At 44.2% G+C, this 69,446-nt stretch overlaps 5 protein-coding genes across 12 annotated transcripts in view; 2 read left to right on the top strand and 3 right to left on the bottom strand.

Annotated features, from left to right (window-relative positions):
• Positions 1–470: 470 nt before the first annotated feature.
• Positions 471–3,986, bottom strand: LOC311318240 (rho-related GTP-binding protein RhoG-like). Its single transcript, XM_084449516.1, has 2 exons — positions 3,859–3,986; positions 471–3,154 (listed from the first exon to the last, which is right to left on the bottom strand). The coding sequence occupies exon 2, from the start codon at positions 3,120–3,122 to the stop codon at positions 2,547–2,549; it is 576 nt and encodes a 191-aa protein (XP_084305642.1). The 5' UTR covers positions 3,123–3,154; positions 3,859–3,986; the 3' UTR covers positions 471–2,546.
• Positions 3,987–22,252: 18,266 nt separating this feature from the next.
• plp1b (proteolipid protein 1b) lies at positions 22,253–24,586 on the bottom strand (the record flags this gene model as incomplete). The annotated part of the gene is made up of 7 exons (XM_084449464.1): positions 24,535–24,586; positions 23,899–24,085; positions 23,643–23,799; positions 23,198–23,375; positions 22,735–22,808; positions 22,460–22,525; positions 22,253–22,327 (listed from the first exon to the last, which is right to left on the bottom strand). The coding sequence occupies exons 1-7, from the start codon at positions 24,572–24,574 to the stop codon at positions 22,253–22,255; spliced, it is 777 nt and encodes a 258-aa protein (XP_084305590.1). The 5' UTR covers positions 24,575–24,586.
• Positions 24,587–29,380: 4,794 nt separating this feature from the next.
• On the bottom strand, positions 29,381–38,566 carry LOC311318365 (neuroligin-3-like; the record flags this gene model as incomplete). Of its 7 annotated transcripts, none has more annotated exons than XM_084449669.1 (6): positions 29,381–30,206; positions 31,133–31,922; positions 34,573–34,764; positions 35,554–35,703; positions 37,262–37,321; positions 38,086–38,566. In XM_084449669.1, 6 exons carry the CDS (start codon positions 38,564–38,566, stop codon positions 29,381–29,383), a joined length of 2,499 nt encoding a protein of 832 aa, XP_084305795.1. The 7 variants fall into 7 exon arrangements, with proteins under 7 accessions (XP_084305795.1, XP_084305796.1, XP_084305797.1 ...); XM_084449670.1 differs by lacking the exon at positions 37,262–37,321 and adding an exon at positions 36,633–36,692 and having other exon boundaries at positions 34,579–34,764; XM_084449671.1 differs by lacking the exon at positions 37,262–37,321 and having other exon boundaries at positions 34,579–34,764; positions 38,038–38,566.
• A 4,588-nt stretch (positions 38,567–43,154) lies between these two features.
• Positions 43,155–52,881, top strand: cchcr1 (coiled-coil alpha-helical rod protein 1; the record flags this gene model as incomplete). Its single annotated transcript, XM_084450242.1, has 19 exons — positions 43,155–43,221; positions 43,644–43,752; positions 44,041–44,412; positions 44,983–45,100; positions 45,345–45,524; positions 45,642–45,805; positions 46,428–46,542; positions 46,892–47,002; positions 47,158–47,301; positions 47,463–47,573; positions 47,984–48,090; positions 48,271–48,383; positions 48,501–48,576; positions 48,845–48,972; positions 49,092–49,280; positions 50,553–50,642; positions 51,153–51,304; positions 51,694–51,844; positions 52,119–52,881. The coding sequence occupies 19 exons, from the start codon at positions 43,155–43,157 to the stop codon at positions 52,235–52,237; spliced, it is 2,616 nt and encodes an 871-aa protein (XP_084306368.1). The 3' UTR covers positions 52,238–52,881.
• A 10,369-nt stretch (positions 52,882–63,250) lies between these two features.
• LOC311318287 (glutamate receptor 3) overlaps positions 63,251–69,446 on the top strand; it is a gene marked incomplete at both ends in the record, with an annotated part of 54,836 nt that continues 48,640 nt past the window's right edge. For both annotated transcript variants that reach the window (XM_084449574.1, XM_084449573.1), the window contains 2 exons: positions 63,251–63,338; positions 63,761–63,919. In XM_084449574.1, coding sequence (XP_084305700.1) covers positions 63,251–63,338; positions 63,761–63,919 — 247 coding nt within the window. The remainder of the gene's footprint in view (positions 63,339–63,760; positions 63,920–69,446) is intronic.

The following is a 69,446-nucleotide window of genomic DNA, read 5'->3' as shown; positions in this document are numbered from 1 at the left end:
TGGTTTTAGTTTCACAATGATCTCTATTTTGTTGGTCTGATGGTCACCTTCTTGATAAGCATGTGTAAATCTGTCACCTTCAGACTACCTAGACAACTTTCCAACGAGATGGCTTGCCTGATTGTGATTTGCTGATTTTGTGCAATGTCAAGAACTCAATTCTACAATCAGTGAGTCATTCAGCCATGTACATGGATTATCTTAGCAGACACAATAAATTGTTTGTTTGTGCTGGTGTAACTGGTATGATGTAAGTGCCCAATGTCAAAGCATACTGCAGCTGCTCCCTTTTGTCTCACTTTATGCACATTGTTAAAATTGTTTTGCTTGTCAGAGAAAATTCTCAAAAATTAAACCAACACAGACAAGTTTAGACTCATGAATTTATTTGGCATGACTGATATTTTTTACAATATCATGTAATACAAGTGGGATTTACGTTGCAGTTAAATTTGATTTTTTAACTTGCAAGTCAAGTTCCACAATGCAACATACACACTGCTTCAAGGCACTTCAAGGCCAAGTCATCCCTTTGAGGTAAAAGGGCTAGAGAAGGCAAAAGATTTAAACCTGATGCTGGAGTGTGCCTTTTCAAGAGATCAAACATTTACATGAGTTGTATGTGGATAGATATACTCTGACCAATTCAAAATCTGGCTGTGCTGCAGGGCAAGTCTGAGACATGGCTCAATTTACAGTTTACTTTACCTTACAAGATCAACCATTCAGTGATTTATAAGCAAGAGGGCAAATCTTTATTTGCAAGTTGTTTTATTAACCTGATGCCTGAAAGATGCAAATTGCTAATTGCCAAGATATTTGTTGCCCTTCTTTTTACAATGCCTTTGATTACAAAGCTTATAATAATGAACATAGAGGGTAAAAAGCTTGTTATCAAAGCTAAATTAAGTAGGTAAAATGTTACTACACACAGTAACAATCATATATCTAAAGTATAACGTACACTGGCTTCTCCTTGTAAAAAAAGATTACCTCAAAAATATATAATCACGTCAAGCGCAAATGTTTCACTCAACCAGTCAAAGGGCCATGGCACTGTTGTTATATGCATATTTCTTGGCGATTAAGCCAACAGGAAAACGTAAACCCAATTTAGTCAACAAGACAAGATCTATCAAAAACAATGAAAAATGAGCGATCTGAGATCTGATGAAAATTTGCTAGCCTTGTGGTCTTTCAGAACTGACGGTGTATATCTCATTGTAGATTCAGATATCACATCACACAAGGCATGAGGCAGACCCATTTTTCTTCCATTATTAATAAGCATCTTAAATGAAAACACCCTGACACTCCTTCTGTATTACCAACAATCTGAACTGAAAACACAACACTCTACTTCTGTATTACGTTTACAGTTGCAATTTTCCGCATCAATTATACTTGACATTACACAATGATAAGTTAACATAGTTAGCCACAAATGAGAGCTAGATGTGGTACCTTTGACATACTGTACGTACCAAGGCAACTGTTAAAAAGTATATAGGACTACGAAATCCTAGTGCGGAAAAATTCAGCATGTAAAGGTCAGTTACAATAGGACATGGAATGTATATTACCTGTGGTTTAAACCCGTCTTGTGACAAAAGTAAAGACTAGCCTACTACTCAGGAGCAGATCAGCTAAGATGTAGGGGCAGACAATGTTCTCTGACAAAAATTATTGGTTACTAACTGTTCAGTTCCACCTACGCTACAAACAGAAGATTCATCTTTGTGACTTGTTTACTTAGCAGACATGAGCATCCAAGTCTGTATTCACCAAGACAATCAGGACATTGTTTTGACAATAAAGCATTGTGTGCATTCCAAGCTCATAGTTTACAGAGTAAGATAGAGAGAGAGGAGTAAGAACCCAACAGGCTATGAAAAACAGACTGATCTAATCAAAATGTGTGTGTGTTTAGAGAGACAGTGCTTTACACCCTTACCCTTTTCGGTCTCTGTGCAGTACTGCAAGTCCAGAAACCTTGAGACATGGTGGAAGCACATGCATGTAGAACATCCTTCATTCATTAAGAGCAAAGGTGTTGCAATTAGTGGCACAGGGGGGTTTAACATAATGACTTTTTAAGGCACACACCAAATTACTTTACAAATGCCATGATGCGATGACAAGGAGGGCAGGTTTGACAGTAAAGGTCACATTAAAAGACTGGCCTGATGCAATAAAAAGGCAAAGTTGTGAAAATCTGTAATCTTAAATCGTGCCACTGATAGGGGAGGGCACTTTACAAGGTTACAAGTGGCTAAGAAGGCACCTTTGGAGAATCCCCTTGACATCTTCACTTTGGTGTTTGATTTAAGTGATATAAAAATCCATAAGCAGGTTGGTGGAATCAATTAAAACCACTACTAGTGGTGAGGACCTTTTAACAAAAAATAAATCAATGAGCCTAATCAAGGAGCCAGGCAAAGCTAACAGCGGAGAGGGTTTGAATGTGGAAGGCCTATAGGAACCAAACTGGCCAAGCCAATCATGTCAGTCTCTTCCCCCAGTCTCCCCACAGTCTAGGCACATGGTTATAACAGAACACATTTCTTGGGATTCTTCTTGGTAACAGGGTAAAGCACAGCGCGCACAGCCTCTGCGAACACATCCCTCACACCTTCCTGCATCAGAGCAGAGCACTCCAGGTACTTGACGGCACCGATCTGCTTGGCTAAAGCGTTGCCCTGCTGCGGGGTAGTCGGGGCCAGGCCGTGCTCCTTCAGCTTCTTCACTGCCTCCGTGTCTCCTCGCAGGTCCCTCTTGGTGCCCACCAGCAGCACTGGCACGCCAGGGCAATGGTGGGACACCTCGGGGTGCCACTTGTGTCGTACGTTGGCGTGGGAGGAGGGGCTGCCGATGGAGAAGCATATGATGAAGACGTTGGTCTGGGGGTAGGAGAGGGTGCGCAGTCGGTCATATTCTTCTTGGCCCGCCGTGTCCCACAGGTTGAGGCTGATGGCCCGGCCGTCCACACTTATCTGGGCACTATAGTTGTCAAACACGGTGGGGATGTACTCCTCTGGGAAGGCGTTGGTCGTGTAGGAGATGAGCAGACAGGTCTTACCCACAGCACCGTCGCCCACCACCACACACTTTATGGTCTGCATGGTGCCTGCATCCACAAGGGCGACTAAGGTGCCTGCATGAAGGGGGTTGGGAAAAGACAAGTCAGGAGAGGGGAAAACATTATGGTCCTAATGCAGCCACTGGGTGTACATCAGTTGTCATAAGTCTTACTGCTTCTTCAGACTTCTGTGTAAATCGTGGTTATCCCACTTTATAAGTTAATGCCTTTGTGAGTTTCGTTCTCGAACATCTCGAAGACCACTTTCTATAACACAAAACTACTCATAGGTAATAATAGAGAGAACAAATGTAAGTTACAGCTAGCTAGCTAACTGGCAAAGTAACACGACAGACACACAGATCGCTTCTATTTGGGCCACTGAGACTCGACCAACTTGGCTAGCTAAATTAGTTAGCTTGCCAGCTAACTAGCAAGACAAAGTTAGCTGCCTAGCAAGCAAAAATAGTTTTACTTTTATATGCAGAACATGCATATAAAAGTACACAGAGCAAAAATAAACACACGGGATGAAATAGGGTTGCACGACACGCTTTTAGTTGTCAGATAGTAAAACAATACATATATACAAATTATATGAACAAATAAATTAGCAAGCTAGCTAGCTAACTTAGCACGCGCTTGTGTTTCCGTAGCAGACGCATAGTGAACTTTATGGCTGCAAGCTAAAAGGCTAAGCTAAACAGTGAACAGTCAAAATTCACCATCCATTACACGAAACTCATCTGTAATCAGCACATAATATGAGCACAACTCACAGTGAAGTTTATAGTTGAATTGCAAACTCCCATTAACTGAGGTTTGTACTGTAACAGGCAATCTTCATAAATTATCCCACCGCCTTCTTGTTGTCTCGCGCCCTCCTTCGTTGTTGTAGAAGTTTTTCATCCGGGAATTTTCTCTAGCATTGTATTCTGGTACATGTAGTAGCCAGATCAGCATAATCGATACTTTCTATCATGTACATTATTTTCCAAAATAAGACAACAAAAATCAACTAAAAAGTCCGTGAAAAAAGGGCCATATATTATTCAGTATTTTATTAAATAAAATTGGAAATGGCATAAATCAAAATAAAAACATTCAATTATGCCTCAAGACGATGCACTAAAGCACTCAGACTTCATCCACATATTTCTCATAACCCTCTCCTCAGTTCACACTACTTGGGTGCTCTCCTTCCAAACTCTTTTTCTCAACACACCATGCAAAAATGCACTCCCTAACATTACTCCTCAAAGATATTCAGTATAAATGGACACTCCTTCACCTAAATATAAACAGTAGCCTACCAGTAAGTCAAGCACTGAATATAGCCTCCCGTTACCTTTCTCACATACTTAAAACCTACTTAAAACTCAATAAGTATTATTTCATCACTTACACAATTTCTGAATTCATTATGGAAACTAGATGAGTTGAGAGAGATAAATGTTCAATCAACTCTCTACATACCCCGACCCCCCCCAACACACACACATTTAATGTTTTCTGAAAAAACAGTGTAGATTTGGTATTGCAATAGTGGTAGATATACAGTACCTGAGACCCTTAGATTTTTCCTATTGTCCCATTGTCATCAATCTATAATATCTAAATTATATAAGAGAGCATACATTCTGTGTCGACAGAGCAATATCTGTGAATGCTTTGTCTTCAATGTTTATGAGGCTCTATACTTATTTATTGGTAAGATGGACTAAAATAAATATAAACCATAATCGTCTGATTAACCTATTTCTATCTATGGTATTGTCCTGAGTAAAACACAAAATAAGTGTGCATATGAATTCATATCGGCTTCAATTGGCATCCATGTCCAGTCTGAATGTATTTTGCATAGTGTTTCTGGACCATGGCATATGTGTCCCCACCTTACTTCTGCAGGGTTAAAGGACTTGGCCGTGGAATCACCGACTGGCCGCTCCTCTCCTTCCTTGCAGCTGCAGCAGCGATGACTGCACAGCGTATGACCTTGGAAGAGGTGGACACAGAGGTCTGGAGGAAGCAGTGAGAGAGAGTCTGAGCAGGGCCCTCTGGGTACAGGCTTAGCCGTTTGGCTCCACACAGAGCGGATCCCTTTACTGGCTCCACTTTGAGCTTGTTTTCCTCCTTCCCTTTTACATTCAGTTTCTCCCTCACTTTTGATTTTTCCTTCTCCTCTTTCAAATTCTTTATCTCTCTCTCCTTCTCTTTTATCCTCTCCATTTCTATTTCCCTCTCCTTCTTCTCCTGTCCCTTTACTTTCTCTTTTTCCTTCTTTACTCTCTCTCTTTTCTCCTTCTTCTCCTTTTCCTCCTCTTGTTTGACTTTTAAAAATCTGCGAAGTGCACTCTGTTTTTTTGTTGGCTCAGTAAAATCTGGAGTTTTTTCCTTGAGAGTTCCCTTTTGTCTGGCCTCGTGAATTCTGATGGACAGAGTAGGAGCAGGGGAACCCGCTTCGTTTCGTGAGGAACCAGTTGCCTCTGACCTTGTTTGGAGTCTGGGGATGGAAGAGGAGATAGCAGAGGTGGTAAGAGAAGAGACAGGAGAGGAGGTGGTAGCAGTAGTGGCAGCCCCAGCCCTCGCCCCAGTCGCTTTCTGCAGTCCTATAACATGAGAACATGCTCTTTTGTCCTGTGCACTGCTCTCCTCCACCTGGGGTGATGTGATGTTGTCCTGCCCCTGCTTATCCCTCTCTTGCTGGGGCAGAGTTGGGGTCAGGTCCTTATAGGAGTGTAGGCCAGTTACAAGAGTGTGACAAACTAGTGTCTCACCCAAGCGGGGATACAGACAATCCCATTCCAGTTGCTGTGACTGCCCTTTGATTGGTTTTGAGGAAGTTGTGTCTTGCTGTTTCTCGGCGGCTGAGACCTCTGGTACATTGCTCTGCTGGGTCAACATTTTCGATGCTACACGCCTCAACAACTGAGCACTGTCTGGTGGAGACTGTGGAATGTCTGGAGGAGCAGACCTCTGGGCAGCCTTTGTGGACCCAGGGGACACAGCACACACACTCAGCCGAGACTCTGTCTGAGGTGATCTGGCGAGGGGTGGAGTGTCAGATGTTGCTGTGTTTTCATCAGTGGAGGTCTCCTGCTGGCTTTGCAGAGGGCTGATGGTGCGTAGCCTCCTGTCCGGGCTCCTCGGGTTGCGGCGGCTCAAGGTGTGGATGAGGCTGCGCTCCAGCGTGCTCTCCAAGTCGTTCTGGCTCCGCCCGAGCCCTGCCTCCAGGATGGAGCAACTGGCTATTGAACGCCGCTTCATGGTCCTGTTGCTTTCTCTCTCCATCCTCTCCCTCACTGCCCTCCTCTGTTCCTGGAGCTCTCTCCTAGTATTCTCCTAAGTAACACAACCACAGCAATGACTGAATTACATGGCCATAGAATACTATACGGTATATATTTTCAACAGCAAATGTTGAACACAATATTTTTTTCCGGTACTGACCTCAACAGCTTTCTGAAAGCGAATGTTGAATGAATGGAAGATGCTACAGGCCTCCTCCAGCTTAAACGTGACATCATCTTCACAAAAGAAGTCAACCAGGGCCTGCTGGGCCTTCAGTAAGGCCTCCAACTCCATTTCTGCTTCATCCAGCCTCCCCACAGCTCTCTGAGAACACATGACAACATCTCAGCCCTTGTTGCCTCATTGTCAACGGTACACCACCGTCACATCATTTGGGAATTACATATTTAAAGAAGAATCACATTGCCGAAACATCTGTCAAATTGCCAAAAATATATATTTTCACAGGGAATGAAGTATAGAATAATTATAGGATATAATGTATTCAGGAACCTCTCACCTGGAAGAAGTGTTCCGTCTGCAGCATGAGATCATGTTCGGTCTCAGCCCTCGTCTGGAGAGCTTTTATTCTTCCCTGCAGCTGAGCAAGCTCTTCCTGCAGTACCTCCACAGAGAGTCTGAGGGTTGAAGAGAAATAGTACAGAAGGAAATGCATTGGTCAGATGTGAAGAGAAGTCAGATGTTTTTCTTTAATACAACTTATTTTCACAAACATTTTAATGAAATGAATTATCCTTAATGAGCTTAAATTAATTAACCTTAATTAGCTTAAATAGTCAAATAAAAACAGTCAGAGCCATCTCTCATCATCACCACTGATATAAACAGGACAGCCGCTTATTGTTTTGAGAATGAAGCACTGACCTGGAGGCAGGGCCCACGTGGGTCAGCTTCAGGGGGAAGGACAACAGGGCTGGGTCTTTCCGAACCGCTTCCTGAGAGGACAGACACAACATTTCCTGTTGATACACCCACCTTTGACAGCAACAGGATTGAGGCACATTTTCCCACATTCATTGTTACACATTTATATTTTATAGAGTTGCTGTTACCATAGCTACAAAATGCAGCAGGTTCATTCCAGGTTTGTTGGCTTTGGTGTCAGCTAGTTTCAACAGCGAGGCGATGCGGAACCCAGCGGCATTGCCTGCATAGCCTCCCTGTTAATTAAGAGAGAGAGATAGAGAGAGAGAGAGAGAGAGAGAGAGAGAGAGAGAGAGAGAGAGTCAGATCCTGCATACTTTAAATCGTAATTTACATCTCTTGGCAGTAGGTAACTGCAACTTACAGCATTCATGTAGTTTCCTGCTCTTAGGACCAGCCGAATGATGGAGTGCAACTCTGGACAATTCATAAGCTCTGTAAAAGAGAGAGAGAGAGGGGGGGGTATCTATGAATATATTACTAAGTCCCATCACATCTATCTAATCAAGCAGCGTAACGTGTACACTTCAGTGCTTTGTCAAACAACGAGCTGAGACTGATGGGTTAGTGTACCCAGTAATCTGAGAGAGTCAATAGCTTCATTTGTTATTCTCACCTGTGGCTGCGGTCACCAAGCAATGTGCCGACACACAGAGGGCAGTTAAGGCAGGGTCAAACTCCTGCTGCAGGATCATGGCATCCAGATGAAAACGATAACTAGACAGAATAAGTGACAGAGAACCAAGAGACAGACGGAGAATGTTGAAAACACTAAGTAATGACTGAGGTACCCTACAAGCGATTAAGTTGAGGAGCTTCCTTCAACAGTAAAAAGTGCTCACCTGGGAACCTCAACCAATAGGAGCATGAAGAGATCTGGCTCCTCCAGCTGACTGTGGTCCCCTTGGTAGGCCCTCAGACGCCTCTCCTACAGGGCATGTGTAGACCAGTGTTGAGGAATAGACCAGGAATGCTTTGCCGTTTAAACACATTGAAAAGACAAAGGGAAGCAACTCCACCATACCTCCTCAGGGTCCGGTAGCAGTTTGCAGAGTTCACTGAGCCTCTCACTCCCATAGCGCTGGCTGGACCCCAGCTTGACATCCTCTACAATGTCCCTGACTGCACTGCCGACAGGACACAGCATAAGACAACAGGCCATAGCTTCAACTCAGCTGTGTGTGGAGTGCGAGATGTGATAAAGATAATATCATCATTCAAAAACTATGATAGAGACATACTTTTGAAATGTATGATACTGGTATAATTTTGACAGCATAATGAGGAAGGACAGGCTAGCCCCATCTTTCTCACCTCTTGAATTGCCGGAGGAAGATCCCAACATTGATACTCCGCTTCGCATCAAGAAGTGATACCTATGGGTTGAGAGATGGCCACAGAGGACTTCAGTCAGAACAACAATGACCAGCCACACCTCAGTCATTCTTTTACAACTCCCCCCCTCCCCCCGGTAATTCAGTATAGAAACACTGCAACTAAAAATCAAGACAAATTAACATAGTAAAGATGAAGGAAAACTGGCCTGCTTACTTTTGGAGGTGTAGTTCGCAGTGGGGAGCTGATGTGTCTGAGCCCCTGGCGTACGTTGGCCTCTTTCTTGAGGCTCTGGGACCACTTCTGTCCAAAGAGCTCGTTCAGAGAGCTCAGGTCGATGGGGAACTCATCTGGACTCGTCCAAACACTCCGACGCCCCTCCACCTTCTCTTTAGGTATCAGGTCCCAGTTCACACAGCGCAGCTTGGAGTGTTGGAGGCAAGTCTGAGCATTGGAGGGAAGGGGGGGAGGTGGGGGTGGGGGGGATATGGGGGGTGTCGGAGGGGGAGACAAGGATGGAGGAGGTGGTGGGGACATGGGTGGGATAGGTGGTGTGGGGGCCGTGGGGGTCGAGAGCGAGGACAGCTTGGAGGATAGGTCCATGGAGATCACTTCACATTCAAAGGTCACAGGAGCCTGGTGGTCATTAGAAGCAAGAGCTCTGCATGGAAAGAGATCAGTACAAGAATATACAATAGTTAGCACTGGCGGACAGTCTGTTAAACTTCCAACAACGTTTAATGGAGCAAGGTGAATAAGGGGAACATCTTTATGCAGAAGTGCACTATGATCTGATGTAGCCTACTTGTCCATAACAGCAAGCGTCAGAAAAAGTTTTCACATGAGAAATTTGCTTTGGTCTGTTGGTGCACAACAATAAACAACGTGCTAGGACAAGACAGGACAGTGAAAAATAGGTTACAATTATTATTTACAATGACAATTATATTTCTTTCTTTTTTTTTTTTTACCAGGTGGTCCCATTGAGATCAAAGATCTAATTTACAAGGAAGACCTGGCCAAAATAGTAGCATCAAAAGTTGCAAACAAAACAATAATAAAAACAACAACAACAGATCAGAGATTACAGTGTACAAATGATAGGCTAAGATGACAGGATGAAATTTAATATATCACAGTCAAACATTCAATATAACATTCGACAACACAAATAATAGCAATCAACATTCATATCTCAAAATAGTTTGTCAAGCAAAGGAAAGCTATACAGCCTAGGTATTGTAGCAAATAATCTATTTCTATTTGTATTGCCTTTAGCCAGGTGTATTTCCATTTTCTTATTACTCTGAATCGAGTAATTCAAGCTTACATGTTGGATGTCGTTCAACGCCTCCAGCGATGCCATAGCCGTTGTCTACCATTTTCTGAAGTCCATTCCAACTTGCTTACTTGCGCAAATAGGCTAGGTCGAGATGCTGCTGCAAAGCTTTAAAACTTCGGTTCAGTGACCAAGCGCACCGCACTGGCTCCACCCCCCCAGTCATTGGATTTGGGACTGATGGGGGTCGCGTCACAGCACGAAAAATTTGATCTTTCTTGTCTGGTAACAAAATCAGCTCAAAATGTAGAGCAATCAATCACAAGACAAGATATTGTTGTAACTTTCCCAACTGACCACAGATACGTATCCCATTTGTAATTTGTCAGCATTGTCAAAAGTTCAGTTAAATATTGAGAAGACAATCACAGCATCAGATAGCCTATCACTCAGATATCCTAATCCATCTGGATGGGACCCTATACGCTCTAGAAACCCTATACCCCATGCGCTCTAGAAAATCCATTGGAAAACGGAACACTTTCAGAGTTTGGCGTAGGCAGTACTTGCATTCACAGTTCACATCCTTAGCTTGCATAACTGCCCCCCCTTGCCTAACTGCTCTCTGTGAAAATTTCTGAGACACAATCTGTTCCCCACTCCCAGGACGTCTTTCATATTTACTCTGGAATATGTAGGGGTGGGTCGTATACCAACCTCCCTTGTTCTCTGTAAAGCGCATTGTGTTGCCTCTGGGTATGAAATGCGCTATACAAATAAATCTTTGATTGATTGATTGATTGATTTACAAGCAAGAAAAAAGTCCACGATTGATATCTCCTCCATCATTCCAATACCCAGTTCTTTCTGTTCCATAGCCAGTGTAAACCAGCTCAGGAAACAACTCTCTCTTTTCAGTAGGCCTACGGATGCATTAGCACTCCTGGCGTAGAATTCTAGGAAATGCCTCTGCTGTACCAGAAACAAGGGCAGGGATATAAACATTCTGAAAGATACATGACTGCATATCACAGCTTGTAGGGTGTAGGTCTACTCAGGAGACACCACACTGTCCCATGATGGGATTAACGTGGGGAACAATTGAGCAGCCATTTACTCAGTTGGCAGGGCTTTGATGGTCTGCCACTTTAGATTGCAGTGTTTTCATCTGAGACATGAGTTTAAAGCAGATTCATGACCTCTGATCTAGCCAAATGACCTCTGATCTAGCCAAATGACCTCTGATCTAGCCAAATGACCTCTGATCTAGCCAAATGACCTCTGATCTAGCCAAATGGCCTCTGATCTAGCCAAATGGCCTCTGATCTAGCCAAATGACCTCTGATCTAGCCAAATGACCTCTGATCTAGTCAAATGACCTCTGATCTAGTCAAATGGCCTCATTTGTCACAGTACAGAGACAAGACGTATGCAACTAAATAGAAAAAGGACAAATTCCACCAAGGGCCATAGACATTATTAGCAAATTCCTCCTAGATAACCTGTTAAGTTTCATTGATTTGCATGGTGCAGCAAGGTGCTAAAGACAGCACCCTTTGCCTTCCTCTCCCGCTCTCTCTTCTGCTGTTTGGGAACATTAATAATTCCTTACCCAAGTTGTTTGAGTAAAAGGTAAAGTATGATTGTGGGCTTGATTCTTATTGCAAGTGAATTGTCAAGTGATTTCTCATCCAATGTGGTCCGCAACTGATGACTTACCTTTGACCATTGATCCATAAGAACTGTAGATGGCAAGGCTTACAGATACTAATAAGCTACTAGTGATACCCTTTATCTACATGCGACAAAAGCTATGAGTGCACAACATATTCTGTATTAGTATTCTGAGAGCCTGGCAAACAATGCACCACATCACTGGCTTGCTTTCCATGAAGTTATGCAGACAATGAAGGGCCAAGTCTATGCTCAGCCATTGTAAACACCACTGCATTGGTTGTCTGTTTAGAATAGGACATATTATGCTGAAACTCATTGACAGGAGAGAGAGAGAGAGAGAGAGAGAGTGAGAGAGAGATAGATAGATAGAGAGAGAGAGAGAGAGAGTTCACACCCCACATTAGGGTGAACAAAACAAAAGCCCAGATTTACATACTGTACCAATGCTGGGCAGAGCAACTACCATGAATATAAAAAGACACCAAGCCCTGTTCAATCAAAACTATTTGGTTTCTGGGTTCGTCTGAAGCAAGTTTTTCCTGCAGTGTAATAATTGGGAGGGCATATTAACTGTATATGACATATCCAGTATGTAAACATCAATAAAACACTAAACTATCAAAATCTAAATACAGACTCAAATGTCTTAGCTGCTGGTCCCCGGATTACAGAGGAGAGGAACGAGTGCCATCAACGTGTCATGAATAAATTAATGACCACTGAATTAATAAATAGTGGAAGGTCCTGAGGTTCCTGCTATTGTTCGGGGGTGGATAACAGGAAAAAAGCTGGAGTCAAATTCATAGCCAGCCAGACCACTGTGGTGGTGTTTTGGATTCCAGCACTCAGGCTTTCAGTTTCTCTCTCTCTCTCTCTCTCTCTCTCTCTCTCTCTCTCTCACACACACACGCACACACGCACGCACACACGCACACACACACACACACACACACACACACACACACACACACACACACACACACACACACACACACACACACACACACACACTTGTTTTTTGTTCGGGACTGGTAGGACGGAAGCTAGTTATACCACTGAAATAGCTGTGAATTGAAATGACATGAAATAATGTCTGACAAATTAAGATAGGTCTTGTTGTCTAGACACATCAGTTCCAATGGTTCCAACAATATGAGCGGGATAGCCAGTTAGCTCATGAGCTCACAACATCTAGCAGCAGTTTCCATAACATTAATGGTAGCGGTCAGTGGCTAAAGCAGTTACACTGATGATAACATAAAGTAATCCCCACCGGGTCTTGAACTCCAGTCTCCTGGGTGGGAGTCCAATGCTCTCACCACTACTCTACTTGTGCAGTAGAGATCATCAGGTTGGTTTTGGTGTCCTTCTTCCAGTCCCTAGTGTGGGTTGGGGTTAGAATAAGGGTTGGAGTTAGAATAAGGGTTGGGACAGGATCTGACCTATAAGGCAAGGGGTAAAGGTCAGAGTGAAAGGATGAACATGTGGAGGTTTGGGGTATAGTCCCATAAAATCATCCCTATCGGAACCCCAATGCGGAGTCCAATGCTTTCACCATTACTCTACTTGTACAGTGGAGATCGGCGGGTTGATTTTGGTGTCCTTCTTTATTTTGGTGTGCTGGGACTAATGCCTCTTGTGGTGCCAACAGAGAAATTCAGGCCAACATTGTCCAGAGTAACGGAGGGAGGGAGGGAGTGATAACCGGACAAACGCTATTCTAGGTGCGCTGGCTTACAGTCAGGCACAAAAACAAACTAACTTGTTTCTGTTTATAAAATGAGTTTGCACCGAAGATTCTGAACCATCCAACCAGAAACAGACAGCTGTTCAAAATTATTCTGATGTAGGACCTCACCTACATTGTGTCCCCCTGGGTGTGTGGCCCAGCTACATTTCTCCCGGCCCATCCACATAAGAAATCCTGGCTATGCCCCTGACACACACGCACTCACTCACTCACTCACTCACTCACTCACTCACTCACTCACTCACTCACTCACTCACTCACTCACTCACTCACTCACTCACTCACTCACTCACTCACTCACTCACTCACTCACTCACTCACACTGGTAGGTTCATCAGCAAAGCATTTGATTATTCTACTCAAACACCAGAGAAGCACCAGTAGACTACAATGCTCCAAGGTTAACACTCATTCAGATGGGTTGATTTAGTCAAGTGGCCTTTGTATGCAAATTATGTGAACTATGTGTTCATGAAACATGCAGATGGTTGCTCTGAGCACAACAAATGTCAGATGAAGTGAGTCCTACTGTTTGATCCACTTTTAACTTTAATATTTGGTATGTCCACCTTTTGCAGCAATTACAGCAGCACATCTCTTTGGCATAGTGTCAATATATTTCCTGAGAACATCAACACCAATGTTATCCCATGCCTTCTGCAACTCAAGGCAAACAGTATAAAAGTGAGTGTCTGTTGCCAACAGTTAAACACGTATTATGGTGTGGGGTGCCATTTCAGCCTCAGGAACAGGTGACTTAATAAAAATTGATGGCATCATGGATAAGAAAGTATACCACAACATTTTCCAAGAGGACAATGACCCTAAACATTTTTCTAACTTTTGCCGGAACTACCTGCGACGGAAGGAATCTGCTGGAACATTGACAATGATGGACTGGCCCCCTCAAAGTCCGGACCTCAACCCCATTGAGCAAATTTGGGGCGAGTTGGAAAATAAAACTGGACAGATCTATTGTACATTCAAAGGAAAGCCTTTGGCTTGAGTTGCAGAAGGCATGGGATAACATTGGTGTTGATTTTCTCAGGAAATATATTGACACTATGCCAAAGAGATGTGCTGCTGTAATTGCTGCAAAAGGTGGACATACCAAATATTAAAGTTAAAAGTGGATAAAAACAGTAGAACTCACTTCATCTGATATTTGTTGTGCTCACAGCAACCATCTGCATGTTTCATGAACATTATGGAATGGAATCATGTTTTGGAGGCAAAAAAGGTCAATATTTTCAGATCTGTCAGGTGTTCTAATAATTTTGGCCACCACTATATATATATATATATATATATATATATATATATATATATATATGTGTGTGTGTGTGTGTGTGTGTGTATAATTTCAATTTCATACCCTTACCTCTCTGAATCATGAAAACCTGATCTTGGTTGTCCTTTTTGTTTCTGTACCCTGAATCTGAAGGGAAGAGGTTTTAGATCAAACAGGACCGTTTGGCGGGGGCTTCTCTCACGGCCACTCAGAATTGAGCTCATGAGCCCCAGTTATGCAGCATAGGCCCAAGATGGAGCCAGAAACCCTATCTTTCTCAAAGAGACTTTCAGTCTTCACCCCCTCTAGTGGTGAACACTGGAAAAACATCATGGTCTGTTGGTGCTGATGGGCGTTACCCTATCCCTGCACGGAGGGAAGGCCTCAATGAATGTCTTTTAGATTGATAGTTTCACTAATAGCCTAGTCGTTGTAATCTATAGCCTATACATCCTGGGTATCCTTGAGGCTGTCCAATGTTATGGGATTCGCTGGAAGATTTTGTCAAAAGAGGGTTGATGATATCAAGGGCTGGGATAGGGGTCTCAGAGTGTGAGCTTCATCTGCCTCGTATCTCAACAGCATTCCTGATTCACTCAACAATAACATGTCAGATCAAAGGAGGAAATTGCATCCAGAAGACAATGCAAATGAAAACATCGTCTATATCCACATTGCATGAATGTCAGTCCTTACAGGCATGTCAGTACTCTAAGACAAATAGTGTTTATGCAAGTATGCAAGTAAACACGTGTCTCCCAGACCATAATGTTGTGAATATAGAAAAATGGAAATGAAATGTACAGTAAATGTATCCATTACGATGTGTAACTTGTCACTCAAAGAATTGCCCAAAGGATCATTGCACACCTTTCCTAGTTTTCAGAAGTAAAACTAGGCTAATTGTCATCTCAAGCATGGTCTCTGTCTTCTGGCAGTAAAATGGAAATATGATTAGGGCTGTTCTTCTCAACCTAAACTCTGACATGTTACATTCATCACAGGGGAAATACATTCCCTACGTAGCCTACTGTACGATACGGCACCTTGTCCATTAGTTGCTCAACGAATTGTATTGCCTGCTTCCCTATGTTATCTTTATATGTAAAGTGTTGGTTAAATTATCATTAACATCTTTGATAGCGAGATAATATTATTGCTCAGAAAACAAAACATCACACCTGTGTGTGGTAACTATAGCTGCTCTCTGCAGATCAGGGAGAATAATCTTTGTGGTGCTCGCTACACTACATTATCTCACATCATGTATGCGTAACAGGACACGGTTCTGCGAATGGGTCAAAATGACATGGTCTGTGCTCTGCGCCTGCTTGTCTGGCAGGTGCTACCAGTCTCTACCACATGATTCACACCGCATACACTTCTTGAGATGCATCCATATTCCATACATAACCCTTGTCATGCGACTATTCGTCCCCCACCCCGCACTGTTTTTGTTTTTTGCAGACCTGCTCGGGGACATATGTGGACAATATGGAGAAACTGGAACAGAGAAGCAGCAGAAAGAGAAAGATCAGAATGTACCCTCCTGCACTCAAAACAATCTCATTTAAGTTGTCCTATTGACACAAGCACTGCCACGAATAACCGCAGACAGATTTTTCACATTGCTTTCATACTACTGGGATGTTCTGCGGTCTTGTTCGGATATAGCACGGTGGATTCAAATGCCTAGAATTCTCTTCAAAAGGCCCCAGGGCAGAGGCCGACATGGGAGGAAGAGTATGTTGAAAACCCCATACACCTCATTACACCTGACACTATAGCTGAGCCGTGTGAACAGGCTTATATTGCTGGGTCTGTTAAAGGTCAGTTGTTAGTAGTTAGTAAGAAATAATTAATAAAAAAAATCCACTGATTCGTGCCCGAGTTTTGTAATTATCGTGTGACTGTGGTGCTGCTGCTGAATGCTTACAGAGAGCAAACATGGATTAGACCAGACACACAAAAAAAATGGGGAGAGAGGGTACTAAAAGGGTTCACATTTGTGAGAGTTTGAAATTTGAGTGGGTTAACCCACTCCAAACCACTCAGAAAACAAATGCTTTGCAAAAACAATGTCAGACTGACAATTATCACAAATCATATACATCAATGTATGTCCATCAGCACTGTGTTGACAGGTGAAATACTACATTGTATGCACAGTAGGTTCTGAGATACAGTGACAGTTAAAATGTGTGTAGATCTTTGTAAATGTTTGTAGATCAAGTCTGATAATAATCGGTTATCTTGTACTTGGTTTCACTGTAAATCATTTGGGATGAAGGGTGCAGCACATGCCAAGATCAGGTCTCTCTGCATTCTCTGCCCCCCACATGCCTGATCATTTTAAACGGAATGTCCTTGCTTCTGACTCCGAGGTTTATACAAAGCCAGCAAATGCCGCCTCCATCGGAGCCATACCCCCACATCCAGGAGCAGCGCCCAGGGCTTGTTTGAAGGTTGAACGGGTGTGTTTGTTTGTGGGAGGGGGGTGGGGCGAGGAGGTGAGGGGGGTGAGTTTAAGACTGAGCTTGCAGTCTCCTCCCTCATAGAAGAGAGAGAGGCACCTGTGAGGAGGTGATCCAGAGTAGGATCTACATCAACAGTACATCAACACTGCTGGCTCACAGGTGAGTGCTGCCTATGTTCAACTGGTGGTTAAGCACTGATCTGAAGACACTGATTATATAGGGGCGGCTGTAGCTCAGGAGGTAAAGTGGGACATAGAGTGATCGTAGGGTCAGAGGTTCGAAACCCGGCTCCTCCTGACGACATGTGAATTGTGTAGTGTGTGGGAGTGTGTGTATGTGTGAGTGAGGCAGAGATATAGCTAGAGATATAGAGCTATAGAGAATTCATGCATGATTAACCTTAAAGGTGTGAATGCCAATCATTCCTTTGGAGTCCCAGAATGCAGTGGTTCAGGTTAATTATGAAATCGTAAGACATGAGATGAGTGAATGTGCTTTACCCCACCTATAGTGAAAACAAACATCTTTTCTGACACAACAGATAATTTGACTGGAAGTAGAGATCTGGATCATGTCAAAGGGTATGTTGAACTACAGAATAAGACTTATATAGAATTACACAATCCAATACCTTATAATTTGTGCAACAATAGCGCTCATCAAATTATATGTTTGTTGCAGACGTTGACAGACAACAGGTGTTCCAGACCACCAAGGTACGGACTTTGCTGAAGCGAGATGGCAGCTGGATACGTGGAGTCACAGAACCCAACGGGCTGGAGGAAAAACCAGGGTACATCATCACAAGCCATACACCACCAACAGACACCACAAGTTATAGCTAAAAGATGCAACAAAAACTATTTTTGGAAAATCAAAAAAGCAACGGTGCCTCTAACTTTTCTGTAGGAAACCAGAACTTCCCAAGAAACCTTCTGGCCTTTCTTCTGCTGAATCCAGCCCTGTTACCTCTCCCACTGCACGCACCCCCTCCTCTCCCACAAAGACTACAAGCCCCACGCTGATGTCAGGCTCAGATGAACAGTATGTATGTTTACACAAAATTGGAATGTATGCTGTGTTCAGTGGAACATCCTAATATCTTATTGTTATGCTGCTGGTGACAAAGTACTTTTTCCCTCTGGGGATTGATTCTGTATTCATTCATTCCTGCATGGCACATTGATGGAACAGGGCAATTACATGCAATGTTCTCTATTTTTCCATCTTTGTAGGTCGGGGTCGCCTACCAGGCCAACCAGACCTGTTAGACAAAATTCCTATGTCCTCTCAGCAGCCAAGAAATTTGAGTGAGTGTTTCGATTTCTTCTTCTTCTTCTTCTTCTTCTTCTTCTTCTTCTTCTTCTTCTTCTTCTTCTTCTTCTTCTTCTTATTATTATTATTATTATTATTATTATTATTATTATTATTATTATTGTTGTTGTTGTTGTTGTTGTTGTTGTTTTACTGGTTACAGATGTATGTGTATATTGTTTATATGCCCTCACACTTACTCTTCAGGAAAAACACAGAAACCAAGTAACTGGTTTTGACTGAATAGGGCTCGGTGTCTTTTTATATTTGAACCATTCACAGTAGTAGTTGCTCTGACCAGCATTGGTATGCAAATCTGGGTTTTTGTTTTGCCCTCTGTGCTGTTTAGTCTGTCATAGCTAAGGAGGAAAGCATGCAGGCTACAGTTTTTATTTATTTAAATGTGTCATCTTTTATCTCACAGATCAGTAGCATCTCCAGTGACTCCCATTTTCAAAAAGAGCCAGCCTCTCTCACTTAAAAGGTACGCCTAATGCTCTTACATTCTCCCTAATGCGCAATGTAAATTCTCTCATTTCTCTCTTTCTCTCTCTCTATCCTTCTCTCTCTCTCCTTGTCTCATCATTTTCTCTTCCACTGATTTGAACTGATCATTGTATTTCCCTACCTTTTCAGTGATACAAGTATTACCGATAATGCAAATGGTGAGGTTGCCCCCACAGTAACAGATGTGCAAGCCCAGGCTGCTGTGGGAGATGCTGCTACAGAGATACGAACTGAGACTAAGTGAGCTTCTGAGTCCAAGCACTCCCAACCACATGCCCTGTCCCATCTCTTAACATTTCAGAGGTTGAAGACAAATAGTATTTATTTGCCTGTATTGTTCTTCTTGTGAACAAATTACCTTTATTTGACTCATTAGGTCCGAGGAGCCTTCTGAAAATGCGGCCCAAGGTGCCCAATCAGCTGATACAGGAACAGTGAATTCACCGGAGGAAGCAGCGAGTGAGAAACCTGCTCATCTGACAGAGGATGCCATAGAGATGACTGGAGGGGAAGGTCCTGCCGGGGAGTCATCAACTGAACTTGTGAAGGATGTTTGTCAGGAAACTTCTACCAAGCCCGCCACAGAACTAACTGCACAACCCACAGTGGAACCCACAACAGAGCCCGACGCCGTACCGGAAAGTAGTTTGCAATCAGAGGAGCCTGTTACAGAATCAGCTGCGGTGGTGGAATCTGGTGATGGTATGTCTGAAGAACCTGCAGGTGAGATGGTGAAAGCAGAACCCACCACAAATCTGTCACCGGAACCTGCCACACATGCGACCGACCCCGCTCCGACTTCAACTGTTGGGTGGGAAGTGGAGTCTACACAGGAATCTACAGAAATATGCACACATGTAGAAAAACCTGTTATAGAGACTTCTGTGGAACCAGCAGCTGAAGAGCCTGTAGCTGAGGCTATTGCTCCCAGTGTTGAACTTGCAATGGAGTCGACCGTTGAAAGTGCTGTTGAGAATCCTGTTGAAGCTGATATGGATCCACCGGCTGAACCCGTGGAAGAGGTTGTGAAGGAATCAACAGTGGAATCTTTCTCTGAACAAATTGAGGATCTGGCTGTTGAGGTTACACAGGATTCGACTCTTGAATCTGTTGTAGATCCAGTGGTTGAATCCACAGCTGAACCTACACTTGTTGAAGTTGGGAAGTCAGTGGTTGTCCCTGGCATTGAATCTAAAGTTGAGGCACCCACTGAAGTTGTACAGGAATCTGCCATTGAACTGGAGGAGGCATTAGATGCAGGGAAACCTGCGGCTGAAGTAGTGGCGAACCCCACTGTGGAAAGTTTGGGACCTACTGTGGAATCTACAGAACAATGTTCCAAGGAGTCAGAACCTGACCATGAAACTGACAACACCAGCTCTGAAACAATGTAAGTCAGCTCTCATAGATGTCATACTATCAGACTCAGCATTCTCAACCTTCTGCCTCGCATTTATCTTTCACATGAACTATAGAGGTCAAGTGGCTCACTCTTAACCTGAGTGGGTTTTATATATTGGGTTACATGATATTTCAGTTTTATAGGTAACCCTGTTAGGCTTGAGAACAATAAAATAGAAAAATACTGTTATGTTAATTTATCAATTTTACAATGCTATGACCGACCCTGAAAGCCATTTACAGCCATCACATTTGATAAAAGGCCTTAACTATTATGCACATTTTATCGCTGTGGAATATACATTGCTATGATTGCTATTTTGTGTTGATTTTTCTTCAGCAGTCAGACAGCTGTCCAACAACCAGTAGTGCACCTGGAGACCACCTCTCTGCGCCATACAGAGTAAGTGATATTATTATGTTACTGTACCTGTGAGCTGTTTCAGTGCAATGATATCAATGTTAGGGCTTAGCCAAATATCCAATAGGTGTGATTTATGAACTGAAAACAGATGTGTTGACTCAGATGTTGTGAACTCTCCCTTTCCTCTGCAGGGACGGCACAGCCATTTGTTCATTCTGTGACAAGCCAATTGATGGCACTGTCAAGATCACAATCAATTACCCTCCTATCTACAGCCACCCAGACTGTTTCAAGGTACTCCTCTCCTCCTTCTTTTACTTGTTTGATGATAATTTACTGTGAATGCTCTTCGTGTTGTTGATCCTATCTTTGTTGTGGAACCCTACTCATTTAATTTGTCACTCCCCTCTGCAGTGTGGGGTATGTGCTCTGGCTCTGGGAGACATGATGACCGGCATGTTTCTGCATGGCCTGATGATCCACTGTGACAGCTGCTTCTCAAAAACTCTCTGAGGCCTGAGGATTTGCCACAATGTTACCAAATCGTCACCTTAGCAGGGTGTTGTGTTGCTGTGCACCATATGTAATTATTACAGTGTGAGAATCAAATAAAGATTGTAATGCCTGGTTCAAAAGTTTTAATTGCAAACCGTTTCAATGCAGCCTCACATTCACAACCTAATGTAGTTAATAGAATATGAAGGGCACACGTCAGTCTGAGATCACATGGAGATCAAACTAACAGCAAAGGGAATTAATACAGTACATCCCGGAGGAGCAAGAACATTGAGCATCGTTTTTAACAGGAACCATAGCACCTCTTCAGTAGTGGGTGTCATAGTACTCCCACACAGTGATCAGTCAAAAGGATAAACAACAAAGAGCAAGTGCAAACGATGCCATCAGTGCTTTCATAAACTAACATTAAATAGATGCCCACTTTATACATCACACTTCAGTCAGTACAGAACTTTGGCACATTCAGCTGCTGGTTTTAGTTAATAGATATCTTATTTTCTACCTATTCTGGTGGCAACAGCAGCTACAGTAGATAAACAGAATACTGTGTGTTTATACTGTCAAAACAATCTACACACAAATCAGCAAGCTTGGGGGATCGGTGTACATTTTTTAGTTTTGTTTAACTGATGAGCAGGCTCAAGTTTTCTCAATATTCACAACAATCAGTAACACCATATACTACAATCTGACATTAACATCAGTGTCACATCATAAAGCTTTACAAGAAAAGAAGGAAGGAATCAAAATCAGAAACGCTGCATCCAATTTGAAAACGAGCAACACGCTTTAGAGAATCATTTCCCTGGGCTGAGCAGTGACAGTAAGATTGGTGAGCAGAGGAGGGAGTTACAAACAGGAGTTAAACTCATCCCTTAGCCTGTTGTTCAAATGATTAACCAGACAGTAATAGCAGAGTATAGGTGATTCAGGTGGCAGGTGTGTCTCACGTTGGAAGCGGGAGTTCAGTAGTGTAGGTGTGACCGCCCCCATCGTGGGCGGATAGAGACGTGGTCGTGGAGCCTAACAGCGCATCCCTTTCCTGCTCAGGAACCGCAACACTGCGTAGTTATATGTGGAGGCTACCACATAGAGGAACTACAGAGGGAGAGAGGTGAAGGAGATGACACATTTGCAGTCGTTTAAGTACTATTTTCTTTGTCCTTTACTCTCCTATGCTATACGGGGTATTCTAAGTCTGCAAGGTTACCTATAGATAGTCTCACTCACCAAAGCCAAGAGAGCCACCCCTGCACCAGCAAACGCAGCTATGTAGAGGTCATAGGTGACAAAGAACTGCAGAGACAAAAGAAACACAGTGGACCCTAGTGGCATAATGCAGAATGGACAGGTACAAAAGAGGATCATATAGGAGGAACCTTTAAGTGGATTGCAACTATTTCCCATTTGTATACAATCGGGAGTTATTATTCATGATTGTGAGCATATGATAGGTAGGAAGAGCCATACTTTCTGAGTGTCTTTGTAGAGGACAGAGATCTTACCTCTCTTGTTTTGCAAATTGAGGCCAAGGTCATACCACATGCCTTCCCTGGCATGGCATTCCAAGGGAGCAGACCTGAAGAAAAGCCAATTTTGAAATTGAACACATTTCAGAGACCATATCAGAGACTTCCTTTAAAGCTTAATGCTGAGTAATGGCATAGCAACAAGTCTGATTTTGAGGCTCGGTGCTTATCTCCTTTTTCATTTATCTCTGGTGACAGCATCTAATGTCTAACAAGGTCATACACCAAGTTCAATACGCTGGGTCCTATACCCAGGGCGCGAGCAGCAAAGAGATTATGAGATTGATGATGTTCAGCTTATGTAACTCGTTAAAACACAATTAGCTTGAGCCTTGAACACACGCAATGCATTGCCTTATTTCGGGAACGAATAATTTTCCGTAAGTTCAGTCTCAAGAAGGCGTTCAGTGGGGGAATGACATCTAGAGGTGAGTCTCACCGTACTGCCGGGCATCCATGCAGATCCAGCCGTGCTGGTTGATGCTGGTCGTCGTCTCTGCCAGTATGTTGATGTTGTGGCAGGTCTGGGCCATGTTGAAGAAGAAGAAGACTGGTATGGCCGTGAAGGCAAACACAGCCAGCCAGACGACAGCCAGGACATATGTCACGATGATGAACTGTGGGAGGAATTTGGTACGTTAAGTTCACAGCAAGGTTTTGTGGATTAAGGATCTGCAGAAGTCCCAGAAGACCTCATTAGACGACTGCAGATCCACATAGGATAGTAACAGTCATATCTGAAAGAGTGTATTAGCCTAATATCAAACACATACAAATTCATGGATACTAGCAACATTTTTTACTGTCATGCTCTGATGAAATGTTTTGAAATTGTTTCTCAACCCCCCCCAAGCCCAGCCCAACCCTTCCCTCTCGCTCCCCACCGTTAGGCTGAGGCATCGGCCACACCGGGTGCTCCGGAACTCTCCGAAGGTCTGCTTGACAGCGCTGGTGGTGTAGAAGCCCTCGGCCAGCAGCAGGATGCAGTACAGGAAGAAGAAACCGGCCAGGCCGTAGATCACGTACTGGAAGTACTTGATACTGAAACACACAGTCACAGGGGGAGGTAAGCCCGTCTCATTCTGTCTGCTTTCATGATTATTTAAAGAGTTGGCCTTATCAGTTCAGAGACGGACTCACAACGAGGACATGACCGCGTAGTCTTGTATGCTACGAGCGAAGTAAGTCTCGACGAGTGTCTCGGTCTGAGCCAGTGCCTGGTGCCCACAGCCACAGAACAGCGCCATGCCAGCGAAGCACAGCAGCGTGGCCAGTAGGGATGGGTAGGGCACTGCCCCCAGGCAGCGGATACAGCAATCATAACAACCTGAGGGGGCATAATATATAAACACACAGGCGGCACACACCGCACACACCAGCACACAGCACATCTAAGCCACGGCCGTGACCCCCCCCACCCCCACCCCTCCTACCCCCCCGCCCGGCCCGGGACCCCTCCCTGTCTGTCTGTCACCCTCCTCCGTGGCGGCTATGGAGACGAACCCGCTCCTGCCTGTATATCCATCAACATCCACTAAACTCCATCAACAGGCATGGAAGCAACAGAGGAAAAATTAGGGCTAAAATATGCGAGGGAAGCCAAGTGCCGAGCAGCGCTTCTCCAGTAAAGCGTCCACACAGAGTCAGAAGTCGCTGACTTCACTGCAATCTCATCATGCCCTTCCTCCAGTGTAAGCTGTGTTGGTGAAGCAGGCAGCAAACATCCAGAATGTTAATAGCTGCATTGGCAGGAATGGGAGAGAGAGAGAGAAGCACCTAGGGCTTTGCAAAGCCAAGGCTGTCTGACTGGAAACATTTGCTGCTTTCAATCTTGCGGTCCGCCACAAGCAAAGAGTCTGATGTAAATCGATGATGTAAAGGACTCTGTCTGCAAGATGTTGCGACTGAAAAACAGCTCTCTCTGCCCTGGTTCCATCCACATGTAGATGCTCCTCAACTCTTGCCAACTCCTCACAGCTCCTACTCTGGGTAGCCCAGCCCTCTTTCACCACCAGGGCCACAGGCGTGGAGAGAGAGCAGGGAGGGTGGGCTCCTGGGCCCTGGAGAAAGAGCATCTCTTTGTGGCCGGGGACACAATGACCTTTGTCTTTGCCACGATCGCAGGGGAACAAAGGCCAGCGATGTCAAACAAACAAAGACCATATCACCACCACGCACACACAGAAACACACACACACACATGCACAGACGCACGCACGCACACACACACACACACACACGCGCGCACACAGACGCCACACGCACACACCCAAACACACACACACACACACACACACACACACACACACACACACACACACACACACACACACACACACACACACACACACAAACAAGTTGTAGACGTTTGGTTTGGGGTCAGGAGAGCATCCTCACCACCAGGATTCTCACAGTACCAGTGGCAACGTCACTCAGGCCAGCCCACAGTGACAGCTGGCTGGGACTGGTACCATGGCACTGGGTGTCGGTCAGCAGGGCTGGGTTCAAGTGTTCAAGGGTGGGTGGAGGCAGAAGGAATGGGGGGGGACTAAAATATCTTCACAACAACAATCTATTCATCAAAGTTGTATGACCCAGAGACCCCTGTTTGGGAATGGGCAACACTGTTGTGATCATACATTCTTAAATGCTAAAATTGCTAAAATTCTCACAAAACTGACAAAATGCGACTTAATGTATAAACATCCATAGCTGGGAGGTTGTTTAATACCCTGAAAATTATATTGGCTTCAAATGCCCCCACTTCAGCTGTGCTCTAAAATGATAGACTGACAAATGTGCCATGAAAAGCTCCAAATGAATTCACACCACTGGAATGCACTTTTGGTATCATACCAATCAGATCTCTGAACAGTTCTAAATTGAGAGGGAAGGTTCAGCTGGGTGAAGGAATAGTTGGTTGATTCAACTTGGCTCCAAATTCAAATTTTTTGGCTACACAAAGGATTTCATGCAAATGTGCTAATTATGCCTGCGACAAGTGTGGGAGTGTGAGAGCCTTTGACATGATCGACCTTGCATGACCTCGTCCTGGATGCATCGGTGGTCATCTGTCTGTCTGAGAACCACTCTGACCTCAATCCACCTATCACTCAACATTTCACACAGATCCTTTTTAAAAGTTTACTTTAAAAATGAAGTTGATTTTCCTGACTAACTGTAGTGTTTGATTCAAGTTTTGTTTTTAAATATCCTCACCAAAATTCAGTGTTGATTATCAATGAGCTTGAATCATCAAGCAGGAAATTGAGTATTGATGGTCTTGCTTAAAATAACAAAATGGACTTATGATAAGCTCTGTGTAAATTTGAGTCCTATCTGTGCATTATGTACAATGTTGTCTGGTGATTTGTCTAATCCACAATAATCTAATTACCAACAGGTGGGCAATACAAACTAATAAACAAATACATCTAATAACGTTCATATCATTCAAGTGTCCAACTTACTACAAAACCAATAATCACTTTGCACAAGTGAAAATCAACATGCTATTTTCTGACAAAATTCATATATTTCACAAAAGAAGGTTAATGAGATTCAAAAATGGATGACAGTTGTCTTTTATCAATATGAACTTTTGTGAATTGAAATTAAAATCATTTAATAAACACTCACCCATGTCCAGACAGAAGTATGGGGTTATTGCTTGTTTTGCTTGGCGGCTTTGTGACTGTGATATGTGGATATGAGAAGTTATTCCCCACCACCCCTATATGAATCTGACTTGCGCTTTTGTCTGACCAACAATAGACAGACCCCCAGCTCCCAGAGCCACATCTTAAAGACACAAAGTCCCTTTTCAGCCGCCGACCATCACTGATGCAGCCATGGGTTCAGCGCCGAGGTCAGACACCCCAATAACAGCTTCACACTTGTTATCAGTTCCACCATCAGGAGGTCAGCTCATAGCATCTCAGTCCCCCTGAATTTAATTGATAGCAGGTGCACACAAACTCTGGTCGTCTGAGGACATTAAAGCACCTGGTTATATTCCTGATTGGTAAGCAGTGGTAAGCATGTTCCACTTATAATACATATCTGTACACATTGCATAATCTACTGTACAGTATGCATGATACAGCAGGGATATAGACACCATGATTTATAACTTGCCATCGTATAAATAGTACTTCAAATAGACATCCTTTCGGGTCCCAAAACATATAGCTATTGCCTTACTTTTTAGATCTGCATGCTCCATGTGAATATGAAAAATTCCCAATCTCCAAGCTGCATCATCTCTTTGCTTCTACTGCAAGTGTCTGGTTTTCATATTAGCGGGGTGCCTTTTGGCCCTGAGATCAGTAGTTACAGTATGTGGGCCACCGGGCAGTCCATTTGCTCTGAGCAGTCAAGGCTATTCATGGCCGGCGTGTGTGTTTCCTGTCGCAGCACTTAACACACACCACATGGTAAACGAGAGCACAGAGCGCTGCTGGGTGGGAGCCTCTTTAGGCCAGCATCTTCACACTCACAGAGATATGAAGAATTATACACACAAAGGGGCAAAACAAAATGCAGGCCATGGAAATGCCAGTGAGTGACATTGATGAAGTAGACTAACAAGGGGACATTGAGGGCTGGGTCCAGCTGCTCCCCCCCACCACCCCGCCCTCCCCCATCTCTGACCCAGTTGATGTCAAAGCCCAGTCCATACAATGGAGCCAGTGTGCAGCTGGAGCAAACACCACACTGTCTTTTTGGAGTGCGCCTGTACCCCCCTATCCTTGACGTTCCCTTGGTGGCCGCTGATCCAAATATCACGCCGCTAAAAGTGTATGGCACTGTAGTAACACAGTATGACAAAGTCTCAACTAGTGAGTTTTGCACTGATGCCCAAAATCCATGTCCCTTCATTTAGGGTATTTGCTTGCATTTGGCAATCTACTAATCAATTCTGATGTGATGTGATTCAATCAAACCGTCCTCATTTGATTCACAAATAAAGATAATCAAATTTCATTTTGACAAGATGACAACTCAGTTCGAAAAATCTTTAATAATCAGTTCAATAGATTGAATAGCAATATTAGTATTGTAACAGCATCATAAACATATCCTTTCTCATAATGATGTGAGTTCCCCCAGAATGCCAGCTGCAAAGGCAAACTTTAACCCTCAAAAGCTTTCTAGATGCTTTAAAGCATGTTTTTTTTTATGGGGTGAAGTCAGCTTGATTCTGCATGTGATGCCTAACTCTTCTCCCACAAGATTGATTCAGGTAGTTTAAACGTACAATGACAATATACTTACAGTAATCTCTCTGAGAAACTTATTTATACAGTATATTCATATAAACAAAAACAATCAAAAAAAGTGCTGGTCTAAGTTTATTCTGTAAAAACAAGCCAAGCCAATGGAATCATATCAGTTTGTTAGAGGAGTGCCATCTTAGGCCGTTTTCTTTTCATGATGAAGCAAAAAGTGATATTTTCAGAACATGTTTAGCAAAATAAGACAGTTGACTAAAAAACAATAAAGGTACTGGGGCAGACAACCATAGATTGGAATACCACTAAATATGAGAAAATTTTACACTTCAAACAAATTTCAAACAAATGTCTTACCAATTTACACTTTTACATTACACTGCTGAGTGTAAACGGACGCACGCACGCGCACACACACGTACGTGCACGCACACACACACACACACACACACACACACACATACACACACACACACACACACACACACACACACATATACGCAAACTCACACACACACACACACACACACACACACACACACACACACACACACACACACAGTATACATACAGTTCTGTACATACACACACATATACAGTTTATATAGGGGTGATATATTGTGCCTATTCAATAGAAATATTGTGGATGAATTTGACACTTTTACTACAAATTGTTAGCAATGTTATAGTGAAAGTCCAATTCATCACAGTCAAAGTAACATAGCAATTCTCTAAGCAAAGCATGTTACTGTACAATAACAAGCCATTCTTAAGTCAGTAAGTAAAAAATAGCCTTTTAAGTAGAGTATCATGAGGAGTATGTAGAAAATAGCTTAATAACACAGATTTTCAGCTTTTCACAAATGTCTCTTCAATCAACGATGATGAATCAGTCCAAGTGTCACTTATTCCACACAGAAGTTGAAGATCAAAACAGATATAACAGTAAGAAAAAGCTTCCCATACAAATCCAACTGTACAAACATTACGCTGAGGTCTTACAATAGAAAGTTCCCAAAAAATGTAATGTTACCCTCAATAGACATGAATGAGAAATAAAAAGCACTTTTAGCATTTTTGACCAGCTCACAAACGCTTTTGAAATGATTATTATAAAACGACTGCACGTGGACTTCCAGCAATGAGGGAGCGAAGGCAGTAGTGAACTATACTGGCGGTCGGTTCTGCTCCCGGTGTCCAGGCAAAGCTTGCAGTATGAACTTGGCTTCTGCGGCGTGAACATAATTTCAAACCTATTTTACTCACGCATTCCCAACTACTACTGCTCTGCGTCCATTCAAAATCTACTGTACAGCTCTCTCCTCTCATCTTACTCGCCCCGGTCTGGGTCTCCCGTCCCGTGCCAGGCCGTGCCAGGCCGTACCAGGCTATACCCGCGTGGTGGAGTGGGAGTGTGGCAGGCCCGTGGAGTTGTAGCCGGCCGGGAAGGTGCTGTAGGGGTGCATGTTGGGGAGACCCATCAGGGAGTTGGGGATCATGGTGATGTTGTTGGGGGTCATGAGGGGGATGTCGTCGGGCGAGCGGCGCAGCGTGAGCGTGTAGTCCATGCTGGAGGAGATGTGCATGGGGTCGTGGTGGGCGTCGCACTGGTTCACGGGGTTCCCCTGGCTCAGCTGGCGGGACAGGCTCTCGTCGATGGTGGAGGCGCCGTGGCCGACATCATTGCCGTTGCTCTGGTGCTGGGGGCTGGTCGGGCGGTGGAGGCCGTCCTGGCGGCTGCGCTTGTCCTTGCGGTAGTAGAGGGCGGCGAACGCCAGCACATTGAGGAAGAGCAGCGAGGCGCCCACGGCAATGGTGACGCTCAGCTCCGTGGAGTAGTCCCGGGGGTTGGCCACGATCATGGGGCTCTTCTCCTCCCCGCCCTCCCCGTCGCTGCTGTGGGCGGTGGACACGGGGGGCCGCTTGGTGCTGGAAGGCCGTGTCTTGCCGTTGGAGTGGGTGGTGTCCAGGGGGGTCACCTTGGTGGTGGTGGAGGTGTAGTGGAACATGTCGTGGAGGTTGTACAGGTGGGGCACCAGGTGTTTCCAGAAGGCCACCTTGGTGGCGCGGTAGTGGTCTCGAATGCGAGGCTTCAGGCCTATGTGCAGGTACAGCTGGTCGTGGGGGTCGTACTTAGACCAGGCCACCTCCTCAAACCGGTTGGCCTTGGTGTGAATGAACTTGGTATCCTGTGGCACCGGTTTGTTAGGATCGCTGCAACACAATGCATACAGAACAGAACAGGGGTCAAATACACACAGTATATCACAGATAACACCCTTAGAGACGATGCCATGTCATGCAAGCTGCGCAACGCAATGCCACAGTCTTTCCTCAAGGTATCAGTGTTCCCTTCATATTACCCTGCAGTTAGTCTGACTCAGCGGATGTAGGTTTGGGGGATAAGCCTTGTCATTTGTTTATTACTGCCCAATCAGTGGCGACGGATCTGATTCCCGGCCCAACCAGATTCAATCCAGACTACGAGAAACAAGAGCCTAGCCACTGCTCCGTCGGAGACGACTGTAATTGGTTTAAAGAAATGCAGTGTTTTGTTCCCCCTATCCCCGAATGGCAATGAGTCCGGCCAGACCTTTCTCCAGTGCTGGCAAGGCGTAAACGAAGTGTGGAGATAGGCCTGGCTATGCAAGACTACCCTGCTGTCCACCCCTCCCTCACCTACAGTTGTTTACAGAGATCTATTCCCTTCTCCCTGTGCTTGTGTTTGTGGGCTAACATTCAGAGGTGTTGTCTGTGGCAAAGGTGCAGTGAGGGTTTGTTGTAAATCTTGCGTCTACTCAAATTGCATATGGTGTCTCTGCCTCTACTAATGAGCATGTAACAGGAAGGAAGCGGTATGAGAGCGTGCAGGTCCTAGTTCCCCTCTTTTGTGCTGCTCCCATTGTGTTTGAATCCATTACCCTTTCAATAAGCTCTCCCGTTTTCCCTGGACTATTGGCAAGCCTCAGTAATGTAAGTCCTGTCAAGCAACCGTATCTCGAGTGTGAATACTCCTTTTGACATTCATCGCAACTTCTGAACCAAGACCTGGCCTCTGCCTTGACCCCCATCTTCGTCTGCGGTGGAGAAGGTAGATCGTGTCTGACAGGCTGACGGGGTCTCAGTACGCCACTACTCACCCGCTCTTGGCGAAGTTGGTCCAGTAGGTCATGACCACAGCGCTGAGCATGATGTCGTTCCTGGAGAAGTTGCAGGGGAACAGGTCAGTGGGTCCCACCATGGGGACGCCGAACACGTAGGGCACCTCGTCGCCGTGTGTCGAGTCTGACCACACAGGCTTCATCAGGCTCTGGCAGTGGTGGTAGAAGGCGTAGAAGTAGGTGGGAGAGCCGTAGCGGGCGTGGAGGTCGGCCGTCACCACCGAGGGCTCCACCCACTGGTGGTCGGTGAACAGCGCCACGAGGGTCTTCCTGCGGGTCTCGGGGTTGTCCCTGTCGGCCCAGTCCGTGTACATGAACTTGATGGTCTCCCTCAGCGTGTCCTTCCCCTCCGGGTAGCCGTACAGGCTGTCCACGAAGTCCGACACGGCAAAGTCAAAGTCGCTGCCGGACACGCCGTCCTCCAGGTCGACCACGTTGTCCACGAAGCGGAGCCCCTCCCCCTGGTTGACGCCCAGCATGATGTCGTAGTTGAGGAACTCGCCCTGCTCCATCAGGATCTCGGGGTCGTCCGGGATGACGTCGCCGTCGATGACGGGCCCGAACGCCACGTGGTAGCGTGCCGGCTGGATGTCCTGCTCCACCAGTTCCCTGGCGCTCTTCTTCTGCAGACAGGCCACCATGTCCAGGGTGTCCAGCACGTTACAGCCCACCCGCTCGGCCAGGTTGCGTGTGTACTTGACTGGCTGGTAGTTGACGGCCCAGCTGGAGAGAGCGGAGCCACTCTGGATAATGGCTCTGTGGAACAGTCCTGAGGAGAACAGACACACATACTCACAAACACACAGATACACACACACACACACACACACACACACATAAACATACACACACATACACATACACGCCAACAAAAAACAAATTAGAAGAGGTGTGGGAGCTAGTGTTCCTTGGCTTTAATTGTGTGAGGCCACATTAGACCTGATTATTTTCTTTCGCTATGTTACACCTTTTTAACAGTTAAAATACCATGGACATCCTCCAATAGGATCTGAAATATACCTTGGGTTAGAAAAGTGCAGCCTCAGTTATCGGTCCAATGAAATCAGTCCTGTGAGCCAGAACTTGTTGAGACATCATATCATATTAATTCTATTAGACACCGTATAATTAACAATTAAAATAAATACTTACTATAGTAAGTGGTGCATAAAGATCTTACAACAGTAGGCACATTAAAAAGGGATTTGAAATAATTAAATTCACTCAATACAGAGACTTCCTATTTGCATACAGAATTTGAGCCAGTCAACTGTGAGAGCATTCGCTTTTGGTACAGATGAAAATTCAGCGGTATCGCACCAATTATATACAGCCTTTTGAAAACATCACTGTTCAATGAACCTCTAAGATGAAAGAAAAAAGCTATCAAAGTAACTTTGTAAGGGCATTCGGACCAGTGATCTTGATCTGGGAGATCTATCACAAGATGGGCTCTTTCTGCGCCTCTCAGTAAGTCTGTCATTTCTCAGCATGTCTGTTACTACCTCCAGTAATGAAGCATGGTGAACAGGCAAAGAAAGGGATAAACACTGTCAGAAACCCTGCCCCAAAATCAATACTACATCAAGAAAGTGTGGCTAGTACGGTAGGTGTTTGTGATAACAACCTCTAGACCCATGCAGGGACATGCACGGCATAGCTGGCTGTGTTGCTAGAGGCTGTCCTCAATAGCCACATCCTCTGGGATACTTTCTAACCCGAGTGCTTGGGGATGAGGAGCAGCCATTTCATTTTGGTGGGCACACACACACAGTAGGCTAATGTATTTCACTCCAGTCAGAACAAGCGGTGTGTCTACTAGATGTCTATCGAGTCGGTGCAAGTCCCCTGGCACTGCATTGATGAGGAGCTTCTAGGACATACTGTGCATCCACTAGCTCTCAGGCATGCCTTGAAAACAAAGAACAAACCACACTGCAGTCACTTTTATATAATATGATGCGCTGTGATTATACTGTGAGATTCTCTTTCATGGTTCACTGACCTCTTTGTCTTTTACATTGAAGTCTGATTTGGCCTGTACTGAAACCAGCACGTTGTACACAGTCAGGCAATGAAAAATTAGGCAATGTCTACTTTGGATTACAATGTCTACAAATTAGGCAATGTCTACTGTAACAGTGAAATTAAATAGTCTAATATATAATATACACTGTATGATAAGATGAGTGATGAGTCTATATGTATGAAACTGGCTCTCACAAATCTCAGCCTGTCAGAGGCTTCCTGAGTTTAGAGCCGTAGTCTGATGTAATAAAGGGCTGATTGATTAGATGAGAGGCAGAGGACGCTATGTGTGTGTGTGTGTGTGTGTGTGTGTGTGTGTGTGTGTGTGTGTGTGTGTTTGTGAGAGAGATGGGTTGTGTGTGGGTGTGTTGTAAGGACACAGATGTCACTGTCTTTGTTTCAAATTGAGTACCATTGCTTACTTCATTCACAAACCTCCCTCAAATAAAATGTCTTTGGTATAATCTCTCTACAAGGATAGCTGGGGGTCAAAAATCGAAATTATATATACATATATATATATATATATATATATATATAATTTCGATATATATACACACACACACACACACACACACACACACATATATATATATATATATATATATATATATATATATATATATATAGCTAAAATATATCAGCATTGACAATTCCATGCTGCACATCACATGTCATCTATACATATGAAGATCTATACTGTGGGTGTACATGAAGTTAAATGAATAGATAGTTCAACTCCATAATACTCTTTCAAATTTATAGGCATCCCTGTTTAAGGGGTTCAGTCTTTAAGAGGCAAAGCTTTTAGGTTGATTAGATTGAGGGGAGAAGAACAATAGCCATCACTTAACTGTACCACTGCCCCTCTCCTCTACTCCCATATCTCAACACTCCCCCCCCCCTCCTCTCTCTCTCTCTCTCTCTCTCTCTCTCTCTTTGTCTGAAGGAGCATTTGGAGTCATACTTGACACGGAGGATAAATCCTGATGAAGTCTAAATTCATTTCATATTTGGCTGAAGACCACAGTTGAACACTATAGTGCAGAAAATTGCTTTAAAACGCTAAGTATCTCCAGAAATGAAATTTGTATGAAGGGGATGCATTACGATAATCAAGGTGGAAGCAGGTATATTTGTATAGACTTGATGAAAAATGCCACTGCCTTAAAGCAAGACTAGAGAGGGGTATATATGTATATAGTGATGCTCAACATGATGCTAATATCCAGAGATGTGATCCGAGATACACAGGCCTACACTGGCTGCAGGCTGATGATGAATCACTACATGTGTGTTTATCATGGCAGGTGACTCATGCCTAACAGGCACCATGGTTTCCATTGGTGGTGAGCAGCCAGCCAACTCCGCATCCCCCACTCCAGGTGGACTCTTACCCTCCGAGTGGTGCGACAGGGTCAGCAGACTGACACACGAGGCTCCGATCCCAGATCCAAACACCGTGATTCGGCCCGGGTCTCCGCCGAAATAGCCAATGTTTTTGCTGATCCAACGTAGGGCTTGTATCTGGTCCAGGAGTCCATAGTTCCCCTTAGCTGCCTGGTCCCCTGTGCTGAGGAACCCTGGGACGGCCGTACAGTAAAGGACAGAGGAATTTAGTCAAGTACCAATACTGAAGATACTATACTGTAAGTGACTTGAGGATCTTGAAGAAGGCAAACATCTTGCACTCACAGGGCTCCACTTAATTCTGAATCACTTTCTCCTTCTGACACCAGTGACCGTGTTCATGAGGACACTCTCTAACGTATTTACCTCCCTTTCAACCTTTAGCGTGCTCTGTCCTGGTGTGGAGAGAGCCAGGCTATCTTGGAGGAGAGCCAGGGGAGCAACATTATCAATCACTAGGAGGGGGGCCAGGCCTTCTCCGCCCCCCACACACAGATAGATGGAGTGTTACGCCAGTGATGTCACTCCAACAAGAAAGACTCCCGACCTTGGCAGTGACTCTGAAGCCCTCCTTATTGGAATCAGTCTTTCAGGACTGCCAAGGGCTCTATAAGTCTTTTTGCAGGTTAGATAAATTCACCGCAGGTAAGATCAATGATAGCAGAAAACGTATTTTGAATATTTTGAATACTGTGAAAAGAGGCTTGAGGGCACCAAAGGGAAGGCGGATGGAAATGTACACCTCTGTCCTCTAAAATCAGAGACATTGTTGCCTATCTTATCTTCCTCTCTCAACAGTAATATATCAACACACAGGAGATCACCTGATACATGTCCAATTATTATAATAGTAACAGCTACTATACAGAATAGTGACATGCAAATATATCGTAAACATGTCATAACAAAGCTGGTAAAAAGACTAGCAACAACGTCCAAAGATGCTGAGAATTTCACATCACCTAGTACGCCAACCCGGTAGTTGATAGTGATGACGATGACGTTCCCGTAACTGGCCAGCACGCTGCCATCAATCATATTCCCTGTCCCCTCCATGTAGGAGCCTCCGTGGATATAGACCATCACCGGTCTGGCCTCAGCATCACGAATGTCTGCAGGTAACCAACATACACTATGTACAGCATTACTTTAGAAGCAGGCTCAAGAAAAGCAAGACAAGAGGAACCCCTCCCTCCCAGACAGTTGATATTACGGTATTGGTAGCATTCAAGCTGAGGTCAAGGTAATGGCATTGATATTAGCAGATGCACTCAGCTGGGTGAACAAGGCGGTGGTTGTGAAGCACCAATGGAGACAGAATGACAAAGCAGAGATACTCATTATTACGGAGACTGCCTCAACTCTCTTTGATCTTGCCTGTGTTCATACTACAAGCTCATATTGTTCAACAGAGCATGCTTCTTCAGCAAGCAAGTTGATGTTCTGTGGGCACCACGTCTCCTATCAATGAATGTGGAAAATGGTGATTCACACTGCATCTAAAAAAGATACAAATCTTTTATTAGGATTTGACATTATGATCTGAGTTGATTTTACAGTTGCTGTTTTTTGAACTATGAAGGTACACATGTGAATTGTAGTGGACTTGGGCCAATCATATAATATACCATATAATTCAGCCTTGTCATGAAATTAGAACACTCTCATATCTGTAACATTTCTATCACATTACATATCTTGTCAGTTGTGAGATAAGAGGTAATGTAATCCCACATTCAAACTGAGACACTTTTAAGGTCAATGAGAAATTGAGGGCACGCCTATATTTGTCGTCAGGGAAGAACGTCAGAGATTAAAATCGATATCAAGTGTCTCAAAAGCAAAAAAAACTGCATACATCTTACAGACACATAAGGCTAATACTTATCTAAGGCTAATACTTATCTACACTGCCTTGCGTTGACCCGCTCTCTCTAAGGCTTGTCAGGCCTGTGAGTGCAATTCTGTTATAAAAGAATGTATCAAAAATCCAAAACTGATCAAAAGAACTCATGCATCAAACGTTGAGCACCAAAAATACCTTCGGCCTTATCACTGTCACCATGAGAGAAATCCGCGCCTTGACTCTTGCTTTGGCTCCCTAGGATTCACATGAGGGGGAAAAAACAAAGAAAGTACAAGAGAATTCAAAAAAGCATGATTGAACAAAGAAAAAAAAAAAGTAATATCCAATCCGCTTTAAAAGTCAGTCAAAAGTGACTGTGTAAAACCCTCAAGAGAAAAGCATTTCCTTGGCATGCCTCTTTTCTGATATAAAAAAAGAAGAAAAAAATATTATTATTGTGCTGGAAAAATCTTTTGATAATAATGTGATGATCTTTTATGGCCCTCCAATAAAAACCAGAAACTGCGTAGAAATAAATGTGTTCTTAAAATAAAAATGTAATGGGCAGATGCTTTTTTGTGGTAATGACAGTACTCTTAGGTACAGGTAGGTTCAATAACACACACACACACACACACACACACACACACACACACACACACACACACACAGACACACACACTGCAGGCTGACAGACATTCATCTTTGCCCTGTTAATTTTTCCTGCGTAATTATTTTGGTGGATGGAGATGCAGTGTTCTTGGTTTGATGTGGAGTGCGCTCACTCGCGGCTCCTCTTGGCACTCCTTTGTTAGCTTACATACCTTCTCCTCTACATACTTTCTTGTTGGGTTTTCTGGCACATTCCATGGATATTCTTTGGACTGAAAAATGAATGGAAGACTACGAAATAACAATGAACTCTGAAAGATTGCAGATGCATGCAAGCGCTTAACTGTCCAAACCCTGTCCACTTTGCATCACCTCAGGACAGTCAAGGGCGAGGTTAGAGATGTTCATAAGATAAATCATAATCATGAATAAACAATGCTGCACACAGTCCATTCTCACATGCACTCTCTGTGTGAGCCATTGTGGTCTACACAGAGTAAAGAGAACCTGTTAATAAATCACACGTTTTACAGGAAATACAGCATATCTGTATTTGTCCAGTAAATATTGATTACAGCATACAATTCAACTTTCTCCACCTCAAGTCTTACAGTGTTAAGGAGCGCAAATGATTAAAAATTACAGCTATCCAATGCACAGGACAAAATATTTCATTGAACAAACGTCTGTCTCATTTACTGCACCAACACTACTGACTCAATCACAGTGGTAGGGACATTGAGTGAGGACCATGCTGGAGGCTATACTCAGACTTACACATACTGGCTTTACATTCATGTGTGAATTGCATTTTTTCCCCTTCATCTTACGGAGCACAAGAGAGGAGCCCAACACAGGTAAAGAGTTGATGACTTAGCATGAGAAATCAACTAATGGTGGCACAAATGAGATGGACAATGACAACTGCTCATGCTCAAAACAGGATGACCGCAAAATGACAGCAAGGCTGATACGATCATCAAAAAACATGAATAGTCACTTTGGTCCCTTATAACCGACCAACCGGTCGACTCACCCTCCACTGTTGGAACATAGATGTTTAAATATAAGCAGTCTTCATTCTGATCCTGAATGTATGTGGCTACAAAATCCAGGTTGTAGGTGAACCATATGGGCATCATGATCTCGGGCACGGTGTTGCGGATGTTCTGGGGGCACACAGGCATGAACTGAGTAGCATTCTTGATCCCTGACCAGGAGGAAGGCTGCTCTGGAGGCATGAACCGTTTCTCTCCGAGGGGAGGGGCAGCGTATGGCACCCCCAGGTACTGATCCACGGGCCCCAGGACCTCGCCAGGCACAGGAACCCTCCGGCCCCTCAGCTTTCCAAACTGGGTGTTCACAGTAGGGTAGAAGTTCTGGCTGGTTGCCTGGGTGAATGGCCAGTAGGAACATAATATCCACCAAAGCAGCCCACAGCGGGTGATGGATGCCGGTCCCCTCCAGTGTGATAGGTGTGTAGGCAACAGATGGTGTCTGAACGTGGCCAACCACATGTTCTGGGCAAGTGAGTGCCCCCCGTACAACACCAAAGCTCTCTAGTGTCCTCTCAACCCCTCTGACCTAGCTATTCCTGTCAACCGGACATCACTGAACTGGGCTCCGATGGTTAGAGAAAACAAATAAACTAAAGCCAGGTGTTCACTCATCTCCAGTTCCAACTATCATTGCTGTGTATTCGGACCTGAAAACAAGAGGGAGACAGAAGGTTAATGTAAAGAAAAGGAACCTCTAACCCAGTGCTTTATCAAAAGTGTGTGTTGCTGCCATACCTGTACAGAACATGCTCCCAAGCACAGGCCTACAGACATTTAAAACTGACTAGTAGAATCCATGGTTATTGAAAACTGGGGCTTTATAGCGCAGGCCTATCATGTGTGCTTACACAGAGGATTGGCGCCCAGCACAACCCACGCAACCATTTCAAAGAAACTCTTCTGGGAATATTCTAGAAACCGTTTTAAAAATGAGAGTGGTTCATTCTGTAATTCGTCCATATGTAAATACTACAGTACCAGTGAGAACATACTCACTGTCCTCAATGGTCTCTTTATTTATAAGAATGTGCCTGGGAAAAACATTATACTACAAATGAGCAATATCATTTTCACAGTCATGTTAAACATGAACACCTCTTCATAACCCGAGTGTGGGCTGACATCACTATGGGAGAAGCTTGGAACAATCTGAAAACCCATCTGCAGCAATGTAGGCGGAATGCCTTACATGGTGCAAAGCATCTGGAGCTGATAGCTTTATGAAAGCTCACTTTCTCTCATGTGAAAGGTCCACAGACAGCAATACATATTCGGAAATATGTTGAAGATTAGGAAGTCATTAGATAAAGAGTATATGTGCAAATTTGAACATTATCTCAAAGCAAGAATGGCATGAATTAGGCCTACACAGTAGGCTATAATGACTGAACGGCAAAATCTGTGATGGAAGTTGTGCTATAAGACCAACAAGGCAACAACCCTATAGGCTTATACGTATATAAAGCATAATGGAAGAACAGGACCACAGTGTCCACGGCAAGAGAAATTCACGCTAATAATAAGCCATCTATAGGTCACGAGCCTCAATATATGTTTGTCAATATGAATGACTTCAAGAACAAGGGAAGAACAAGCTTGTTCCCTCAAATCAATTGCCTGAGCGGTTATTGACGTGCAAGGGTACTGAGACAGCCAAGAGCGAAACTACTCCCTCTCAAACTAACAGTAAGACTTAGATTGATTTCCCTCAAATAACATCTAGTTTCAAGTCCTCAGGGTCCTGTATTTCACTATCTACTGCAAATATTGAATTGGAAATATTATTTCAGCATATTGAAAATAAATATATGGAGAAAACATAGTGCAATAGAAAATAAATACGGGTAAGCTAATTTATCTATTGCTTAAGTCATGCACAAGACGTGCAGGCTAATGATAAGACTTGATTGCAGTTCACAGTAATAGTATAGGCTAGTAGTCTATACTTCAAAGTGGGTTCAACATTCTAGTCTTTAATCTGGAGGCCAGGCAAGCGGACGAGGTGTATTCCCCGAACACAGGATTGTGTTTAGACCAGCAGGGGAGACTGAGGAGACTTCACGACGAGACATGAATACGAATAGCGTTTCTTATGGAGGTGCAATGCTGGCTACATCTGATGCGTAGGCCTAGATGCAGCGTGCGTTAATTAGAAAATACACAGATATTAGGCTACTGATGGCTTCTCATCTCTAAAAAAAATGCCAGTAACTTCAAAACGCTCTATCGAAGACTGAAATAGGCTACAGCAGCATAATCATCTAACCACTGCTTTTAAGCATTGTGGAAATATGCTGTTTGATTATGAAGATAGCCTATGCCAAAAGATCTAATTGCAGTGACCACCAGTAGGCTAATATCATGAATGTACGTGGTGACATCGTGTAAATAAGCCTAAGTGATGAATGAAATTATGAACGAAATGTATAGAAAATGTCAAAAGTTACACCAACAACAGGTGTGTAGCGTAATGATACAACAATTGTATAATTTATGAGTGATAATGTAGGTAGTAGGATGCAGCTACACTTGAAAATGCCCCAACTATCCACACAGATCTGTGTGTACCAACCTTCGTTATGGGGTCGTTATTACGGCGAGGCCTGGCCTACAATTCGACTATGTCAGATAGATCCGCGCGTGTCAGCACGAGCGTTGCAATCATAAATTCAGTGTGAAGAATCAATCCGATTCTGTGGCAGATAATGTGTTTCGTTCATGTGGATGGATTCCGAATCGGAATATGTGTATCATAACGTCTTGTTCGAGGTAGCCCGTGACCATTGTAGAGATTGTCCCTGGATGATGATAAGGGAGTGCAGTGCGTAAATTAGGGCTCGCACTCTCGACGTGCAAGGTGCTATACCAAATCGGCGCCATTGCAACTTAATTGGCATTAATCCATCACAACGCTCGATTTAGTAGTCTGCAACTTTTGAAAATGAATAGCCCGGGTCATCTAACCTACAATGCATTGACAATCTAAAGGTGAGAATATGATTATAATGTCACCGAGCACCTCTCTTTGAAGGTGAGCTGGTGCCATTGAATCATCAGTGATGTAGGCAATGATGCGTTAAAATCTGAGTGAAAATGAGACAGAAATCGAGACGTCCACACAAAAGACACAGCCTTGCCTCTTCAAATAAATGCAATCAAAGCGATAAAATACTGGACGTTGGAGCTGTTTAACCTAGAAACATAGGCTATCAATCACGAAATAACACGGAAACATGCCACATTTAGGCTATGCAAAAATATTTCTCAAGATAAAATCGCATGGAATATGTAGCTTCGCGTGAAATTGCAAGTTGTTGATAAATCTGGCGAAACCTTCATCTCCTGGAAAACGAAAATTTCGACTCACCTGCTTACATAGGGGCTACCGTTATGGACTGCTTTCCTTAGGCTACCCGGCTTCACTCTTCTTCATATCGTTCCCCTTACATGGCAAAGATGTTCACGTTTCAGTATGTTCCTAAAGGAACATGTTTTTTAATTCACATATTCATGTTTGCCCCCTTGATTAAAATTAATATCTTTAGCTCGCGATGTCTGTGCACGCACTGCGCGTTCACGACGGCAAGGTCAGGAGCGCCCACTGCCGAGCGCGTTTCTAGGCAACCATGGGATACGCGTGATCTGAAAAACAGGCAGAAAATAAGTAAAAGGAAGCCGCTTTCTCGCTTTTTTATTTTTTTTAATTATTTTTTTTATTTTTATTTTTAGCTCGCTACGGTCAATGTGTTTCTTTCAGGTGTGACAAGACAAGTGCGTCAGATGGACTGCTCCTTACCTGACTCAAACTCTACATCTCTTGATATTTACAGTAGCAGCCCAGTCTAATAAAGTTCTTACACGCTGCATAGGCAACCCACGAAAACCACCCCTAGACTACTGGATTAATATTGACATTGGTTTGGATATGCGAGAGCTTAAAACGTCACCAAAAGAATGAAGGCTTGCAAGTGTTAGAAGTAGCCTAGGCTAGAAGTAGGCCTATTACAACACAAGAAACTAGCCAAGCCCAAATAGCCTTTTTGGGCAATGGAGAGTGCAGACTCATGGTCTAATTTGAAATGCAAATGGGACGTGTGACAGGCTACGCATTAAGCATAATGCAATTTATACGGTCCTCTTGAGACCCCAATATCAATCTTTTGAAAACATATTAATTCAAGCAAATTGTCTAATACATTTCTACTGGTTTTGATGTAGGTTACAAACATTAGACAGGCATAATTCAGACATAAATGTATTTGCATATTAAACCATCATTTACTTGGTTAACTGAAAATATTATCTTACAGTAGGCCTATGGCTATGCTACTTACGCGCTCATTTAGTCTCATAGAATCTTCTTCAAGGGGATTATCACAGTTATCATCTCCAGCCCACTCCAGTGATAAACCCATGGTTGAGGCTGCGCTCATAGTTGGAGTAACAGCGACACCTCGTGGAGAGTCAGAATAATACAAGAAAGTCAAGAAACTAGAGTCACTAGACTATTAATTAATATCACACTACAGGGCTGCCAAGTCTCACGCATTGAGCGCGAGACACGCATTTCAGCCTATCCTCACGCTCACGTGCCACACTTAACAATGCTCACGCGGAGAAATGACTAACCCCTAAATACTAGCACTTCCATAATTTTGGTCAAACTTGGCAGCCCTGCATACTACTAGCCTACATGATATTTCATTGGGTATAACAATATGCTAGACCATACGAACAAGACGAGGGTAGGCATGTTGTATGTTTATGCAAGTGCAGTTCTATTAATACATCCATGGTGCAGACCGATAAGTTTACTACCTGGGGAGTCTTTCATTTGAGTCTCGCGTTTTTTTGTTTTTTTTTACCACTCTGTCCATTGCTTTGGCGCCCTCTTCTGGTGCAACAACGGAACGACCAGCAGCAACATAAACAGGAAGCGTCTCGTTACCATGATGACAACCCTTTACTGTGTTTAAATCGATGGCGCGTACAAGAAGTTTATGCGGCCGTCTTAGATTTGAGATCAGTTGGAAGTATATCATCTACCATGGAGACACCCCATTCTGAAGAAAAACTCAACGCCCCTAGTGATTTTGTGGCATCAACTATCACAAGTAAGTTAGCTAACTGAGTTTCTTTTTAGTTTGCAGCTAACCTTGCTAACGCTAGCCAGCTAACCGTATCTAATAACGCTACTAGCAAGCTAACGTTAACATTCAAGTTGTAACTTGGCGATTTAGCTTGTGCCCCTGACTAGCCAACGTTAAATGTAAGTTAGCTAGCTATCTAACGTTAGCTTGCAGTACCGGTATGTAGACAAGAAAGCTTGGGGTAGCTAAATCCACTCGTAGGTTAGTGCTAATGTTACCTTGCCAAGTAACTAGCTTACAGAAGGGGAAGCTTTTTCTAGACGACGTCCAAGGCCAGACGAGTCATGTCATGGAGCATCCTGGTCTGTACGTTGAAGTGATGACATTTGTTACATTAACTGCTTTTGATAACAAAGACTCTTCGTGCCCTCAATATGGTTATTCAGGGGGTATCCACGAGGACCTGATGACCCCATCCCATTTCACATCAAGCTCTCAGTCTGCCTCCATGGCAGTGCCAGGGGCTGTAAGAGGACAAGGGACAACACCAATCACGTGGGCCACCGCTGCCCCCAAAACACCAACAATGGACCCATGGCTTGCCATCACCCAGGCTAAACAGGAAATTATTGAATTGCGCAAAGAAAACCAGAGGGTTATGAAGTTACAGCGAAACAGATTGATAGGAGTGAATACCGTAGATGACTCAACTGACTCCAGGGCCAGGTGCATATTCATCCCTAATTACTTTCTTACCCACGTTCTCTATTCATCCAACCAATGATCATTATGTACATGACTTAATTCTGTTTTGTTCCCCAAACATACTGTACATACACACAGGTCTGCAGGGAGAAGTGATCAGACGTCCAGGTGGGAGGGAGAGTGGAGGCTGGATGCGGAGCACCAGAGGGTGGAGGCTGAGTGGCTGAGAGGCCAGGTCCAGGCCCTGAAGGAGGCGGGGGTGGAGGCCGAGCGGCTGAGAGGCCAGGTCCAGGCCCTGAAGGAGGCGGGGGTGGAGGCTGAGCGGCTGAGAGGCCAGGTCCAGGCCCTGAAGGAGGCGGGGGTGGAGGCTGAGCGGCTGAGAGGCCAGGTCCAGGCCCTGAAGGAGGCGGGGGTGGAGGCCGAGCGGCTGAGAGGCCAGGTCCAGGCCCTGAAGGAGGCGGCAGTGAGGCAGAGGGAGGAGACGCGAGACAAAGAAAGCTACCTCAGCAGGTACACACAGTGCGTGGCGGTGTAGTAGCTTATCGCCATGCGCTTGAAATTGAAATGAAAACATTTTCAAGTTTCACACCTATGGCCAAAACCCCCACCGAATGTGGGCAGGATGAGAGGGTAAGCGGACTGAACGGGCGGCCAGAGCTGAAATATCGGACTTACGGCACCACACGAGCGGATCGGCCAAGATGCAGCCGTGTACACACATTGAATTCTGCAGGCACTCTGTGGGCAGTATGAAATCTCAAGCCCTGCTTTCTAGAGGAAGGGTGTGCATGGAGGGAGGAATGAATTCACCGGTCCGCTTTCCTCACCCACTTCCATTTGATACGTTCTAAATTTGTCATTCAAAACCATTGAGTTACACATTAAAAACATTTGGCGGGTCCAGTCACCCACGTTTGGTGGGTTTTGGGATGTTCCTAATCCCACAGGATGCTAGACATCCGTCTGTTTACATTAAAGTAAAGTATTGCATGTTTTGCGATTAGGAAGAATGGGTCTGTGTGAAAGTAGATTCTGTTGCTTTGAGAAATTAACCTCAAAGGTTTCTGTACTGCTTGGCAGGCAACGTCTTGAGATGGAAGCGATACGTGAAGAGTTACGCAAGACCAAGACTGAGCTGAGTCTAATGAGTGTGGAGCTCAGCCTCAAGAGCGAGGAAAAGGAGAGAGTCAGCTCTCAGGTAATAGTTGTTGGGCATCATCTGTTCTTATCCATTGGTTTTTATATTTCTACCAGCAGTCATAGTTTTAATTACCCGGTGAATATTGAAGCTAGCCTGTAGTGTAGCTCCACATTACTTGTAAATCACAGAGGGAATGAATGCTTTGGTTCAGCAAAATCACTGGCACCAGATTTTGGAGGGGGGGGGTTATTTCTTCACATTTGACCTCGCATTGACACTGCTTGCTCCTCCTGGTGTGTAGCTGGAGAGACTGGAGAGAGAGTCTGGGGGGGAGATGGAGAAGCTGAGGAGGGAGGCGGAGAGGAGCAGACAGGAGGCCCAGAGGCTGGCCATGGAGGCTGAGGCTGGGGTGGAGGCCAGGGAACATGCTCTCAAACTGAGACAACAGCTGGAGGAGGCCCAAAGGAGACAGGCCACAGAGGTGTGGAAAGGAGGCTCTGCTAGTACTTTATACAATTAAACAAAAAACATAAAATGATAAAATCTTCAGTATAACTGTGATTATAGTGGATTTCCCTTTCTGTGTATTTTTCCACAGTTGCAGCAGTCGACTTCTACCTTCGGTGCAGACCTGGCCTCTGCGAGACAAACCAGCTCTGAACTACAGGAGAAAGTGTGTCTCATGACCCGGGAGGTGACGGGACTGAAGAGTGGTCTGCTGGAGGTGTCTGCAGAGAGAGATGGGCTGAAGGAACAACTGAGGTGTCCTGTTTGATATAATGCATTAGGGCTGCACAATATATCCTTTCAGCATCGTCATTGCGATGTGCAATAGTCACATTGCAGGACGTGCAAAACAAACAAACAAGTAAGGCAAATAACTCAAACACGCAATGTCATGCTACAACTTTATTGCTGCTTGATACAAAGCAAAAACTCGCACAGTTCTCATTTTCCATGATTTAATCTACAAGAGACATCTCACTGATATAACAATTTACTCCGATTTAAGGGTTCTTGGATACACAGAGTTTGTTGCTAGTGAGTGACCTGCACATTCTGAATGCACAGCAAACCATCGCAATCATATCACAATCATTCTTGATTATTCAGTTATCTGGGGAAAATTGCTGTATTTTTTCATGTCACATTATTTATTGCAGAAAAATTTGCAATGTCAGTTTTTTTCAATATTGTGCAGCCCCTAAATGTAATACACCATAAGGGAATGACTGATTGGTATGAATTCTAAATAGGTTGTGATTTCATGAGAATATAACCCCAGAGAGTTCCTGGAAAATACATTTAAATTAGGTTTTATGGGTGGATGAAAGATGAGAGTTCCAGAACACATTTTTCATGTTCTGCTTCTTCTCTTTTACAGCCAAATGGGCAGCGCTTTGGAGACCCAGTCAGCTACCTTGCAGAGTCTAAGAAATTACATTGGACAACTTTCCCCTGCAAGAGGGGAAGAGGACAAACTAAGTGAAACCATTCAGGTGAGGAGATGAATAACCGTGACTAATCTCTGTGCTCAAGGTGAACGGTTGAGGAGAGAGTAAGATTGCACTTTTCTTCATTCTGGAATGAACAATCCTGCCTGCATTGAGCAAATGTACTTGATCATTGATTTGATATGATGTGATATGAGTCATGATGATAACCGTAGCTCTTAAGAAAACTGATAGTATTTTAATCTTGGTAGTAACCACACTGTTGGGATATTGATCGTATTTTAATCTTGGTTAGGGTAGTAACCACACTGTTGGAGTATTGATTGTATTTTTATCTTGGTAGTAACCACACTGTTGGAATATTGATAGTATTTTTTTTTCTACAATTTGTTAGCGGCTGAACAGAGAGAAGGAAGCTCTGCAGGTGACAACAGAACTTCTGACTGTTCGACTCACCTGTGTGAACGACATCCTGGCCCTGCAAGAGGAGGAGATGGTTGAGAAGGTACAGTGAGTGAATGAGAGCCAACCTCAAACCTCAGCCTCAGCCTCATATACAATAGAATATATGCTGTAGTCATTTGTATGCTTCTTGTGAACAATTGCACAGGTTTTGATTGTGTAAAAGTGTCTGGAGTAAGAGTGTTGTTTTGTCTCCAGGCAGTATCAGAGCAACTCCTGAAGGCCGCTCCTAAAGGCGTCAGAGTGTTACGACGCTGGAGGGAGAAAGTCTTTGCATTATTGGTCCAGCTTCGCTCAAAAGACATGGAAATGAGAGGAGAAAAGGACACATTTCATTCAGCAGTATGGGATTAACATTACATGCGCATAACAACTACATTATTGTGTTACATGTTATAATTTAAATGAGGTAAAACCGACCCGCAAGCTGATGGTCATTGTTTGAGGGGGGATTTGTTGATCTATTGATTTTGAGTCTACGGTTGTTTGTCTCTTTGGTCCAGATGTCCTCCCTGGAGGAGCAGGTGAAGAAGGAGAGGACCCAGGCTAGCGTGTTCCAGCGCTCCCTGCAGGACCGAGCTGCTGAGCTGGACCTGGAGAGGGTGGCCAGGGAGGTCAGTCTGCTCACAGCCTCTCAACCCATCTGGAGATCAGCCTTTCCTCCATTTTGTTGAAGCGTAATCTTTTTTAGTGGAAGGGGAGGTTCCAATGCCCTTTGCTGTTTTGTGACAGCAGAGGGTGCTACTTCACAATGGAAAAACATTTTCACTCACTATTCTAGAAAAAAATGATTACAAATTCCCAAGAAGATATTCAGTGGTTCAGTAATCATGGTAATAACAAATTAGTGCTGCATGTTAAAAAGCATGATGTCTTCAGTGAGATGACATTCAGTTTGGCATTTTCAGATGTTTAATCAAAGGTCATAATGATTACATCATTCATTTATCATTCACAGAAGATATTTAGTAATTTGCTGTGTGTGTGTGCGTGTGTGTGTGTGTGTGTGTGTGTGTGTTACCAGGCTGTGGAGCAGAACTTGGCCAGGTCACTGAAGGAGAATACAGAGCTGAAGAGCTGGTGTCAAGAGGCTGGTGCGGGGTTGAGGACTATGACAGAGGCAGTCCAGAGGTAAACATGACACAGGTCAACGGTAACAGTCAACAGCCTGTATGAAGGTCATTCATAGCCCATATAACTGCATAAACAGCTGACAGCAAGCATAGAATAGAGAATGTTCCCACAGCACTCCATGTGAGGATTCAGGTGAATATGAATGTCTAGTTGAAGTAACAGCTCTGCTTGTTACAGGTTCAGTCTGGCGTTCGAGACCAACGTGGCGGAGATGCTGGCCGTCCAAACACGCCTGAACAGTTTTAGCCAGAGGCTCACCTTTGCAAAAAGAAGGGTGGACACCATTCAAGGTACTGACAGATAACTGGTGAGAAAACGAAGAAGTAGAGGAATAATTGGAGATGATAGTGTGTGGATTGCTTTGTGTGCGGATCGCCGTGTTTAGTGTCATTCTCTTGTTGTCTCAGGGCTGATGATGAGGAGGGAGGCCCTTCGGAGGGTCCAACAGCAGGCCGCTAAACCAGCCCACCCTGTCTCTGAGAGGTAGGACTGCCAACTGAACTGTCAAAGTTCAGTCAGAGAGGAGATTGGTTTACACTGCTGCATTGTCTCCCTGTCTCTCTCTCTCTCTCTCTCTCTCTCTCTCTCTCTCTCTCTCTCTCTCTGTGTCTCACTACTTGAATGAATCTGAATCCCTCATTAGAAGTGCCTGCTTGAATGAATCTGAATCTCTCATTAGAAGTGCCTGCTTGACTGAATCTGAATCCCTCATTAGAGGTGCCTGCTTGACTGAATCTGAATCTCCTCCCAGCAGCGCCTGTCTCAGAGACCTGCAGGCAGAGCTGGCCCAGGTGGGCGCGGAGCGAGACGAGCTGGCCCAGGAGCTCAAGAGAAGCCCCGAGCTCGTAGAGAACGCGCTGGCCGATCTCAGAGAGCAGTGTGAGTTCATTCAGTCTGTCCGGAGCTTTGAACTTTGCTCATATATTCATCGGTACCTGGGGTGACGTGTCGTGCACCATGTCCACGTGTTGTGTTAGTGGGGTGTGTTTTGTGTCCAGTCGAGGCAGAGCTGGGGCGACTGAGGGGGGCCGCGGAGCGGGCCAGGCTGGAGGCGCAGGAGGCCGCGGCGGGCAGAGAGGAGGCCCAGACGAGGCTGCAGGAGGCGCAGACGCAGCTGGAGGAGAGCAGCCTGGGCCTGGAGCAGCTCAACGGCCAGCTGCTCGGCCAGCGGGAGCAGAGCGCCAGAGGTGAGGTGGGCCAGAGCTCCGTCGGGCGGGTGCTCTTTCCATTCCGCGGCCGCGGTCTGATGCCGCGTCCCATTTGGCTCGTGAAGTCGTGATTCACGCGATGCCGCTCGCAGTTTTAACGGGAACGCCTTGTTTCGCGACTTGTTTTTTCAGCTCGTGAACTCGTACCACTCGCCCCTACCCCCAGTTAGCTCTGGAAGTCCCCTGTGCTCCCTGTGTAACTAAGTGAAACTTAAGTAATACTGTTTTATTAGCATTTCTGTCTTATTTCTGTCTCATTAAGTCAGTTGTACACACAGTATTCCCCAACTGTTATCTGAGGACATGTTCGCGATCTCTTTTGTATGTGCAAAAGACAGCGTAGTGCGTTGTTATCTACTGGTTTGGCAAACAAAGCTAGCTAACGTTAGGGCTGGGTGATATTCACAAAAACATACATTGCAGCGATGCAATTTTTTGCGATATATATTGCAATATATTTTGTTTGTTTAAAACAGAAATAAGCAAACTTGTAAACATACAGGCCTATGTCCTATATGAGGTTAGAACTAAACAGTGATCCTCGCGTCTGCTTACACCGGTAGCCAAGTGTCTTGACTGCGTTCCAAAACGCCTACTAATAATGCGTCTCTTAGTTTTTGACAGTCATCAAAATTAAAAAGTTGAGCAAAAAGTTTGTAGCATGACATGTTTTGAGTTAACATAGCAGGGGAAAAAAGAGAACAACATTGCAGGCACTTGTGATGTGACTATTGCAATGTGCACATTGCGATGGCGATGCATAAACAATATATTGTGCAGCCCTAGCTAACATCCATCTTTGTTCCGAGCTGTTGTTGTCTACTGTACCGCGGTTACCTCTGGTGACATCGTTCTCCCTCCCTCCCACCTCACCAATTCCCAGACAAACGGAACGCAACATGAGTATCACTTCCTGTCTGGGTGTTTTGAACCGTGAAAGGAAACTTGGTATCCAGCTTGGTGCAGTACTGTATGTTCCATCTCTACGCCAGAGATATTCCAACAATACGCTATTGTATTTATATTTTGCTATTCTTGCACTTTGGCTTTAGCACTGGATCATGCTCTTAGTCACTTGTTTAGAAAGGAGATGCACTTGTGAGTTCTTGCGAGTAGTAATACACTGACTTCCTACATTAAATGCAATTATTGTAAGTCGCTTTGGATAAAAGCATCACGCTAAATGACTGTAATGCTATGTAATGCTTTTGATTGTGAGACGGTCCTGTGTCTCTGTCTCTGTCCTTCCAGAGTTGTCAGAGACGGAGGAGCGCTGTGCTCAGCAGCTGCGGGAGATGGAGGCTCAGCTCAACACTGCCAGGAGGGAGCACACCAAAGCAGGTATGGCACTCAACACAGCACAGGCAGACGGGTCAGAGGGTCAGATAGAGACCGAAAATTAAATAATTTATTCTGGATTTGGTCCCGCCAAGGTCATATTTTCTATCTGCCTGGGTGAATATTGGGTCATTTCAATGCACACCACTTTTGGGCCACACGTCCTGCAACACAACACAGGGTGGACCCTAAAGCCTGGGTTCAACTCCCAGACAGACGCGGACAGCTGCAGACATGGCAGACGTGCAGGGGTTCAGTTTGCCCTACTTCTGTAGTCGCCTCAGAGGACGCGTCGGTTGGTGCTCTCACAGCGTTGAGGGCGCGCGGACTCGTACGCGTGGTCACGAAAAATGGGATGCACGTGGATGTCCGCACGGAGCCTATGAGTACATCCTCCCATGACCAGATTTACGTCACGGGTCCCTCGCGTACTTGCGGACGCGGAAAGTATAGCCAGTGCTCTACGAGTTTAGCGGATCAGCTGGACATGAGATGCTCTGCTGTGTGTTGTAGTGGTGGCCCTGCGGCAGGTTGAGAGGCATGCAGAGAGGGAGAGGGAACACGAGAGAGAGACGCAGCGTCTTCACACTCAACACACCAGCAGGGACATCCAGCAGCTGCAGAAACGACTGCAAGAAAAGGACAAGGACAGAAACCTGCTGCTGGTAGGACAAGTGCACTAGTCTGCACACACCAAGTGCACTAGTCTGCACACACACGCAGTTTGGGTAGACTTTGTCCCTGCATACGATGATCTCAGGTCCATAATTAAGTGTTTTCATGAGCCACTGGCTGGTAAGCCAAAAAGTTAGTTTTGTACCCTGGTAGTACAGTTAATGTTACTACTATTATATGCACACTACTATAATATTGATTGCAAATCGCATGAGACCCAGATGACATGCAAAATATTAATAATGGCAAATTGCAATAGTAAAAAGCAATTTATTATAATTTAAACAATATAATAATGGCTGGTAAAACAAATCTGTCTGACTGGTACATTTTTGCCAAAAAGTCCGTTTTTGACCCTGTGTATTGAACGTGTCCTCAGGGCACGGTGCGCGAGCGAGGCCTGCTGAGTGAGTACAAGAAGGCTCGGTCCGCAGCGCTGCAGACGTCCACAGCCCTGAGGGAACGAGAGAGAGCCCCGGGGAAGACCCGCCACACCAGTCTGGGAGCCACAGGCAAGCCGCCAGCCAGAGGTGACCTGCGGCCTGTGTAGTACTGTTAGTGGGCCTGTGTAGTACTGTTAGTGGGCCTGTGTAGTACTGTTAGTGGGCCTGTGTAGTACTGTTAGTGGGCCTGTGTAGTACTGTTAGTGGGCCTGTGTAGTACTGTTAGTGGGCCTGTGTAGTACTGTTAGTGGGCCTGTGTAGTACTGTTAGTGGGCCTGTGTGGTGTCGTAGTAATGTGACCTGGCTAGCATTTGGAGAGACAGTGCGATGAACCTGCTCCGTGTTGCGTGTCCCCTGCCAGACTCTGACCTGCTGTCGGTGCTGGGAGACGTCCAGGCCCTCCACGCCGCCCTGGTCCACGGCTCTGAGGACTCTGCAGAGGAGGAGAGACAGGGGGGCAGCGGGGGGCCAGACACATGACACTCACACCGAAGTGACCTCAAGAACACCTTGGTACCACCTGAGCCGGCTATGCCTATCCGAGTTGTTTTGAATCCCTTGTTCTAGCGTGCACTTAATCATTTTAAAGCGTTATCAGGTTTGATGATATCTGGTGGAGCCTTTATGCTATGCCTTCGCAAAACGCAGCAGCAACTGCTGTTAACGCCAACGTGAATGTGAGTGCTGAACCTCTGGTTTTCATTGGCCAAACTGAATTAATTTCTTATTGTTTAATGGAACTTCTACTTTCATTAAGAAGTGTCCTCTAGCTAATGATAATAAGAGTTGACTTTCCCCTCCTCCTGAGTGTGATGAGTTCATACCAGGTAGGCGTGTGGCCAGCCAGTGCTCTCAGAGGCTAATCGATAAGTCAATGTGCTTTCTCCCAGGGCCTGCCAGCATGGAGTAGCATGACAGGGAAATCAAATGAGCGGAGAGCCTGTTCCAAACAGAGCTGGTGGAGGAGTCTAAATAACAGGCTCGGTTATGGCCTGAAGCTTTTTTGAATCTCAAGCAAAGATTAACCTCTATTGACATTTCTGTAATCTCGCTACAGAGTGAATGTGTGGGAACATATGGGTCAATACATGTACGTATATGACGTGACCATGTTCTGTGTGGTTTTGTGTGACTTAATCATGTGATCTAATAAATATGCATATCTAAACCTTAAAACAATATGTCCTCTCACTTTATTTAGGGTTCATTGCAATTTACAGATGATACATTTTACATTATTTAGCCTAGTGCAGATGGTAACAGTTCAGTACATAGCTGAATGGTAATTACACAAGAATAAACTAAGGTGTAAGAACAGCTACTGTAGATTGTGAAATTATGCAGAGAAAGCTTGTCTCAGAAACTGCGCAGATTGTTTTATTGTCAGATGGCTCTGCCTGAAAGTAACCTAGCGATTCACAACCAGTTAGAATCTGCCTTATCCAGTCATTTAGTGAAGGGTATCCCTACATGTCAGCCAAAGTGGAATTAAAATTATGCCCCATCCAAGTGGAAGTCTTGATTGTGTCTGTCAATAATGAAGCGCCTGCTAGCTTGTAGTCAAATATAAAGTGACTAATTGGCTCTCCAGAAATCTGGATTACCATATGTCCAACAGTTAGAAAGAAGGTGGTTTTGATGTAGAGTTCATGTACCTGTTAAATTAGCTATAGATTACCAGTAGATAGCAGATTATCTCTAATGCTTAGTAAACAATTTTTGGGGGTAGAGTGGAGAAGGCCTGCAAACGTGCTGGCTGTGCAAGTTAAGGTGAAGCATGCTGGGAAGGTTGATTTGTTTCCCGGGGGGAGTTCTGTGGCAGGTCTGTCTGATGAATGTCATGTTTGTCTGTCCCGCTGGCGTCCTCATTAGAGTTAAGCTCAGAGCCATTGTTTGGCACAGAAAACATCCCTCATGTTCTCACTGGGAAGTTAGGAGGGTCGTTTTACTTTTCAGTGAGTGCCTTGGCTCCTGTCATCACATTATGTTAAAGGTTTACTGATATTGTTAAACATGAATTATTACTTTGTATCTTATCAGTGGTCATCACATTTACTTGCAAATGGACTGCAAACTCGCTGCGTTTTGCAAGTCAGCACTGCACTGATAAGAGTGGCATCTTCTGTTATAGAATATAATGCCCAGTCAAATTGAATGCTTTTACTTGCATATTGAATATTGTAGCCTTGCAGGGAGTCTGTTGGTCAGCTATTTGTTTTTTTGTATTAACATCTCCAAACAGCAGATGGCATTGTTGTCAAATAAAGATGGCTTCCACTGCTGATGATGTCATGTGTGTAATTGTGCTTTGTTTGCTTCATTACATAAGTCATTAATTATACCACTGAGGGATGTGATACAGTACACTTACAATACAGCCCACAACAAACAAACACCTTCTAGTATTGGTTGTCTGACTGTGCTTCTTTTTGTAGTGGAAGCAAAGCTGTCTGTGCTTGAATACTTTCTAATTCATATTTAATATCAACTTCATTCTTTGTTGTCCATACCATAGCCCCTACACTGAAATGATCCGTAGCAATGCACTGGTCTGCCAGAGCTTCTTCCAGTAAGAGACGGCCAGAAGAACAAGTAGTGCTTACAGGCAGATGAGACTCGCCCACCAGCACTTAACACCTCCTCCTCCTCCTCTGTTTCTCCACAAATAGCCAAGTGTGCAATCTTTGTGTCTGCACGTTGATAACAAGCTTATGATAAAAGCACCGCAAAGAGATACAAATTGTTGCTCTATTCATAAACAACCTAGTGAATGGGTGGTACAATATATAACACACCTGCTGAAATATCTTTATCTGCAGTTGCTTCAGTGACTTGGCAAGAGCAATAGCAAGGCAATATAGTGGTAGCTTATGAATAATCTAATAGAGTATTGCAGTCCAGACAAGACATGAAATAAGCGAGGCGATAAAAAGCTACCAATAAGCACCCAGCCCTTTTTATTAGCAATTCAGAATTAATGATATGTAAAATAAGAATCAGATGAGCGAGAGGGTGCTGACCCCCTCGGCCCAGTCACCTTCCTTATAACTGCCTGTCTGCCTGCCTGCCTGTCTGTCTGTTTGCCTGTCTGCATGCATGTCTGTCTGTCTGTCTGTCTGTCTGTCTGTCTGTCTGTCTGTCTGTCTGTCTGTCTGTCTGTCTGCCTGCCTGCCTGCCTGTCTGTCTGTCTCTGTGACTTCCTGTCTGTCTGTCTCTGTCTGTGGCTGGCTGGCTGCCTGGGCTCTTGGATCAACTCAACGGAGCAGGACCTCAAATTGAGGAAGGCGCTCTTGTGGAGAGCTCTAAATGGCATGAGCAACGTGTGGAAATCCAACCTCCCCCATGAAACTAAGCTCCACTTCTTCGACGCCACTGTGGAGGCCGTTCGCCTGTATGGCTGTGAGTGCTGGACCCTGAGCCACTCCCTGCAGAGGTCGCTTGACGGATGCTACACCAGGATGTAACGTGCAGCACTGGACATAAGTCATAACGTGCACGTCAGTACTGAAGGTCTGTATGGAGAGAGGCCAAGTGTGAAGATGGCAGCAAGGAGAATTAGGCTGGCTGGGCACTGCTACAGACACCGTGAGCTTCCGGCCAGCAACCTGGTGTTATGGGAGCCAAAACATTTGTGGAGATAATTAATATGGATGCGGAAGTGGACACCACCAATGAGAGCGCCAGGTGTAAGGAGGACCAGTTTAACTGGAGACAAAGATGGGAGGCCCGTCTGTGGACGACCTGATGATGATGATGTGGCTGCCTGTTTGTCTGTCTGTCTCTGGCTGGCTGCCTGTGTGCAGCAAACGACTGTGTGTCTCATAGAGGAGAGAGAGGAGCCCTGGGAAAAACTGGGCTGGTCCACTGCTGTGTTGTAGAGAGAATGCTTGTAGTGTCGTGTACAACGCGCAGTCACTACACTGTAGTGTACAAAGGAAAGATGCAAACATTGTACAAATATGTTGTGGATATTCTAACCATGAAACCTCGGAAAACATTAGCAAATCCGTGCTCCGTTTGCAGAGTACTACTGTATATCATCTCCATGTCCAAGCAGAAACTCCCCTCATAATGTTCCTTACAGTATGCACTGTGCCTCTGCACCCTGTCTGTGTTGGAGCTCCAAGCTGACCCGATGACCGGACAAGCACAGAGATGTACACTATGTGAGGCTGATCCGGTAAGTCAACAGCCACCAGTCTCCAGCAGGCCTCTGGATCAGGCCGTGGTGGGGGGTTGAGTATTGCTCTGGGGGGACTGTAGGCCACGCTACAGGGTTCAACAGCATGCTGAAAAGAGCTGTATGGGGTAATGCAACCAACCAACCCTATTTATAGACGCAACTGTACATTGTTTACTCTAGGGCATCACACTGAGTTCCACATGGGCAAGGAAGATACTGTAATGTTCAAAAATATTTAATGGTGTACGGTGGTGACTAGAGGCTGCAGTATGTAGAGAGACAGGGATGAGGCTTATACTTGCTGTCTATGTGATTTTAAACCTTTTGCCAGTCTAGTTCTATTGACGTCCGGGTTGAAATCATGGTAAAATCGTTTGGCCCCATGGCCTACCAATTGAGAGTGTCAGGGTCAACATAGACTACAGATCTTGAAGGCCATGCAGCAATTAACCTGCATTTCCTGCAGCAACACAAATACTTCAACAAACTGGAGGAGGGGGTCAAGACAGGCTGAGTCATTTAAAAGAGATGATGATTAGTGGCTTTCTAAATATTCATAAAGATTCACTGGGAACAGAGTCCGCCTGTCTCATACCTCTTGTTGTGACTCACATCTTTACATTTTGGAACAGTTTCAACGATGGTTAGCAGCTCATGAAGACGAAGGGATGTTTTAGAAAGCAGAACATTGCTAATTAAAATTGCCAGGCTAATTTGTTTTGCTGACACTGCCAGGGGGATCTTCTGCAGCTGAAGACGCAGGAAATTTTGAATCGAATTACCATTAATATATACAGTATCTGTCTGTACTGCTGCATTTTAGTTTCCTGAAGTTACCAGTATACTCATCACCACCATACAAAAGACAACGGTGGATGTACAGAATGTTTGGATTATTGTGGAACTATATATCTATTGGGTCTGTAATAATAATAATAATAATAATAACAATAATAACAATAATAACAATAATAACAACAACAATAATAATAATAATAATAATAAATTAATAGAGGCAACATCCTCAGTATGAGAATGATTAATTCAACTTTTTGTTCCTCATTCCAGTTGACCGTAATCAGTAATCTGTCTGCCTGCAACGAAATGTCTGTTTGTGCTTGACACTGCAAGGTCATCATATCCTGTGAAGCGTTCAGAGTGAAACGCCTTGGAGTGATGAGCCTCTTGTGAACAGTGTTTCTGCACATCTCTAAAGGAAAACATTGACACGGCCTTGAGCCGCCTGCTATTGGACACGGTAGTATACTAATGAGGCAGCATTTAGCCTTGACCTGCTGTAAGCTACTATTACATGATGACCTTTGTGTTGCATGCCTGTAACTAAATATCAGTAACATAAAGATTGTTCTTTTAATGCTAGTACACACCTTTTATGTATTTTCTACCATACTTTGCCTAGCCTATTTTACCGCCCCAGTGACAGCGCAAGGCGAGAGGTAATGTTATTGGTGGCGTGTGTTTGTTTGTGTGTTTGTCTTTTAGCAGGATTATGCAAAAACTACGGGACCAATTTTCATGAAACTTAGTGGAAGGGTGTAGCATGGTCCAACTTAGAACCCATTAAATTTTGGAGTGGATCTGAATCACAGTTTGGGCCCACGAGCCGCCCAAACACAGCCAGCCATTCACCTCCATTCATTTTTTTAGACCAGGTTTATGCTGAAACTACCGGACTGCTTTTCATGAAACTCGGTGGAGGGGTGGAGCATGGGCCAATTTAGAACCCATTTAATTTTGACATGCAAGTAAGTAAGTAAGTAAGTAAGTAAGTAAGTAAAGTAAGTAAAATTTTATTTATATAGCACCCTTCATAGCACGAGTGCACAGAGTGCTTTACAGTAGAAACATTAAAAACATCAGAGTCCAATCAGTCACATACATGTGCAACTGAATACATTAAAGAAAAAAATACACATAAACACCGTGACATACAAGAGGTCAGAGCCAGGGGAAAACAGGCAAGCTGAAGGGAAGGGTGCGGCAGATAGAGACGGCCTAGCACTCGAAGGCTTGTCTGTAGAGGTGCGTCTTTAGCTGCCCTTTAAAACTGTCCACAGAAGCAGCAGCTCTCAGATCCTGTGGGAGTGCGTTCCAAAGTCTAGGAGCCACAGCCCCAAAAGTCCGATCCCCCTTTGTCTTTAGCTGCGTCCGAGGCACTGTCAGGAGACCCTGGTCAGATGATCTCAAGGTCTGGCTGGAGGTGTGGTGGTGGATGAGGTCACAGATGTAACTGTGCCTAGTCCGTGGATGGCTTTGAAGGTGAACAGCAACACCTTGTACTGGATTCTGAAAGAGACAGGTAGCCAGTGCAGGGCGGCGAGTATGGGTGTAATGTGACAAGACTTTTTTGACCTGGTAAGTAATCTGGCAGCTGCATTTTGGACAAGTTGAAGACGGTCAATGGATGATTGAATGAGACATGTGAACAATGAATTACAGTAGTCAAGCCTGGATGCACAGAGCCATGAAATGCATTCTAGGTCTCTGAGCACAATTTCTAGTTTATATTGTAATCCACCAATCACCAAGCTGCTGAAATTCTGTAATTACAGCATATTATCAGTGTGTCTGTATACAGGACAAGGACCAGCCCCCCCCCCCCCCCCCCCCGCTTATCTTTCCAACTTTCTGTCTTTGTTATGCAGCACTTGTAACGGTGCAGCAGTATGATGATCCACCCCCGAGGCAGATTCCAGGAGAGACTGTTTGATTACGAGCTTTCGGATGTCCGCCATTACACTCTCCTGTGTCCTTATCCCAGGTTCCAGGAGTCTTCCTAGGAGGACAGGGTGTAATGGAGTGATTACCTGAGGCTGTATAGCTACAGACGTGTACTGATGGGGCACACCTGCGGCTTACTTTTGTCCACTTGGCTGCCGCTGAGAAACATGTTGGCATCCTGCCACGGTGTTTTTGCCCCTGCTGAAACACAGCAGTGTCTGAATTCAACACAGCAACCAGCTCTCACACTGAATGGGCTCATCAAAAGAGCAGATTGCAGCATCTCAAGACAAATGTGCTCTTTTGTCTATATTGATTTATAAACAGATTGAGCTCCTCTAGAGCACTCCACTCTTAAACACACATGTGTGAAAACATACTGTACAATGTGGGCATGTTTGCCTTTGACTTTGCCTTTGATCTACTGTATACTGCATCTCTTGTTTTATATTTCAGGCTCTGATAACACTGCATCCAGTCTTGTATGATCATTTTTACAGAATGTACCTGCTATGTTTGTGCCTGTGTCAACGTGGGGGGGAATACAGGCTGTTGTGCCTGTGTTAGTTGATCAGCCAGGGGCTGTTACTGTGCATCTGAAAGTGTGGGGACGAGATAAATGGCAAAAAGGGAACATATTTCGTCAATAAGTTATTGAACTGTCAGGAACAACCCGGTGGGTGGCTTTCTAATCTGAGCGGGAAAGACAAATGAAAGGTGTTATTGCAGAGTGATGGTTGGTTTTGGGTGGTTTTGATGCAGAAGGCTTATAGTGCTGGGGATTGAGGGGTTCTCACCACTGGTGTTCTTCTGCTCCTGTTCTACTCTCATCTTCTGACCTTTCAGCTCTTTCAGATCTTTTATTTCAGTTTTTACTTCTTATTCAAAAGTAGGTCTATCTCTCCAGGCCTCCTCTGTCCCCTGGTACCATCCAAATACAGGTGGTATATATTAAAAAAAAAAAAAACTGGGTCACAGCCTGTTCTGCTGGATATCACCTCATCAAATAACCGAACCGCGTATCTCACGTTCTCCTCATCTCTTTTTCCAACTCATGATCTTAAACCAAGGTTAAATTATATGGCAGGGGACATACAGCTGTCTGTTTAATTAGAAAAAAGTTGTTTACATTTTCCCGTCGTTGAATAGCCAGCGCCAACCCTCGTCTCCTTTGTCTGAGGCTGCTTGCGCATCAGAACACTTCTTCCGTGCACTCGCCAGTTTCCCTGGCAGGCTTTAGCCCTAATGTCGACTTAAATGTGAAACGCAGAGCCACTGTGAGCAGTCACATGCCTGGCAAGGCCCACATCCAATTTCACAGGCTTTAGCTCAGAGTAATGAAGGCAAAACAGGAGACACAACCTGAAATAAGCCAATTCAACCGCCAGTCTGAAGATATAGGTTATGAGATGGATATGTTTTGTACAGAATATGTCGCTGACATTTCTGGGTGCCACATCCTAACTTGCTGTTTTACAATGTTGAACAAGTGAACAAGTCAGTCCATGCCACTGCATACAGCAGCTGAATGGAAAAGAACACAATGTAGAATAATCCAGCTGCAGAACAAGAGGAAAGTCAAACTATTTTTTACATACTTGATTATTACAGATTAAAGATGGGATGGGCTGTTAGCAGTGTGCACCCTCCTGGGTGTGAATGTGGAACACTGCTTTTGCCTGTATATAGGCCACTCCATTCCCCCAGGCCTACAACTTGTGTGTGAAATACTGTGTGCTAACAAACCATTACTAAAGAAAAGCACAGCTCAGTTCACATAGTGACAGCTTGCTATTGATGGGCAGACTAAAGTATACTTAGTAGTACAGTAATACACTAATTCAGCCAGCTGCAGACCAGTCTCTCTCACTGTAGATTTCATGAGGCCTACTCTTTACAAAATGAATAGATGTCTTGCATGGTGCCATGAATGGGCTTCCCCCAAATTCTCAATTGATCCACCTAATGACCTCCTCTCTGTGTACGTGTTCCACTAAGGAGCCACACTTACATAAAACTAAAACTCAAATCTAAAGGTTAGGTTTCTATGTAATAAGGTTTGTCCGTTGTCCGTGTGATATCACCACAGAGATTAATCTTTGGGAAGGTGCCAGAATAAAAGTGTGCCATTAATTGCACTAGCCAACAGTGATCAATACCATTTTCCCTTAAAGTCTTTCAGTGCTGCTGGGAAGGCCCTCTGACATTTACTGTACACTCTGTAGGATCTTGTTAAAATCAAACAAAGGTGTGTGTGTGTGTGTGTGTGTCTGTGTGTGTGTGTGTGTGAGGGGGGCGGGGGGTGTACAACATAAGAGACCTTGCTGAGGTAAATATTCACATCCTCACTTGCATGTCTCTGATAATGTCAAGAAAATATAAACTATCTAAAAGTGTAAAAGTCAAATGTCTACACTGATGCTTCTTTTAATGTCAACAGTATAGAGCAGCAGTAATGCAATATCAACAAGCGATTGAGATCTTGAAAGCACAGTGCATGGTATAATACACAGTAAATGGTAAATGGACTGCACACACATATAGCACTTTTATCCAAAGTGCTTTACAATGGCTTTCATTCACCCATTCACACACACATTCACACACTAATGGCGCCAGCTGCCATACAAGGTGCCAGCCTGCTCATTAGGAGCAATTTGGGGTTCAGTGTCTTGCCCAAGGACACTTCGACATGTGGACAGGAGGAGCCGGGATTCGAACCACCGACCCTATGATCATTGGACGACCCGCTCTACATCCTGAGTGCACAGTGCATAGCTTTGTCTGAATGTGTACAGCTCTGGCCTTAATGTCATGCTGAATCTCCTGCCTTTCTGGCTTATCACCAGATGCTCCTCTCCCCTGATACTCTGAAGTTGCTTGGTGACCTTTCCGTCCTTTGTCATTCCTGCTGTTGTCTCAGACGGTTTCCTCATCATAGCAGGTCTTTCAAGTGGAGACGTGTTCCAATTTGACCATCTTTCTTCCTCGGATGTCTCTCTGATAGCTCTCATCACGATGATGACACACAGCTCACCGCTCAGATGCCTCAGCATTGCCACAAGCTCAGTCACATCAAATCTCAGTTTGAGTTCCAAGGGACAAATTGAATCAATTCCGAGTGCTGAGAGGGACAAGCCACTCACACCGAGAGAAGACAAACAGTAAATTGTGTAGTTCATCAAATCTGTGATGCCTAACAGAGCAATAGTCTGAAACGAAATACTTCTGTAGTTCTCTCTCATGAATTGAAATTGGCAGGAGCTGTACAGTACTATAGCACCACTGGCCATTCCCTGGAATTGAGTATTGCTACAGTAGACATTATATCTCTTTGATTGGTCTGGATCAATATCTAAAGTCTGAGCTGCTCTTGTACACTGCAGTTGGATGGCTCTGGTTGGAAGCTAAACATTATGATTACAGCCACCCCTGACCAAAAACATCCAGTGAAGAAAAAGCTTTGGTTACAGTATAGCATGGACATCTTACACATACAGTGGCTTGAAGGAGTACTCTCTTTAATTCTTAATCTTCCTTTATGAACCACCTGAGAATGACCATTAGCCATGCTAAGGTGGTTAGAAGTGGGTTTTATACTTTTATAACTGCCCTAGACCCCTTCAGCATACAGAGTGCAACTCCACTGCAATAACTGTCTCCCCTGCTGCAGACAAGAGCCCTCGATTGCTAAGAGCCATTTTATTCTACAGGAACATCAAACAGGGTTCTGTTACTTGAGGCACAGTTGGGTTGGATGAAGGAGAGGGTTTGTGATAAGATGTGGGCTTTGAAGAGATGCTGTTGGTGCTTGGCAGCCATCTGTTTCCGATTGCATTGCTGGAGGTCCGGAATGAAGACTGACTTGAATGCAAGGAATACAGTGCGTACTGTATCTCACGCACAGGTCTCCAGTCTCATAAGCATTATTTCCATTGATGAGAAATAATGAGCTTTAATTACCGCAGGAATTGAACTGTGCTATCTATATGGGAAGTAGGCTATGCTAGTCAAGGAGAGTTGTTTAGCCATTCATGACCGTCAAAATCAAATTAAACATTTAATTATGTGTGTGTGTGTGGGGGGGGGGGGATCTTCATACATCGTAGCCTAGAGATCTCTCCATTTCCACCTGCACAACTTCCTCCCCAGTAACTGACACTATGGGTCACTTGAAAAGACAGTATCTTCTAGTCTCCACCACGCGGACAACAGCAGCAGCAGCGCCGTTCCCCAACCCACAGGTCTGCAGTGGAAGGATGAGGAGGATGCTCTTATAATTTAACGTCAATCAAGTTTGATCAACGTCCCCCTACTGGTCCAATTGGATGATTCTTATTCACAATAAGACCCGCTACTCGCTCCACCACCATCTTCCGAGATAAGTCTGATGCTTTTTTCCCCCCTGAGCAGCAGAAGATTCGCGCTGCAGCTGCACTTTGGCGCACGTCGCTGGTTTAAAGTGAGGGACTCTACACATCTGGTGGATTTTCTATGCGCATAAGCTTGTGTACATGGTTTTCTTATCTCAGACTCGTTTGAGGAGTTGATTTCAGTCGTCGGAGAAAATGGGGCATCGCATAAGAGCGACTGTCCTTTTTTTATTATGGCTTTTTGGAAAATCGCTTGCAGGGTTTCCAAATCAGATAAATATAGGTAAGTGTTACTTAATCTGACTTGTATTATTTTTTCAAAGGCTTATCTGTTTAAGGGGTTGGTTGTTCTCATATGCATTGATTAGGCAGTTATTTTCATAATTCATTTCCAAGTTCATTGACAATACCTTAAGGATAGGTAAAATCATCTTGCATGCATGCCAGACTGCTGGTAGGGTGGAAATTGCACCAAAAAGTTCTTCATTGCTCAAGTATCTTCATGCAGAACTTCCACCCTAACTAACCATTCAAATCAAATTAGAATGCAGAAGGTTAAGCAATGCCAAGCTTGATAAATCTATTTTTCGTAGCCCAAATTTGCATTTTGTCCGATGTGATAGAAAATTGTGAATAAAGAGTAGGCTAGAACAACACATATTTGTACTGCATTTATTTTTTTTAACGAATAACCCTTTCTTTTAGGTGGTCTCTTCATGCGCTCTACAGTGCAGGAGCACAGCGCCTTTCGATTCGCTGTCCAGCTGTACAATACGAACCAGAATGTGACGGAGAAACCTTTCCACCTCAATTACAATGTAGACAACCTCGAATCGTCCAACAGCTTCTCAGTCACACATGCATGTGAGTAGACCTGACTACAACATTATGGTAATTCATTGTCAAACTGGGAAAAAAAAACAGGTTGCATGTTTTATCAGTTTTACTGGCGCGGTTTTAAATTGCTTGAAGTAAATCACTCCACAGTCCACACTGAACAAGCCCATCCTGCATCAACCGCATGCTGTTGTCTTGGCTGGAGGAGACAGCACAATAGCGCTTTAAGCTGCACATACTGTATACCAAACCATCATATACAAAGGAAATAACTAGACATAAATACATGTCATAATTTGTAATTGTCGGTCACATACGTTACATAACCTATAGGTCATATTTGCTGGACAAGTTTTTATTTATTTATTTAGGCCTATTTATTTATTTATTTCTTTAAAAAGGGTTCCTGTGGCTCAAGGTACAGTTAACTCAACTACTTACACTTCTATTTTGTACACTTCTGTTTTCTCATTTGGGCTCCAGGATCTCCCCACTTTTAATTTAGCTTGTGCCTGGTGCTCATCCACGAGCTACATCCTATAGGCCTAGGCAAAACAGGAACTATTAAAGTGGAGCTTCTCACCTGAGCACAGCTCTTCCCCTGTATAATTCCTCAGTCATAGATTACGAAAGCATAATTGTAGGACTTTTACACCAATTATCTAAATATATGGAAATAAAAGTGAACATTGAATGAATACAGGTGGAACATTGAGGTGCTGGCTATCTTGTCAAGGTGAAGGAGAAGCAGGTGTGCCTCTATCTGCATATGGGCAGCACCAACCAATCATCAGCCTAACCAGTTAGAAACATGAAACCTTGGAGATGATGTAGGCCCATCCCACTGTTGTTTTTCCCCCCCTGTCCATCTCAGTAGCCTATAGCCTAGGGGGTTACACAAGGAGGGATGACATCTCATTTGTTTTATCCATAGTGCTTTTACTTCATCTAAAACAAATAAAACGTTTTGATATGCAATATGCCAGGTTTGTAAAGGACTTGCTCTTGATGAGACTGTTTGTTGGCAGAGAGATGGGGGTTGAGAAATCTTGCTGACTCCCTCTGGCAGCCACTGGTGCACAGGGGAGTCACAGGGACTGTCAGAAGTGCACGTTTGGCATGCTAACTTCACACTAATTGGATCAGCCTGACCATTCAAAACTGTGTCAGCAAACAGAATTAGGTGCTCAGATGGTCGCGTAACTCAATAAAGGGAAACAGATAAGGAGATCTGGAAGTGGCTTCATACCTTGGGGGCTCATCTATAAAAATGCAACAAAAAAAACTGCCCCAGTTGGAAAGTGAAGAGTTGCAAATCGACATTGGTTCCTTTGATGATAATAATATTGTATTTTAAGTATTGTGCTTTTCCAATTCTTGCTTCAGTATGAACATAATTGTGAGAAACCACTGGCATTAACATCTAAGTGTAAATTCAGTAATGGGACATTATTGATTACAATGACACAAAGACCTCATCAGTGAGCAGATGTCACAACTTCCTTGATAATGTTGTGAATGTGACTGTGCCTTTTTGAAGTTGACGTCATAGAACATGAGAGGAAATAGAGAAGTATGTGAATTACCTTGTACTTAAACCAGAATGACTAAAAAGCCTGATATTTCAATGTGCAGTAATCCTATGGTTTTCACATGTATTAGAGCAGGCATGCACTTCTGAAATGTTGGCCAGTTAGATTACAATAGATGTATTTTACAGCTGCTTTGAACTGGGGCGGCTGTGGCTCAGGAGGTAGAGCGGGTTGTCCTGAATCCCGGCTCCTCCTGACGGCATATCGAAGTGTCCTTGGGCAAGACACTGAACCCCAAATTGCTCCCATACAGCAGGCTAGCACCTTGCATGGCAGCTGCCACCATTGGTTGTGAATGTGTGTGTGAATGGGTGAATGAGAGACCTTCATTGTAAAACACTTTGCATAAAAGCACTGTATAAGTGCAGTCCATTTACCATATCTAGATTTTAATATTAGATTAGATAAAAAATGTATAATTATGCCTCATAGTTTTGGCAACTTTTTGTGCTCAACATTTTGTTCCACGCCTCTTTAGCTCATGCCTTTCAGAAGTGCAGCATAACAGATGGGTGTAGGGTGTGAAGATGGAAGGCAGCAGATGTCTCCAATTTAACTTCTAATAAATGAAAAGAAAAAAAGGATTTGGTTTGTTTGGGTAACGATACATAATTATGTCATGGGTTATGTCTCCCTACACCAGAAAATCTGGTCTATCTTGAAGAGTAAACAATATTTATATTTCTTTGAATCACATGATTTAGTCCAGCAATTGATACTGTAGATCAATTACGTAAACGTCATACAGTCATTATTTCTTGACCAGGGCCTCTTGTTGGGAGTGCAGTCTGGGGCTCTGAGCTGAATACTATCTGCCTCCAGTGTTCTTCCCCTGTTGGGTCAGGATGTAATGATAGTCACAAATCCCCATTGGCGATTGACTGTGTTATTGGCTGTGCAGATCAATAGGATGAAGACCACAGGGTAGTGCTGGTGCAGTGTGCTACTGCTGCTGCTGCTGCTGCTGCTTTGTGGTTTGGAGAGATCAGCTCACTCTCCCACCCCTGTCTAAATCTGCTGATAAGTTACTAAAGGAAATTCCACCAGAATTTAGAATTAACTGTAAGCTGTGAGATAGAGTTTGGCTTTGATAGACATGTTGGCTCTCCATCAAAAATGTGCAGATACTGTGCCCTGGCAAAATAAGTGTGAGCTAAAAAGAATATGCATCACTGTGTTAGATCTAGGCTGATTAACTGCCTGAGTTGTTAGCTTGAACAGCACAGTGCTCTTGTAATAGCATTGACCATTTCCACGGCTGGAATTGAACCAGCCCTGTTGATGTGTAACATCTCGCCGCAGGCCCGTGCTGATTGGGCGTCCGGATGCAGACATGGGACCAGTGTGCCCATTAAGGCTCAGGAAGAGGTCAGGGAAGCAGGGTGGGGGAAGCTGCCCAAACACAGCCCCCGGGTACCTGACTGGACTGAACAACCCTTGTCAGCATCGAGGGGGTGGGCTGATTCATAGTGGGATGAACGTTTACTATATGCACCTTGTGGTTATATTAAGTAGTAATACTAAGTAGCAGGCACACGGTGAAAACGCTTTGATAACTGTTTTGCAGTGTCAGACCAGAAAAACTGGAGCTGGAGTATTTAGTTGTGCATGCTGCTTTTAGTATTGTATTATTATTTTGTCAGTGAAAGATAAACTGAGGCGGTAATTTAAGAAAAATAATTTGCCAACACATTACAGCTATGCTCATAGCTGTGTGTATCGACTGTAGCACTGCAGATTAGGAACATTCCCAAGTGGTGCTATGAATGCATAATACAGAAACTACACCACTGTAAAAACAAAAACAAAAAAACCTCATGCAATTTTTACAACTGTACCTACAGTTTATATCTGAGGTAAAAGCAGCATGGGTCTTCATGGACCAATACTTCAAGAGATGAACTTCCATCTGATCACATTTCATTATCAGAGTATATTACTGACCAAAGCAGCTCCTAATATCCCTCTGCTCACATTATAGCACAACCATCACACTGCTGTTGAATCAGAGTAAAGGTGTAGCTATCTTCAGACTGTGAGCTCTGCTCTGGGTCCTGGACTGACTTTCTTCAAACTGTAAGCTCTGCTCTGGGTCCTGGACTGAGGGGTTCCACCTCAGCGCCAGCACAGCGTATAGCATGGCTCTCATCTGAACATCTGAGTCTCCTAATGAATAACATCAGTCATGGTTATTGGCCCAACCAACATCAACGATTAACCGTCAGCGGGAGTGTTGGATGTAATGCATAGAGATATCTGCCCACAATGTGACGTCTTGAAATTATGAAATTAGCACACTGCTGCTAACCCTTCTCTGGGGTCCAACTGTGCAGGCCAGGCCAGAATGGCCATAGTACTCACTGCTCATCCACTCAATAAATAGTCCATGTGTTTGTGGGCCTAGTGATGTTTCAGTTAAAACAAACCAAAGGCCTGAAACCTTTGGCAAAAGTCTCTTTTGTGTGGTTGGGATTTGTGTCTAGTTGTCAGTCCAGGTGTGCCCATGCTGTTGGAGCCCCGGGAAGGTGATTCCAGGCACAGCTCCAGGGTGGAGGCAGAGCCCTAGGCCTGTGTTTGATCTCCACCTGGCCAAAGCTCTGTGAAAACAGGACAAAGGGACAGACAGACACCAACTCCTCTAAAACTTCCTCTCTGGGAAGCTTCCATGAGATTTAACCAGCATACATTTGTAATTGCACGTAAAATCAGGATAGTCTCACACTCACAGTGTAGTCTCACAGTCTAGCACAGAAAAAAAAACTAATTCTGAGACTAATAAAAACTAAACTAAAACTAAGCATTTTCAAAAAATTAAAACTAAACTAAACTAGCAAACCCACTTTAAAAACGAATTAAAACGAAGCTGAAATTGAAAACAAAAAATTAAAATGATAAAAAATAAAAACTAATGAAAAAAGCTACACTATTATAACCTTGGTTTCTTCAGAATTACTTGGGAAATTTAATTCAGCTCAATCCATTCAGTTTCACTCGAGGGCAAATTCAACAAACTGCATATTTAATACCAATATCAAAATACACGCGTACGAGTGAACCTGAGCTGGGAGGCTGCTGTCAACGATATATGTTTGTCTTCGAAATATATTTTGTTTTGTTTTACGCTAAACAGCAGTTTTGGTCTTGTTGTTACATTGTGGATCTTTGTTTCCAGTGGCTAGGTGTGCTCTTGACCAAAGTCGACACATCTTGCCAGTTGCCACCATCATGCAACATCTCTGAGCTATTTTAGTTTCCTATTTATCCACCACTGGGATCTCATCTCAGCTCTCGCTGTTTGCCCCAGAAAACACAGCTTCTTCTGGTAGCCTTCACCCACTGCAGAATGGCCTATATGAGATACAGAACAGACACCAAGGAAGTCAGCATTGGTCAACTGCATTCATATTCAAAACTGTTTTACCACACGGCATGGTCACTGTGTGATTCTGCTAGTAAAATGGTTCAGAAGACAGTGTGCATATCCTCAATCAAATGCCAATTATTCTCACAGCTCTGTGAGCATGTGTGGCCCAGATAGGGCTTTCAGTCGTATATCGCCTCTCTGAGAATCCATTTATGCAAGCAAACACATGAATGATAGACTAGCACCAGGGACAAACTGCATTGTCAAATTGTTAGACCTGAGAGAGACACATCTACATGAAATGTCTCTGGAACCAAATTCATTTGCAGTCTGGTGAAGTGCTGTCTAACCGACATCAGCCAGTGATATTATGCCATGTAAATGGCTTTAATCATACAGTAACAAGGTCAAAGTCATATGATTGCAGATAATCAACCCTATACTCATGCTCATTGACCCTAAAGCTGTAGGTTTCTTCTCTCTGATAAACCTATCAGTATTCATTAACTAATGACAGTAAATATTACAGTATGTTTCTATTAAAGATGCTCTTTCCATTGTTCTTGACAAGTCAGCAGTGACCATGCGGGTCCTTGAC

The sequence above is a fragment of the Borostomias antarcticus genome, assembly GCF_949987555.1.
Source record: "Borostomias antarcticus genome assembly, chromosome: 15".
Lineage (NCBI taxonomy): Eukaryota > Metazoa > Chordata > Actinopteri > Stomiiformes > Stomiidae > Borostomias > Borostomias antarcticus.
Note: the sequence above shows the minus strand (reverse complement) of the source record. Positions and strands in the feature narration are given on the sequence as shown.

What these genes read in the sequence shown, in the direction of transcription:
- LOC311318240 (XM_084449516.1), bottom strand. Translation starts at nt 3,122, where the DNA reads ATGCAGACCATAAAGTGTGTGGTGGTGGGCGACGGTGCTGTGGGTAAG.